Source organism: Alexandromys fortis, unplaced genomic scaffold, assembly GCF_014885135.2.
Source record: "Alexandromys fortis isolate MF-2015 unplaced genomic scaffold, M_Fortis_MF-2015_v1.1 scaffold_77, whole genome shotgun sequence".
Taxonomy (NCBI): Eukaryota; Metazoa; Chordata; class Mammalia; order Rodentia; family Cricetidae; genus Alexandromys; species Alexandromys fortis.
The window spans coordinates 8462216-8532191 of NW_026067967.1; the positions used below are offsets into that span (position 1 = coordinate 8462216).

A 69976-nucleotide genomic window follows, 5' to 3' on the forward strand; every position below is an offset into this window, starting at 1 on the left:
AGAGAGAGAGAGACAGAGAGAGACAGAGAGAGAGAGAGACAGAGAGAGAGTCAGAGACAGAGAGAGACAGAGAGAGACAGAGACAGAGAGAGAGACAGAGAGAGAGACAGAGAGAGAGAGACAGAGAGAGAGTCAGAGACAGAGAGAGACAGAGAGACAGAGAGACAGAGAGAGAGAGACAGAGAAAGAGAGAGAGAGACAGACACAGAGAGAGACAGAGACAGAGAAAGAGAGAGACAGACAGAGACAGAGAGACAGAGAAGACAGAGACACTAGCAAGGAGAGGGTGACCGGGTGCCATGGGAAACCAGACTGCAGAGAAGGAAGAAGGGATTGTAGTGACAGTGGAGGACACCAGAGCAGCTACAGTGGGGTCGTGCCCTGGTCAATAACAATAAATAAGGGCAGGTTGGGCAGCTCACCCAGAACTAGGTGAGACATGCCTGGGGTTTCAGTCTGCTAACTCACACTGACTCTTGGATCTCAATCTAAATGTTATTTCCTTGGCAAGGCAGAGCAAACAAGCTCACAGTTGTGCTGGTTACAGGCTGCACACTCTGACAATGTGCTGAACACAGAGTTTTATGTTTAATTTTTTAACTTACTTTATGTGTATGGGTGTTTACCACATACATGTCTATGCATCTTGTGTATGCAGCACAGAAGCCAGAAGAGGCCATCAGGTTCTCTGGAACTGAAGTTATAAAGACTGTGAACCACTGTGTGGGTACTGGGAACCAACCCTGGTCCTCTGGAAGAGCAACCAGGATTCTTAACTGCTAAGCCATCTCTCCACCTAAAATTCATACATTTAAAAAACAATTTAGACAGTTGGACCTCAAGGATTTCGAGGAGGGGCAGAGGTCCAGCTGAGAATCCTTTCCTATTACCTGAATACTCCCGTCCCAAATGTGCTTCCGAAGGACTCCTGCTATCACGACCCACACACTGCCAGTCTCCTAGTATGTTACACATGCTTGGCTGTCAGAGTTGGGAACACCGTCCTGATCAACACCACCTAAAATAGCATTTGCCTTAGCACAGATACAATGTATTTGTTGACTGGATGAGCAAATTATTCCAAGCCACTGCAGTGCTGGAGTGGATAAAGAACCCCTGTATCCTGGAAACAGTAGTAGTCATATCCTGGCTTCAAGACCTCGCTTTACCCACTGTGTGACTTTGGGCTCCAGTATTCTTAAGATTTTTCTTTTTTACATTTACTTATTTACTTTGGGGGTTGGGTGGGCTATTCACAAGCCATGGCACCTGCATGGAAGTTAGAAGACAACTTCAGGGTCAGCTCTCCTCATCTCTATAGGCTTCATGGATGGAACTCAGGTCATCAAGACTGCAGGAGACTGCTCTGCCTACTGAACCATCTTGCCCCAGTATTCTGGAATGAAAATAGAAACAACCCTGCCTTGTCTGCCTCAGAAGATCTTTGTGAGAAGCAACTCTGAGGAACCATCTGATAAGCTATCTCCAGCAGAAAATAAAGGACTTCTGGATTAGGAAATACTTTTTTGGGGGGAAGGGAGATCTCTAGAGACAGAATCATTAAAATGTGAAGGACAAACTTATTTTTCACATTAGCAAGGCAAAAGCTGTACCTGGAAATACACACAGCGATTTTACAAGGTAAATTTTTTGTTGTTGTTTTGAGATAAAGTCTTATATAGCTCAGGCTGGCCTTAAACTAGCTATGGAGGCTAGGGCATCTTGAACTCCTGATCCTCCTGCCTCAGCTTCCCAAGTCTTGGGATTATGGATGTGTATCACCTCAACAACTGGATTCTTATTCTTCCTGCCTTTCCACATGTCTGCCCCTCTGAGTCTCAGCTTACAGTTACAGATTGGCTTCTTCAGCACTGAAAGGGACATGGCCATTAGAAGCTTCTGGTTTTGTCTTGAAGCTTTGCCCTCTGAGAAAGACTGGCTGCTTTATTTCCAACTGACAAAAATCTCTCTCTCCCGGTTTGAAGTGTTTATCCTCTCTCCAAGGGAGAGGGGATGACAAGATTAGTGTGGGGGGATCAGTGTTATAGATGAAGGTGGGGTGCTGTTTGAAGCAGACGACATGATGAATGCTCTCTACAGTATTCTGAAGACCGTTCTCCAGCTGGTTACCGAAATACCACCATTTACAATCAGCTACGTTTGGGTTGGCCCTGCTTCTACAAAATCATTTCCCTCAGTCTGTTCTCCCAGAGTTCCCAAAGATAAGGGGCAGAAGGCAGACAGGAACCCAAGTGAGTTCACACCATGCTGTCCTCCACAAGTCTCCACTAAGATTTTATCATATATCTAGAAAAGGTAGTTCCCATGCTAGAACTGATAGCTATAAAGTTCCTCTGCTCACCATCAGGTACTGCTTCCTCTGGGCTTTGGTCAGTCTGTGGCTCAAGTGCCAACGCTACTGAACTTCACGCCTCGGCTATTGGACGCTGCCATCTGCCTGCTTGGATTCCCCAATCAGAGCAGCTCCTTCTTGTCTTCTGTTCAACCCAGACAGCCTACAGGTGGAGAAGCCAGAGTTTCTAAGAGGGAATTCTTATTCCAAATCATATAATAGAAAGGAGCTTGTAGCTAAGCCAAGATCAGATGCCAGGTTACAGGGAACTTGATTTTCCCATCATCCTTTCCTTTGTTTTTCTGCACTCTTATGAACTAGGGGATGAACAAACCCTTAACTCCACACCTTCCCATCCCTTTGTCTGGAGCATGATTAATAAAAACTCAGAGACAGATATGGGGTTCAACCTGAAGACCAGAAAAACAAAGCAACCAGCCACTGGCTCTTACCTCAACCTCAGTTAAAAAATGGTTGATCCTGCTTCCAGGAAACTTCAGAATGAGACTGAGGCTACGAGCTGTCTCTTCCCATCTTAAAATCCTCTGTAGTTCTGGGATTAAGAGTGTGCACCACTACCGCTTGGTTTCTATGGCAAACTAGTGTGGCTATTGGGATTAAAGGTGTATATCGTTGCTGCCTGGTCTGTAAGACTGGCCAGTGTGGCTGTTTTACTTTTCTTATCTTCAGACAAGCTTTATTTATTAAAATACAAACGAAATGCCACTACATTTGTCTCTCTGGGTCATTTCACAATGTTACTGTTCATTTATCCCCCAGGTCTCTGATACACCAACCTTCGTCTTATTTTCTGTTGACAGGAATGAAATTCCAACACCCAAGGTCCCTTCCTACTTCTGTGGTGTTAACTGTAGCAAGGCTCACTATTTAAGCAAACTAGTCTTGACTTGTAAAATAATTTTGGGCATTATCCTGGTTAACTCCTACTTACTTCTCTGATATTCTATAATACTTTATTATTTATAATAATATTTGATTTGGTCTGGTTCCTCAGTTTGGGTCAAGCCTAAAAACAAGCCTACAATGCTTTATACTTCCTGCAACAAATGATTTTCCATGTTTTACAGTTCCTGTGCATTTGCTTTGTCTCTTCTTCACACCACTGAAATTTCTATTTCCTCCAGAGCTCAGCAAAGAGTCTAGTACCTGATGAATGTTGCATAACAATTTGTTGAATTAAAGACAAAATCTTTGACTCCCTGGCTCCTGATTGTTTACAGTAGTATATCACAATGGCACTCAAATAACAATAAAAAATGTGAAGGACTTGTTTGCTGAACGTATAATGTAAGTGCTAAAGACTTTTTATCCTAAAGCACTGCAAGACGAACCTTCTCTGCATCTGACACAAAGACAAAAGAAAGCACTATAGTGTAGGGAGAAAAGGTAGTCATGAATGAGTGAAGCCCTGAATGGATGTGCTCTTGTAGACATGGGCATTGCCATGTTAAGGGTCCTTAAGCCTCAGGTTCACAGAGGAATGACAAAGCCTTCCTCCTGGAGTGTGGAGCAGAGGGAAATGGCAAAGACTTCTCTGGTCTAGGTTCAGAAAATGGCAAAGCCTTTCTTTGGTCTGAGTGTGAATGTTGATAGTATATGCAGAAAACATTCACCATAGCTCTCCCCTAAAGTATTTATGGCCTGAAGACTGCCCTCCAGCAGAGACTGCTCCACGGAGATTAGCTAAATCTGCCTCCTTTATTCAGATGTACATCATAAACCTTGCTCCTGTTTATCTGTATGCAATAACCCTGCCTCCCTGTTCAACTCTACTCAATGAGTGGTTGGGCTTTCAGAGTGCTTCAGCTTCTCTGGTAGCTGACCCTCGTTTTTCTGTGTGCCCATGGATCCATCTGTCTGTCTTTCCTTCATTCCTTTACCACCCTAGTCAGGTCATAAAGAGGCGTGATACAGCCATTTATCCACAAAGGTGTCAACACTGTTAATATTTGTAAGATTAGTGTTTCTGACACAAGTAAATACCATCATCAGAAATGAATGCTGCCTTGGGATGTTGCCTTCTCTATGGCAGACTGCACTATCTGCCCTGCTTGTTCCCAGTCTACCAGGTGCCCATGTCTTGAGTAGCCATCAGCCTCTAGGCTATGTTTTACTTGTGTTGTCTCATCTTTAACCAGTCTTTGTGAAATGTTCTTTTTCTTTTTTTTTCTTTTTAAGACAGGTTTTCTCTGTGAAGCTCTAGTTGTCCAGGAACTCACTCTATAGACTGGGCTGACCTCAGATTCAAAGATCCACCTGTCTTTGCCTCCAAAATTCTAGGATTAAAAGTGTGCACCACCACAACCACCCAACTTGGAAGGATCCATTTTTTATTGCCATTTAGCAGGTGATAGTATTAAGGTACAGAAACAGGGAGGAAGCATCATTGTTCTTGTTTCCACATTATTGTGATTACTGAAAGCTTATTTTTATTAAATTAAACCTGATCTGCATTTTCTCAAAAAAAAATTTCCTTCAAGACCTTTGTCTTTACGTTACTCAACTGATAACCCTTCACATTCTAGGTGTGTGCACAATGCCTCAAAGATAGCGTAATAAAGGTTGCCACCCCCAATTGCACACAAGTCCAGTATCTCTGTGATAATTCATACTAACGTTTTATTGTCTCTGGAACCAAGAGGTACTCACTAAAAATTGCTCAGCAAGTACTTTTGTACTACCTTTACTAAAATAATTGTGTTTTGGGTTCTTTGCCAGGGAAGTGGAGAAAAACTCAAGCCACTGTAACTCTGGCTCTTAGCAGCTAAGAGGGAAATCCCTTAGGAAAAGCTGAGACCTTAGGGATGTTGTTAACAGTCTGATATTTTCAAATCAACTGGAAGTATTTAATTTGTTCACTAAAAGGAACAGCACAGTCTCTAGAGTATGGTCAGAAGAATGCCGCTCTGCCTATGGGTTACAGTGCTGTTTTGAATGCTGTAAAATAAGGAAATAGAAAGAGCATCTGAGGGGAGACAGTGCAGCCAGCGAGGTGCTTACTGGCCAGGGATGAGGATGTAAGTCCCATCCCTAAGATCAAACAAGTGGGGTGTGCTGGCTCATGTCTATGATCTGAGTGCTGGAAGGCACAAGTAGGCAGGCTGCTGCAATCTGTCGCCTGGCCAGCCAGTCTAACTTACCTGGTGAGCTCCAGACCACTAGGAGAAGACCCTGTTGCAAAGACCAAGGTGAGCAGCTTTGGTGGAACAATACCAGAGGTTTTTCCTCAGGCCTCCCCACGTGCACCTGCACACATGTACATCCTTGTACACACACACACACACACACCAGAAAGGTACATTTTCACATAAGTTCCTCTTTATAGTTTACAAAATGTTTTCTTGTCTCTCATCCTACTTGAGCCTCCCAGTAATTTTGTCCGGTAGACAGACGGTATTAGCACGAATTTTAGAGAAACTCAATGGGTAACTGGGTTCAGGTTCATAAAAATAGATTTCAGAAATCAGAACTATGTCCAGCCTGGGCTCATATGGATAATCAGTACAGAGCTATGGTTAGTTCCATGATCCTCCTAGAGAAAAAGGCAAAATGACGTAACTAGTTCAAGTAGGAAAATACCGACTGACCGGCTTATGCAGCTGGTAAGCCACAGAAGACACGGTTATCCCCCTTGCATCCATTCCCTTTCCTGTTAGTAGTTCTCTTGATTTTCATCATCCTTCTCCCAGCTGCTTCTGGGTATGGTAACTGCACCCCAACTTGAGCCGCAGAGCATATGTCTTTAGCTTCTGTTAGCACAGTTCTTCCTCCTTGCCTTGGTTACCTGCTCAGGGACAGGCATCTATGCTATGTACACCAGGAAAAGCAAGGGAAGTTAAGCCAAGGGTGCTGGGAAAGAATGAATATTCTGTCCAAGTACCTGGAAATAAATATTTGTCTCCCACTAAACATACAACTGCTTTTTTGTACGCCGATAGAAAGCACCGTTATACTGAGATCTTTGAAGGCAGCGTCTGAACAAACTCAACCGTCTCAGGAGCTCTACCGGCTTCTTTTCCTTCGGACTTCTGGTGGGGGTGGAGGGAAGGAAGCCTGGGGATAAGTTCTGCACAGTTCAGTTGTCTCTGACAGGGCCATCCCAAGCCCTATTTGTCATCCCTGGAGCTACTGAAAGCCTCTCTTCCATAGTTTTATAGGGCATGAAATGACTTTAGCACAGTTTTCTCTCAAGTGACAGAAAACTCAACTCAAACGTTAATGGGACTCCTATTACTTGCCTGTACGCCACAGAGGATACAGTTCACAGTAATAAAATGATGCTATGAACTAATAATAACTCCATAAAGTGGAAGGGGGAAGTTGCAGAAACCAGGACCTTGGGGAATGACTTCTGGATCTCCACAATAACGGACTTGCTTACTCTTTTCATCTTGTTCTGTCTCTGTCTCAACTTTTTCTTTTTCCATTTGGTTTTCAAGACAGGGTTTCTCTGTGTAACAGCCTTGACTGTTCTGGCACTCACTTTGTATACCATGCTGGCCTCAAACTCACAGGGATCCACCTGCCTCTGTCTCCTCAGTGCTGGAATTAAAGGTGTGCGCCACCACACTCAGCCTCTCCTCAACCTTTCTTATTATTTGAAGGAATTTAATCACCTGGCGCTTCAGAACATTGATGGCAGGTCTCAATAAGGAAAGAGAAGTCTCTCAGACCGGGTAGTGTGAGGACAGTCTTAAATGATACAGTCTTTATAGAAGGGTAAGAATACCATAGAAACCAGCACAATGTCTAAGGCTAGAAAGAACCTGGTGGGGAGACATAGCCAGTTATGAACTTGAATGGATGAGGGGAAGGAGCAGCAGCTGGAACTGGAGATGGGCAAGGCTGGATAGAGGGTCACCTGACAAGGGACCAATGAGATGACGATCTGCCTCTGTGTCCACCTCACTCCCCTCCTCTGTGTCCACCTCACTCTCGTTACTGCTGGAGTTCTCCATGGCTCCACTTCCACTGGATGCCTGAAGGGAGGGGAGCTTGTGGAGGGATTCTGCACAGACCAGCCTCCTGAGGCATAGAGTGGACTGGAGGATAGGTTTAGGGGTGCAAGTGGAAGACAGCCGGGACAGCAACCTCTGTAGAAGGAGAGTACTTTTTCTCCAGAACAATTGAAATGTCAACGCCTGAAGGGCTCCTAGCCCTGTTTGGAGCAGTGAATCACTTCTTACACCAACTATATCCACATATAAGCAGCTTCTTTCGCTCAACAAACAGTCCATAGAACTGATCTGTGAAGTGACTACTGCATGGAGGTTTATTATAACACATGCATATTATCAAAGAATAGGCTGAATACTTAGATATTACCTAGTTTTCCACCGACCCTGTTAACTTAAAAATATAACACCAGGGTTACCAAAAGGCATAAGAGGTCAGCAGGGCAGTGTTACAATCCACATACTTGGTTTTTAAAAATTATATTGAAGTGCCTTATATCTATTGTAATAAATATTAGATTATATATTATTTCACTGTTTCTTAAATGAAAACAAAGTACTTGAATATTATGGTGCCAAAACTTTGGAGATGCGATCCCTCCCCCTTTTCTGGAGATTTTCTGTGGCTAATTGTGGAGAACTGTAGCCATCTGTTCATTCAGTGACATTTTCAAGCTATTTTTTGCAGACTGTATTCATTACTATGTATGGTCAGTGAAGCCTCTGCTCAATTACTTCAATGCTTGGCCCAATGGGGAGGTCCTTAGATGCCTGCAGTCAAATAGAAAGAAATAAAATAAAATTCTTCTCCTGGTCTGAACTAAAACACGGCAGCAAAGCACGGCCCACAGTCAGCCGAGGATAGTCAAGACGTTTGAAGCAAGCTCTTCCCAAGGCAGGTCTCAATCTCATGATCCTCCTGCCTCTACTTCTCCAGTTACTGGGATTATATCTTGCCTCCCTTCTCTGGCTCATTCATGGTTTAAAAAACAAATTAAAACGAAAAGCGTTTTACAAAGGTTTGTTTCTGATCTTGTGTACGTGTGTGTGTCTGTGTGTGGGGATGTGTGAGTGGAGTGCAGGCTCCCATAGGGTCCAAAGGCATCTGACACCCCTGGAGCTAGGGTTATAAGTAGTAGTGAGCTGCCTGGTGGTGGGTGCTGGGAACTGGGTTCGGATCCTCTGTAAGAGCAGTACATGCTTGTCACTAGCTGAGCTATCTCTAGCCCCTCTAACAAACATTTGATAACACATTGTACTGGTCAAGGTCTGAGAGGGAGGAGGGATGAGCTAGCTGACAGGAGCCCAGAGACACCAATCCTTCCTGGTAATTATGAAACTCACAATCATTTGGGAACAATAGGGTAATGCGGTAGAAAAAAAGCCCTGAACGAAGGGAAGATAACATTGGAGAGGCAAAGACAAACTTTACCTAAATACACCTGTGTTTATAGAAGTCTCCTTCTCAATTGTCGTAAGACATCTTGCCCATTATTTCCAGGGTCCATCTCCTCACTACTTCTCACCTCCTCCATAGGACACAAAATAGTTTTAAATTATAAAATATCATATGGTATATTATTTTTTAAAATGTCTTACAATGTATACTATGCAGCTTTACCTTGGACATGAGATGTTTGATCAATAAGTAAGTTTCTGTTAAAGACAGCTGTAGAATATGTAACCAGTAGTGTTGCTGCAAATAAAACAGATGGGCTATGGGGGAGGAGACAGGGCAACAGATGACTGGGTCGCTGATCCAAGACTTAAAATATTTGCATATTAGTTGCAACGAAGATGAGTCATCATTACTAACTCAGCAAATATGAAATGATTTTAAATAGGCCATAATATAGTAAAGAGAAACAATTAAATATCATGAGGACAGTCCAATATGCATACCTATTTTCACTTGATTAAATGAAAACAAAGCATTAATAGGCAAAGCCATCAACACAATAAAAGTATATCTTAATTATTAGCTAAATAAAAATACTTCAGTCAAAAATCACGCATTAGGTTTTTGGTGCACTAAATTTAATTGTCAGAAGCTGCTTCTGAGTGGAATGCATTCAGACTTTCTGAAATAGAATACTTATCTCCAAGGCTACTATTATAAAGTTGGAACAGGACATCCTTCTCTTAGTATGTCATAAAGGCAGCTTCTTTTGTGCATCCTTGCAACTCAAGCATTATAAAGAGAGCTTTACGGAGCAGTCAAATGAAAAGCCGAGGGCAAGGAGAAAAGGACAGAAGTCAAGCATTACATTGCTCAAATTACACAGCACCGAGAGCCGTGGAACAAATGGCTTCTCAAGGGTCCCGCATCACCACAGCCGTTTCCGTCAATATGAGATTAGGGAAACAAGACAAAAGGGCAGTTTTATAATAAATAAGTGAGGTAATCCAAGTCAGTGATTCCTCAGGAAACAGTTCCTGAGCTTAAGTGAGTCACCGTCAGCTCTAAGCAGTAGAAATTTCCTGTCCTTATTTTAGGGAAGAAGTATGCTGCTTCCCCCATTTAAGTCAGCACTGCAATGAAGAACACATAACAAAAATATATTTTGAAAACGATAGGCTGGCGAGATGTCTCCGTGAGTAATGGCATTTGTTGCCAAACTGACAACCTTAGATTCCCGGGAGTCACACTGTGGTCAAAGAGAACTGGCTCCTGAATGTTGTCCTCTGACATCTACGTACATGCTGTGGCACACTGCTCTCCACGTCCATAAAAAATACAGTTAATACAAAATAAAAAACATTTTTCAAAATATAAAATGAAGGCTGGTTCTTCCTCTGTGGCACTACAAGCCAGAACAATTCTAAAACTGCATTTGTGCCAGCAGAACCCCAGGAGGTAGCTGTGCCCAGGGCATTTGTTTGTATGTATGTGTACAGTGTCAGATCTCCTAGACAGTTACAGACAGCTGTGAGATGCCACGTGGGTGCTGGGAATTGAACCCAGCATCCTCTGAAAGAGCAGCTAGTGCTCTTAACCACTGAGCCATCTCTCCAGGCTGGCCACAGCTCTCATCTGAGTCAGTCTCAGCCTGGTAGTTATTGCCTGTCTCCAGGGCTGTAGGAATTAAGCTAGTTTAACATCCCATGACTATCTGCAAGTTGGAGACTGTAGCTTCACTTCCAGGAGAGCAAACACCGAGTCCATCATATTCCTGATCACAGGGAGCAGGGTGCAATGAGAGATGCACTGGGTGGACTGGGTGGACCCAGTGCTGGCATTCAGCAGACTAAGGAGGCTAAAGCAGTGTGTGTGGGTGGGGGTGGAGGTAGGGGTGCTGAGGCTCCACAGAGCTTACCTACTCCACCAAACATTAGGTTCTCCATGTCCTATGTGATCTGAATCGTGCTGTTTAGCATAATGGCTGTCTTTTTTAAATTTCTTACGAAATAATGTGATATGCTTAGCACAGAAACATCCACATAGATCCTAGCTCTCACTGGTTCCATGCCTAAAACCACTCCGTGTTTCTGCACCTGTACTAAAACCTTCCTTTGCTCTCAGTCCAGTATTCAAAACAATCTCTTCTCCCTAAGGCCTCTAGTTCCCATAGTAACCAAAAGACATGTACAAAGGGAAAAAAAAAATAACTTAGCAAGGCTAGCTGCAGAGTCTGAGCTATCCCTAGCCGACTTGCTGAGACCATATCCCCTTTCATCTTGAATACACATAATAAATAAACCACACTCTTTGTGGTTGGTTTTAACTATTTAATACTTTAGTTTACAAGGAGAGAGGGAGACTGGCTGAACCTGTTTTAAAGGCTTATTGCCAATTGTTAGGGTCATTTGCTTTCATTGCTTCAGGTTTTTAAAGATTAAATGAAAATATTAACAAAATGACTCGTAAATTAAAGAAAATATCAATCACTCTAGACAAATAATAATATCACATTTCTAGACCACAAAGAATATTTTTTTAAAAAAAAAATAGGTAGTCCACAGAACTGTTTTGGCTAACCTTCGCCTGAGATCAAACATTAAAATAATCTCTGCAAGGGCTTGGTGGGCACATAGCATAGAAGGAATGGGCAAAGTGTCTAACAATCATCTGAACAGCTCCTCATGAGGCCAAATTATTATTTCCTCTGATGTAAGGATCCATGTACTCAACCATAAGAAGAAAGTGCCTGTTACCCTTGCTATAAGTTCATTTCCTCTTGAGTTTCCTATGGGGCTCACATATGATGTTTTGATGCCTTCCCTAGAATCTTTCTTTCACCACATTGCCCAAGATGGTCCTGAACTTGCAATCTTTCTGCCACACGCTACACAATAGCAAGAATTGCAGACATTTTGTTCTGCCTGGCCTCTCTGGGGTATCTTGATGCTGCTGCATATTCAAGAGCTTAGGGGAGTATGACCACTCTGTCTTTAACTCCGCCTTTGGCATGCTCCTCTCTGCTTCCCTTTCCTCTTTGTCGTGCCATTCCCAGTCCTTAACAAATACAGCTGGATCATATCCATAAACTACTTGTTCATTTCCTCATGTTGGCAGAACTTCATATTTACGTAGGAGTTCTTGCCCGAGGCTCCCCAGTCCCAGCCTGCCAGGAGGGAATCATGTTTAATCTGAGGCACTGATGTGGCTTCATGCACCTTGCCATGGAGTCATTAAACAGGTGTACACATTTGCCAAGGACTTCTGGAAAAAGTTTCTCAGGCTCATTAAAAACCACACACCATTCCTTTCTACCCTTGGAAATATTTGGGTTCAGAAGATGTATGAGAATGGTATAGCTATCCGCATTTAGGGTGACAGAGGTGACAACGGGTTCCGAACCGCTGCCTAAACTAATCCTGGCGTGGGCTCAGTGCAAAGCTTCTTCTTTCTGGAACTGTTGTGCACTCCTATATAAGTCATTGAGGTTTGGTTTGTTATTTCTTGCCAAGATAGCCTAACATTTTTTCCTAGATGACTAAGGAGTTACTACTGGCTTTCCATCTAATTTATTACAAACAAAATTGATAGAGATAATTAATACCAGAATAAAACTGATAACGAAAATTAAACATGGATCAGCTAAGCAACCTGACCTGAGAGGCTCAGCCAGTTGAGTTCCCTGGGAAGCAGCCAGCTTGGCAGCCTGGCCATTTCCCCCAGGGTCTCAAGGACTCATGGGAAAGCAGTTTTTTTAAAAAAAATATTTATTTATTTTGTATACAATATTCTGCCTGTATGACTGAAGGCCAGAAGAGGGCGCCAGACCTCTTTACAGATGGTTGTGAGCCACCATGTGGTTGCTGGGAATTGAACTCAGGACCTTTGGAAGAGCAGGCAATGCTCTTAACCACTGAGCCACCTCTCCAGCCCCCGGAGAAAGCAGTTTAAAGGGGGTCAGCAGGCATATGTGATATGACCCTTTCTTGCCTATCATCTCTACATATTGCAAAACATAAAGAAAAAATTAAGAGGCTGAAGAGAAGGCCCAGCAGGTAAGGTGCCTGCTACAAAAGCGTGAGAACTTGAGTTCAGTCTGCAGCATCCATGTAAAAGCCAGGTGTGCGGTGTCAGCTGCAATCCCAGCACCGGGGAGGTGGAGGCAGGAGGATGCCTGGTGCTTGCTGACCATCCGGTCTAGCTAAACTAGTGAGCTCCAGGTTCAGTGAGAGACTCTGCCTCAAAAAATAAAGTGGAGAATGGTTGAGGAAGACACCGAATGTCAACCTCTGGCCTCCACAGGCACGTACACACACATGCACCTGTACCCGCATACATATGCACACACACAAATGCATCTACACAAAAAGATAAACTCTTAAGTATATGTATTACAGATACTATATAATATGTATGTACTTAATAATAATGTGTTTTATATGTGCATACAACTTGTTCAAACTTATAATTTTGTTCAGACATATACTTAATAGCTTTACAAACTTATAATTATGTGTATAACTTATTGGTTTACAAAGACATTTTCAAACAATAAAATCAGCAGGAAATTATAGCTTTTATTCCTCACCTTAACAGCAATACATTTTTTTCCTCTGCTGAAAATTAGTCATTTATCCAGGATATATGAGACTGAGGAAATGCTAACATAAAATGATAGTCTCTAAACAAGAGCTGACTCCAGAAGATTTAATTCCCCTCTGTGCCTGTACACTACGCGTGTCCACATATTGTATTAGAAGCTAGATCTTATATTTCATTAGAAAAGGAACCATTGTCAGGGCTAGGAAACCAGCTTCATGGATTTTAAAGTTCAGAGTGACAGATATTAAAATGCTCTCGGTGAAGAATGCTAGTGCAGCACTTAAAGAGGAAGCTTTGTTCTGAGCTTTCAAACGCAGCAGGCGTCTTGAGCATTTTCCTCCACTAACCACAGAACTGTCACAGTATAAGGCAGGCAAATGCCATTCATCAGGGGGCAAATAATCCACGCAACAAGAGTGTGGGGGAGTCCTTGGTTTGCTTAGCAGTGTGTTCCAGAAGACTGTGTGGAACAAAACTAGGTACACAGTATAAAGAGAATGAATAAACAGAAGAGAATTGGAGTTTTTCAAGGAGAACTAAGAAAGGTGATTGACAGATGGTGAAACAGAAAGAAAGAAGAAAAGAAAGGAAGGAGGGAACGAAGAGGGAAACGTGTGGTAAGTCTGGGAAGATGAATCAAACCAGTATGGACGGCATCTGTTTTTGTTTTTGTCTATTTTATCAGCTTGTTTTCCCTTCTCCTTATTCCAGTAACAGAACTCTGAAGTTCCCTGAGAAAGGGCTCCTGTTTCACTTTCTATTTTATGTGAGGAGAGCAGTGTGAGTCACACACACTACGCCCTGCAGTGAGCACAAACTTTATCTTCTGAAGCAGAAGCAATTCTCCGTATTCTGTGGTTGCTAGTTAGGAAGGCATTTCCTGGAGATGTCCCATGTAGTCATGAATATCATGTCTGAAATTCAAGTAGGAAAGACTGGGAGGAAAGTAAGTAATGCAGCTGGAGGGTGGAGAAGGACACAGGCTATCTGCAGCTAGTTCTGACCCTGCCCTCCTCAGGCACATACACAAATACATTCAACGAAAGAAACTTGGAGCTATCTATGAGAATAGTTACTTTAAAAACAGATGAAACATGAAATTTAGTGTCAGTCATTTTAAGTGTATAGTTCAATGGCATTGAAGTACATTTGCACTATAGCAAGAAACTCAGTTTTCTGTTTAAGGTAGGGTGTTTGATTTTGTCATCTACAATAAAAGATGTGGCAGGTTTGTTTTTATTTTCATTACTATTATTTCATTGTTTTATTATGGTATAAGGATCTTGTAGATATTTCACCATTAGATACATATTTTGGAAGCATTTTTTTCTTAATCAATAGCTTACGAAGTCATTTTTCTCTCTCTTCCTTCATTCCCTCCATCCATGATGGGAACTGAACTCAGGGCCTCATATATACTAGGCAAATGCTTTATACACCAAGGTTGGTCAAATAATTTTCTTAAGGCTGACTTGCTAATTTTAATGATGCAATTGATCAATTTTATTGTGTGTTTGTTTGTTTTATACAGGTTCTCTCTTTGTAGCCTTGGCTGGTTTAGAACTTGCTATGTTCTATATAACCAGGCTGGCCTTGAACTCATAGAGGTTTGACTGCTGTGGGATAACTTTCTTGTACACTGTAAAGATTTGTTACTCATATTGGTTTAATAAAATGCTGATTGGCAGGCAGGAAGTACAGACAGGGCAACTAGACTAGGAGAATTCTGGGAAGAGGAAAGGCAGAGATGCAGTCTCCAGACAGACGCAAAGGAAGCAAGATGAGAATGTTGCACTGAGTAAAGGTACCAAGCCATGTGGCTAAGCATAGACAAGAACTGTGGGTTAATTTAAGTTGTAATAGCTAGTAAATAATCATCCTGAGCTAATAGGTCAAACAGTTTAAAATTAATATAAGCTTCTGTGTGTTTCTTTGGGACTGAACAGTTGTGGGACCAGGTGGGACAGAAACTTCCATCTACGGTCTGCCTGCCTTTGCCTCCTGGATGCTGGGTATAAAGGCATTTGACACCACATCCAGCCTATAATTGATCAGTTTTACATTCCCAACCTCAATGCACTCTAGGCTAAGAAACCTTTACCTTTCCCCAAGTTGCAAAGATACTCTGTTTTCTTCTAGAAGACTTCAGCTTCTGTGATCTATATTAAGTTATTTTTTATATATGCTATGAGGTAAAGGATTGAGGTGGATCCCCAACCCTGATAGATTTACAGTGGCAATGCATGGTAAAGACATTCCTCATTTTTCACTGGCCTGTTTTGGTGCTTTTGTTGAGGACCAAAGATTATGAGTCTGCTTGGGGACTCTTCAGTCTGTTACACTGATATATTAATCTACCCTAATCCTGGCACCATATATTCTGTTGATCAGTGTAGCTTACAGAGGGCTTGATGCCCCTGCCTCCTGCAAAGAGTTAAGACCAACTCGGCATCTTATTGGATAATATTGTCTTGTTATTAGGTAAGACTATCTCTACCCAAAAAGAGTTATTATTAATGTATGCTCAATTATTAAGTATGATAGATTGGAATTCAAAAAGAAGAGAGTATCTTCTTCATTACACTTATTCACTCAGCAACATTTCATCCACATCAGCATGGAGGGACTTACAGCAGCTCTCAGTATCCAAAATCCTTCCTATTTCGTTTCCTTTGTTTAGAATGCCTTATCCCTTCTGCCAACTCTGTTGTTCAGCTAGACCAGAAAACAAATCCATTTACATATGCATAAAAAGCATAAAATATTGAAGAAGAATTCATTTAAGATTCATAAGACCTATACACTGAAAGCTGCATAACTCTGCTGAGAAGTTAAGGAAAGTCTTTAAAAAAACAAATGTATCATTTTTATGAATTGGAAGGCTCAGGGTCTGTAGAGGTGTAGTGTATGTATATTGGTGTGCTCATGTGTGTGGGGTTGATATATGGGCATGTGTGTGTGGAGGCCCAAGGTTAACCACTGAACCAGGAACTCACCAATTCAGTTAAACTAACTGGTTAGAGATCCCTGGGGTCCTCTCTTTCCACATTCTTAGTGCTTGGGTTACAGGTTCATGCTGCCTTGCCATGATTTTACATGGGTGCTGGAGATAACTCAGGTGCTCATGTATGTAAGGCAAGCACTTTAGGGACTGAGCCTTCTCCCGAGCCCCCAACTGTGTATTTTTAAGATGTCGTTTATCCCTGCATAGACTTGAAGATTAACATATCTGCAATAATAATCCTAGCAGTCCCCCATTCTAGCCTTTCTATTCTAATCTTTCAAAAGACCTAGAAAACCCAAGTATTCTTGAAAAACAGTGACAAAGTTGGAGAACCTAAGCTACTTGACTTCAAGCCTTCAAGCTCAGCTGTTTATTCCTCCACGATGTCTTCTACAGCCTTTACAGTTTGGGGTCACAGCCTATTCCCCGCAGTCTCACAATATGACCACTGTTATAAAGGACTCATCATATCGTTTCTCAGTGAGGTGTACTACCTAAAGCTTCAAGGGCAGAGCCCGGGCTTGTCTATCTTGCTTAGCCCTGCGTCCAGAATGCAGGTACTCATCACATTAACAAACTTAATTTATTTAACAGCTAACATTTTAGAAGGAAACTCAAAAAGGTCCATCTTCGGCCTGATAACTACTTATTCGGGTACCCAAGATTAATTGATTCTATTTCATTTAAAAAATATTATTACTTCTGTGACAGGACTAAAAAGACCCAGTGGAAGGCCATACATCCAGGAACAACACAAATTGTACTTGATGAAAGTGTGTGTGTGTGTGTGTGTGTGTGTGTGTGCACATATTTATATTTGGACAAAGTTGGGTGGTAGGAAAGGAGGATATGTCTGGGGGAGGAGTGAACATGACCAACCATATTGTATGAAATTGTCAATGAACTAATAATAAGATTGAAACCATGAGATTTAATTCCCATGAAACTAGGCCAATTATCTGCAACCAAGTTTCTGAAATATTTGTAGTATATTGTCCTGTAATTAAACCCTTAATAACTTAGATAAATGCAATAATGCAGAAAACTAAAGAAGCTTCATACACAAAGGTATCCATTGTTGTTTTTATTTATTATAAGAGCAAAATGGAGATAATGCAAGAATCCTACAAAATGAGAATCGCAAAAATACACATCAACTTGACATACTATTTCGTAGCTATTAAGTAATTATAAAAATATACTAACCACCCCCTTGAGGCTATTTGTGCTAGCCATCTTGCTAATAAAAAACTGAATAACACTTTTTAAGCTTATCTAAAGTTATAAAGGAGAAATGACAACCCATTGTGAAAAGACTAGGCCAAAGGTGAAGGGAAAATGTTAGAACAGAGAAAGAACTGGACAAAATGTGGCTTTTGACCTGAAAGTATTCACCAGTCTTGAAAACTGTGAACTTTCATTTTAAAATTCTAGTGGGAAAATAAGACAGATAAGACAACCCACGGTTTTTACAAAGCTGATAGTCTTGACAGGAAAACCTCTTCAAAGAACATTGAGACCCCAACACATTGAGGAGAAACTAGAAGATCAATGATGCACATGGAATTACAGTTTCTAGAAACTCACGAAAATTCCAGAGTATTTCAAGTCTCAACATGGCTGAACTCCCAGGAACGTGGCAAATCCTCCCGAGAGCTGAGAATATTCACTGAAAGTCTAGATTTACTCCCACAAATGATTTTTCAAGTATAATGTTCAACACATACATATACACAAAAATAAGACTCACATCACAAAACTAAATTCTATTAATCAAAGATTTAGAAAAATAATAGGTAATAAACAGAATATAGTAACTAAAATAAAAACCTCAAGGTGAAGTTTCTGGGTTGGTGAGTATGTCAAGGCATTATGAAGGTGGAGGGTCTTGAGATGTCATGGAGGCATGATGGCATATTTTCCATCTGTCTTATTTAGAGTTTCCATTGCTGCAATGAAACACTATGACCAAAAAATCAAGTTGGGGAGGAAAGAGGTTTTCTGGCTTACACTTCCATATTGCTGTTAATCACTGAAGGATGTCAGGACAGGAACTCAAATGGGGCAGGAACCTGGAGGCAGAAGCTGATGCAGAGGCCATGGAAGGGCACTGCTTATTGGCTTGCTCCCCATGGCTTGCTCAGCCTGCTTTCTTACAGAACCTAGGACCACCAGCCCAGAGATGGCACCACCCACAATAGGCTAGGCCCTCCCCCATCAATCACTAATTAAGAAAATGGCCTACAGTTGAATCTTACGGATAAATTTTCTCAGTTGTGGTTCCCTCCTTTCAGATGACTCTACTTTGTGTGTCAAGATGACATTAGACCTGCCAGAACACCATCTAAGTAAAGATTAACCTCAACTTTTTGCAAATTATTTCAAAAATCAAAAGACAAGGGCACATTGTAAGTCATTTTATGAGAACAATATTGCTTTGAACAAGAAAGTATTTTTAAAAATCTCATGAATATAGTCACATAACTTAACCGTATAAGCAAACCAAAACAAACAAAAATACCATGACAAAGGAAAGTAAGACATGACTTCTAAAACTTCATCTTCAATCATCTGAACATGGGATTTTCTCCAGTGTTTAGTAGTTTTCAGAATACATGTTTTGTGCTTATTTTGTTAAATGTATTACTAAACATTTCATTCTTTTTGATGCTACTGAAAATATTTTTAACTATTTCCACATACTTCAAGTGTATAGACTTAATTTTATAGGTTGATCTTATATCTTGAAACCACATAGAATCCATTTATTGATTCTAATTAAATTTTCATATATTCAGATCATTTCATAGATGAATAGAATGGCTTTATGGTTTTATTTCTTCTTTTCCAACATGAATGCTTTTGACATTTTTTTTTTTTTTGCTTTGTTTGCCCTAGTTAGACCCTAGTATAGTATTGAATGGAAGCGGCAACACCAGATCTTTTCTTCTTGTTCCTCACCATGCAGGGTACAGTCTTGCATTATTAAGTACAGTGTTTTTTAACTGTAGAGTTCTTGTGGATGCCCAATATCAGGATGGCAAAGTTGCCCTCTGTTCCTACTGCACTGCATGTTTTTGTCATGAAAGAGTGCTAGATTCTATCAAATACTTTTCTGTATGTATTGAGATACCAAGTGAAAAAGAAAGAATTGATCATGCTATAAGACAGGCAGATCTTTCTTTTCTTGAAACAGGCTCTCACACTGTAAACCAGGTTGGCCTGGAACTCAGTATGTAACCCAGGCTATCCTTAAACTCACAGCAATCCTCCAAAGTGACAAAATAACAGGCATGAGCTACCATGACTGCTAAAATGGGTAAACATTAGAAAAATTATGCTACTTAAAAGAAACTAATAACAATATCCCGCGAATGACATGATGATTCTATTTAAGGGAAACGTTTAGAACAGGGAAATCACTATAGAGATAGAAAAGAGATTTGTGGTTGCTTAGACCTGAGGTGGAAAGTCTTGAGTGAAGGGCACAGGGTTTATGGGATTGTAGTGGCATTTCAATTGTATTATAATAAATAAAGACTGCCTGAAGATCAGAGAGTAAAACAGCCCCACTGGTCGGCCTTACAGACCAGATTATGGTAACATACACCTTTAATCCCAGTAGCCACACTACTTACCATAGAAACTGGGCAGTGCATGCCTTTAATCCCAGCCCAAGAGAGGATTATAAAATACGAAGAAACAGCTCTCAGACTTACAGTCTCATTCTAGATTCTGGGAGGCAGAATCACCATTTCAGACTGAGATTGAGGTAAAAGCTAATGACTAGCTGTTTTGCTTTTCTGATCTTCAGGTTGAACCCCAATTTCTGATCCTGAATGTTTATAAATCGTGCTTCATAGGATGGTAAAAATGTCCTCAAATTCTTGTGTGTGTATGTGTGAATAAATTTTTAAAATCATTTAATTATATACTCTAAGTGAATATATATTACATTATATTATATATGAATCATATCTATGTACAGATACTGAAAGTGGAATGAAGCGTTCACACGCAGGCACCAACTCTACACTTCCACAAACACGAGAGCAGACGCCTCCTTACAATTTGTATCCTGGGTTTATCACTTTGCTTCACCATAGCCCTACTGTGTCTTCAGCCACTCCCCCTCCCACAAAGATCCCCTGTTCCCCTTTTATTTGTTTTTGTTATGTCTCCTCGCATCTGACGAGGCCTAAAGGAGAATATTGATTAGATGATTATTCCTTACACACACACACACACACACACACACACACACACACATTCTTTTCTTCATTTTTTTTTCTGAGACTGGATTTGTCTTTGTAGCCCTGGCTGTTCTGGAACTTGCTGTGAAGACCAAGCTGACCTCGAACTCACAGAGATCCACCTGACTCTGCCTCACAAGTGCTGGGATTAAAGGCATATGCCATCACCACCTGGTAACACACACACTTCCTTAATGCAAACATAACTAGAGTTTATGACAAGTATCTCTATAAGCAACAAGAAGAGAATACACTCTTTTTGTAATGGTCATAAAACAAAACGACAATTTCTTCAACATTTAATGTCTCCGTTGGCAGGCAAGATGGCTCAGCAAGTGAGGATACTTGCCACCTCGCCTGATGCTCCAAGTTCCATCCCAAGGACTCGCATGGTGGAAGGAGAGAATTCAGTCTCACAGTTGTGTGCTGACTTTTACACATATGCTGCCCACCCCCCACACATGCTATGCACATACACACAATAATAAGCAAATCATTTAAATCTTAAAAAGATGTAAGGTCTTGTTCCTGATTTGTATTTACTGCGACCACCTGTTGAAGTTTTAGAGGGGATGGTTTGTGATAGCTCCTCTTGGTTGTCAACTTGACTGCATTTGGAGTCCAATAGAACATAGGCTATTGGGCACTCCTGTGAGAAACTTCCTTGATTGGATTATCTAAAGCAGGAAAACCCAGCCTAAATGTGGCCAGCCTGGATAAAGGAACATGGTAGAATGAAACTCTTTTTCTTTCTTGTTTGCCCTCATTCTCACTGATAAGTTCATCTGTCCTGTAGCCAGTTTGCTCCTTCACCAATGTATCACAGCCTATGTCGTTGGGCTTCCTTGTAAACTGAAGATGAGCCATTCTCCAAGAACCCTACTACTTACAATATTTAAATATGAATAACCAGACTTCCTCAAATCAAATATGCGCTAGTAGAACTTCGATGAATAATGAAGATTTGCATTTCTTAATAATCTCCCAGAGAATGCCAACACATATGTCCTAATGTGTACCTTAATTATGACCATCTTGGTCACTTCAATAGACATTTTTATGGTGCTATCAAGTCCTTACCCAAATTCAGAATCTCTGGGAATTATGTCCACTAGCATAACGTATATTTTAAACAGTCTCCTAGTAGGACTTGAGAATCACTGATCAATGGGGTTGAAATGCCCCCTACTTTTTTCTCAACTTATTTATTTTCTGTTCTTGAAATCTCAATGCAGGTCCCTCCTGCTTGATGCTTCTGTTGACTACTTCAGACAAATTCACTCCCACTCTTCACAGCAAGCATTTACTCTTGATCATGAAATAAACATCTTGCACATATCCTATCTCTCTAGATTTTATTTCTTGGCATTTTGGTTGTGAGCCTAGCTTTAACAGCTGAAACATTGCTCTGACCCCAGTCTTTATTTCAAATAATTATTTACATTCTTGTAGCATCAGCTCCTACAGTAATTCTTGTCTTGATTGTGAGCCTGGCCTTTAACAGCTGAGCCACCTTTTTAGCCCAACTATCATAATTCTTAACATACAGTGGATATTTAATATTTGTTATGGATACCAATTCTGATAATAGCGGACAATTAATTTCTTTCTTGGACACACGGTTATTTCCCAGGTCCTGGAACTAGCTCTAGACCAGGCTGTCCTCCAACTCACGGAGAACCGCCTGCCTCTGCCTCCCGAGTCCTGGGATTAAAGGCGTGCGCCACCACCGCCGGGTGGTTTATGCATTTTATGATGTTTGTTCGTCCTTAAAATAGGGTTAAATTGCTGACCCATCCTTCTGACAACATTCCTATTTTCCAGACATTTTGTTCTTCCCACCTCTACTCTGCTGTTGCATCTGAGCAAAAGCAACTGCCATCTGAGGTGCTGTGACAAGTTGGAACCCTCACTCATTTCTCCCGGAACGCTATTGCTTAGAAAATTCGGTTTGCCTGTGTAAAGTGGAATGGACTATACCTACCACATAGCTCACAGGATGGATGAAATGACAGAAAACAACTCGTCAACTGGCATGCACCAAATACATACAAGTTGCTCCTCACGACATTCCTTTTTTACCTTAAATCAGGGAACTACTGCCCCGCTGCCCAACTAAGAAGCCAAGGGAAGCGTCGGGGGTTCCGAGCTCGGGGGAAAAAGGAAAGACTACAACTCCCGTGAGGCTTCACGCGCGCCACCTCGGTCTCTCTTCCCCCCCCCCCCCCCCCCCCCCCCCCCCCCCCCCCCCCCCAGCAAGACGGAGCCCCCAGGCAAAGAGGGTGGGGCCTGCGCGCGCCGGGGGATCTCCTAGGGAGAGCAGAGGCAGAGGCGGGCTGCTAGAGGCGACAGGGACACCAGGTGGAGACGCACGTGCGAGTGTGGGGCGGGTAACACGGGAGAGACAGCTGGGAATGGCGTTAAAAAAAATAAAGCCAGCTGTGCACCGTTGCCTCGGCGGGCAGTCTACGCCGCTGCGGAGGCTCCGGGCGCGCGCCCCACGCCTCGGGCACTCGGAGCGGCGGGAGCGGGCGGGGGCGGGGCCTAAGGCGCGGGGGCGGGGCCTAAGGCGGCGCGGGCGAAGGCGGCGACCCAGACATCTGGGACTGTTGTTGTTCTCTCGCCTCACGCCCGCCTCAGTCAGTTCGAGCAGAGATCCGGAGCTGCTCTGCCGGGGAGGCGGGTGACAGTCTCCGCCTTCTCTCCCGATTCGCTGGAGCTGCGGCAGGGACTGGCGCTGACCGAACGCCTTGCGGTTGGTCTCCGATGCCCTTCGGCGAGGAGGGGGCGTCTGGACCCTGGTGAGCGCACCCGGAGCCCCCCTGACTCGGTGTCTTCACCCGCCCCTCGGGCCCGCACACCCGTGTGTCTGCCATGGCTGAGAACGCAGAGGGTGACCTGAACTCCAACCTGCTCCACGCTTCCTACCTCACCGGGGACCCCCAGCTGGACACGGCCATCGGGCAGTGGCTGCGGTGGGACAAGGTGGGTACCTGGTCACCCGAGCATCCGCCCCCGTTTCCTGCCCACCCTTTCACAGTCCGCCCTTTCCGGCACCCACCCAGGGCTTTGCAGACTCCGGGGGAGGTGGCTCCGGCCACCGCAGGGCTAGCGGAGTTGGGCGATGCCTCTCACCTATGCAGGGGCTGCCTCCCTCGGGAGGTCTGGGCTGGGCAGGGACGTCTGCAGTAGCTTCCTTTTGCAATAGGGCTTCACTGCAACCTGCTCCCTTATCACCCTCTCCTTCCAGTGTGTGTCAGCTCTCATTCTCAAAAATACTTCATCCGCATCATCCTCATCGTTGTTACTCTGCATCCATTTCCTTTCCCCTTTCTCCCTTGACTTTCTTCTTTGCAGAACCTGAAAGTGGCTCCTGGTACGTCTCTTGGACGTTACTAACCACTATCTGCTTTGGTGTTGGTCTGGTGGTGTGTTGCCACCCTCTGTCGCTGGGAAATCGCTGTTCTGTTTCACTCTATTTTCTGGTATCACCGTTTGCTCTTGAAAATGACAAGGGTTCTCATCTTATTTAATTCCTCTGCTGGTAGTTATTTCCTGAAGTATTCTGTTCAACCAATCGTGGTCATATACATACATAATGGTCTACACCATTACTTCCCAAGACGTTCCAAAGATCATCTGGGAATCTTAAAAGGCAGATTCTGACCATATATTTATAAATTCAGAATTGCCCTGCCATACCATTTTTACTGCCCTCTCCCTCTCCTTGTGCGGGCACATGGGGCAGATTGGTGAAAGCTGGAATTAAAACGCAGCCTTTTCACTTGTAAAAGAAGCCCCTGGAAGCTCTCTCAGAGGACAGGAGGATAATCAGGTGTTTGCTTTATCAAGTTCATGTGATACGGCTGCTAAAATGGAGAAAGCTGCACATTGTAAAACTGGTTAATAATTGGATTAAGGGGTTTGTATGGCAATATGTGAGATTGTGTTATACAAAAGAACTACCTAAATTAGCTTTCTGAAACAGTTTATTTTTTTTTCTCCCAGTCATTTATGCGTTCAAGAAGGAGAAAAATGCTGAATGTCTAGGCCGGTCAGGAAATGCTGGTGGTGAGAAAGATAGAAGAGTTCTTGCCCTCAGCAAGCCTTCAGTTAGTAGATAAGGAAGCCCAACAAACAAGCAATTACAATGAAGTTATTTGGAGTTATATCTTAAATATTCTACTCATTCTTGTAGAGTCTGAGCAAGTGTTTCTTAAACCTGAACAGTGCTAACAGATCACCTGGGAATCCTGAAAGGCAGTTTCTGACTAGACAACTAGGGTGGGGCCTGACAGGCAGCCTTAGTGAGCTTCCAGGGGATTGATCTCAGTGTGGCTGATCTGTGGACCACACTAAAATAGACTCTTTTCTCTTTCAGTATCAGCTTTGACAATGTTTTCCCTAATGAATGTCCTGGTTGAATGAATTAATGCTTATTATCTGAGCTATGCCCAGGTAGTGCTGAGACATAGAAATACTCAAGAACTGTTAAATGCATATAAAAATGATACAATAGTTACAGTAGCAATAAAAGAAGTTGCAGGCATTCAGTTCTTATGGGAGTTCAAAAGTGAGAGTGATCTGTGGGGTGGGGCAGTCAAAGAAGACTTTTTTTTTCTCCATGACAGGATTTCTCTGTGTATCCCTGGCTGTCCTGGAACTAGCTCTTGTAGCACAGACTGACCTTGAACTCACAGAGATACACCTGCCTCTGCCTCCTGTGTGCTTGAATTAAAGGTGTGCACCACCACCTCCTCCTGGCTTCAAAGAAGACTTTATGAGATCATGGAATGCACATGAAAAGAACAGGGAAAGCCTGCAGGAGAAAGATGAAATAAATGTAGACCTCAATGAACTAAAAGGAAGTAAGACAAAGGCTCCCAAATAAAATATAAAGGACAAGTAATAAGTACCTTAACAGAAGAACAGACTTAAATAATTTTAGTAATTATATATTATTGATCTCTCTCTCTTAATGGGGGATAATGCTTTTATCGAGACACAAATGTTTATCTTCTGTAGATTGATACTTCAGTAAGCTAGGCTAAGTCCTAGGCCACTGAAATTTAGAGTACAAAATGAAATCAAGTATTTCATTTTACCTGAACAGTACATGTAGCCTTTCAGTGCAAAGAGTCTGAGCTCAACTCCTGATTAATACAATTAAGGAGTCCTGATAATGCTGCTGATTCTGGAAGGCTGATGAGGCATGTAATAAGTTAGAAATTGGTCTCAGGGTAATTTGCTATTTGCCATAGTCACCAACATTATTAATTTTAGTCTTGGTGGCTTGGTGTACATTGAAAGGTCTCGATAAAAAAGAAAAAAAAGATGTTATTTATGTTGAATTTTTAGTTAACATTCAGATTTGCTAAGATGGAGAAGGAAGACTAAGACTTGAGCCTAAGCCAGAGCTTAGGGTACCAAGAAGTCTTTGGAAAGGTATATGAAGAAGTGCTTTAGTATATCTTTAATGGCCTTCAGCAAGTAAGGGTGTATGTAATGATGTATTCTGACAGTTTACCATAAGTTACATGAGAATCATTTGTTCTCAGGGTCCTGAATACCCAGTTTCTATTTATGAGTAGCAAAATTAGCCATATAATTGTGACCAATAACAATATTCACATAAAAATATGTGTTGAAATTTCATCAAAGTAATTTGGCATGCAAGAGAAAGAATTTATTTTTAAAAAATACTACATGAGAAAGATGATTGCTTTTCTTAAAATAATTTCTAACACATAGCATGCTGCTAATTAAAATCACGACATGTTTGGGAAAAAAAGAAAAAGAAATAGTGCAAGAATCACCAGCATGGTAATTCTTACCTATAATCTCAGCACTTAGGAGGCTGACCCAGGTGGATCAGTTTACGAGTTTGAGGCCAGTCTGGGCTGCATAGTGATATCATGCCAGCCTGAACAGAGTGAGTTGAGACTCTTGGTTTATACTCTTTCTTGTCTAGCTTCAGTAGGGACTTGGATCTGACCTCCTACTAGTATTCAGACTTTTGTTTAGTATGTTAGCTTCCCTAGTCTTAAAATGAGTTCACTAACATCAGGGTCATAGATATTGGTGATTGATTTAAGAACACAATTTTATTAACTTATGGTTTATGTTATAGATGTAATAATCAAATAGATTTGTTTCTAATCCAGGCATTTGGTAGATACACCATAGGGAAACCAAATTCAAAGATTTTTGGCCATCATGAAGCCAAATCACAAGGAGTCAAATATATAACATGTAACCACATCAGCTTGTAACATGTAAATGCATCCATCTCTATATGGGGCTGTGCTTCTACTATAACCCAGTAAGTCCAGGGATCAAGGAGGCCCTCCTATCAGTTGTGCACAGATAACTACCACCAGTCTGCCGTCCTCTGCTCTAGGTAAGGCCACACCTTCCTGTTTCATTCATTTGGTGCTGTCATGCCTTGTCAAATTACAGACCAGCAGTTCTCGCCTCACGTCCAGGTTCCTTAGCCTCACAACTGTCTGTCGATTCTGTTCTGATGTGAATTTAACTCTGTAATTAATCATATATACGATACTAAGCTCTGTTAAAGCCTGGATGGGTAGATGGGGAAGGGGAATGGGGAACCAGGGCAGAGCTGCTCTGCTGATTAAAAAGCAACAGCAAAGGTCATATATGTTGACACCAGAGTGGAGGCAGGAATTTACCATGGCAGCTGAAGAAATAGTAAGTAGAACATTGGTCTGTATTAAGAAAGAGTAGAATATGAAGATAGGTTAGGCTTATAAAGAGCCTGGAAAAGGAAATAAAGGGCCTCAATCTAACCCAGCGATTTTCAGATGTTTAAGAATAGAATATTTTTTTTAACAAATTGGCCAAAACAAAAAGGCTGTGAGTGAATTCCCCATATCTCCTTGATAAGTCGGTCTTGCATTGCTATGGTAAGTACCTGAGCCTGGGTAAAGTTTAAAGAATTGTACGAGATCAGTAGCCACGTTTGTTTGGCCTCTATTAGACCCCTGACAGCACAGCCACTGTAAAAAGGATTACACGGTGAGGCAGAAAGCCAGAGAGCAGGGAGGGGTAAGCCTTGCTTTTAAAATTCTCTCCTCTTAACCTCTTCTCTTCTCTTCTGTAAATTACAGCTTATTCTTGTTAGAACTCATCCACAAACCCCTAAGGAAATGTCTCTAGTGGTGACCCTGTTACCTCCCACTAGGACCCAACTCTTAAAAGGTTCTACTACCTCAGTACCTCCACACTGAGGAGCAAGCCTTTGATATGGGAAGCCTTGGGGTACAGGCCACATTTAGACTGTATCACATTCCAAATTTTATAGTTATATTAATAGTTCTATAGTTATTCTTTTGAAAAATTAAATAGTTTAATCTGTGTAAATAAAATCCACAGAACAGTAACTTTCAGACATAGAAATCCCAACTGACTCTTCTAGTTAAGAAGATATTGGCAGAAAACATACTGTGCATATGAAACAGAGAAAGCTCATGCCAACTTCCCAGGAAAATCTGTGGCCTTTAATAACTAAGTATTAATCTATATGAAGAAAATAGTTCATATGAACAACAAGATAAAGCAGTAGGTACATGTATAAAAAGAGATACAGTGGAGAACATAGGAACCTCAAAATTATAAACTAAAAATAGAGAATTATTTCATCAGCAAATAAGAAAAGATAGTGTGAAAAATCAACTGAAAACAAGAATGAGCTCTAGGAAATGAAAGGAAAAAAGGGATCCCCCTCTACCAAACACACACATTAAAGTTGAAGAAATAAGAGAAATGTTTGACATGGAACAAGAAATCCTGGCTGCTAAGTTAGCGGAGATCCGCAGCGTTCATCAAGAAGTAATAGAATGTATTGTTTGTGTCTTAGTGGTTTTTGTTTTTTTAAGGTATTGGTGGTGTGGTAAAGATAGCATGTCATTTCTATCAACATCAGAAAAGCAATTAAGCAGTCACCTATGAAGAAAGGAAGGAAGGGAAAGAAGCAGAGTGGTTAGGCTGACCAAAGCAAAAAGGAAGGAAATGGGGCTGAGGGTGAAGCTTAATGGTGGTGCTTGCCTAGCAGGCTTGCCACCCTAAGCTTAAAAAAAAAAAAAAAGAAAGACCTAAGTAAATTATTGACCAAAAATGAAACACATTAAAACATGACCTGATGATTTTCAATAATTAATTGATGAAGCTTAAGTAAGAAACTGTGAGTTCTTTTCAGGTAGCACAAGGGTGTGCCAAAAGAGTCTAAAGTAAATACTATTCAGAGCATCTGACCTAGTAATTATATTCTCTTTTGATGGTTAACCAGAAGATAGAACATAGTATTTAATTTTTTTAATTATGGTGGAAAATGCATGCAAGTAACGATCTTGATCATTTTTATGGATGTATATAGTTCATTAGTTTTTATAAAAATATTCACATTCTTGTAGAACAGACCTTCAGAATTTTTCATCTTGCTAGGCTGACACTCTATGCCCATTAAATAACTTGTTTGTTCCTTCCTCTTTCCCCTGAAAACCACCACTCTCTGTTTCTATAATATGAGCAGAGTCACACAGTATTTGTCTCTTGTGACTGACACATCAGCACGTTATTCATCCATGTTGTGGATAGCATTTCATTTTGATGGAGCAACAAAATGTAGAGGTGTTGTGTGGCAAAACTTCTTGAGAGACAAAACACACAAGGTTTAGAGTAGACCCCTATCTGGGGTATCTGAGATATACTCACCCCAGATAGGACCCCTATAACAGACCAAAGTTCGGATACCACCAAAGTCCAACTTGGTGGAACCAATGAGTTTTATTGGGGTTACTTACAGAAAGAAGCAGAAATGATTCAAAAAACAACTGCATCCCCAAGCCCATCCCAGCTCACAAATCTGGGAACCTGAAGCACACCGCACAGCCTGCAACCTGCAAATCCCCTGCTGGGGAGCATTCCTTCTAGGTGCCTCAGTTGGTCTAAACCTCTTCCAGGGGCTGGTTTCTGCATCTTCCAGGCAGTTGGTCTGGCAGTTTGCCACTAGACTCTGCTTACTATGGCAGGGAGGGGCCTAGGGAATCTGGTCAGTTTCAGGGAATGTTTTTAATTTTTTTACCCACCTGCTTAAGGAGTTTCCCTACAGGGTGGGATGTTTCACTCTCAGAGAAAACTGTTACACATGAAGAGGTCATACAACGACTTTGGGTTTTGGCCTATGTACTTTGATTCATGATCCTTTCTGGCTTCCTAATACCAATTGAAATTGCCAGTTTGTACTGAGGCTGCTGCCCTCTGCTGTTGGGAGTTAATAGAAAGCAATTTATTCTGGTGCAGAAGAGCCAGAGATTCAGCATGAGCTTTGCCACGAATCCTGTATAGGATCTTTTCAACTGAATAATTGAATAAGCATTTGTATTAGTTACTTTTTCCATTGTTATGACAAGATTATGACTAAAGGAACTTGAGGAAGTAGAGCTTATTTTGACATTTCTCCATGACACGGGAGACAGCAGGAACGAGGCAGCTGGCACATCACGTTTGTACCCAGATAAAGGCTTGTGTCTCTTCCTTTTCATTTAGTCTTGAACTCCAGCCCATGGGTGATGTCCACATTCCTTAGTTAAATCTCTCAGGAAATGCCCAACAGACACAAAGATGTGTTTTCTAGGTGATCCCAAACCCAAGTTGTCAAGATTAGACATCACAGTGCTGTATCTTACCAAAGTATGAAAGTGGCCATATTTTAATGCCCCAAAGAGTACAGAGACCCTAATATTGTAAATGAAAAAATTTTCTCAGATACTAAAGCATTTTGATTTTCAGCTAACCAGAACTTATCTTGTTAGAAAAGTCTCTTGATGTGTTTTCCCCTGCTACAAAATTTTCTCATGTCATTTTTTTCTTTGAAATATTTCATTTTTATGCAGTAAAAGATTTAAAACTCTGAATGCCAATTGTGCTAGTCAGTTTTACATCACAATAACAAATTACTGTGGTTGCTCATCTTATAAAGACAAAAAGATTTATTTGGACTTACAGTTTTGGATATTGTCTTAGTTAGGGTTCCTATTGCTGTGAAGAGACACCATAACCATGGCAATGTTTCCTTATGAAGGAAACATTTAATTGAGGTGACGGCTTACAGTTTCAGAGGTTTAGTCCATTATCACCATGGCAGGGAACATGGCAGCATGCAGGCAGACATGGTACTAGCTACATCTGGATATGAAGACAACAGGAAGTGGACTCCCCACTGGCGTGGCTTAAGCATACTTGAGACCTCATAGCCCACCTCCACAGTGGCACACTTCCTCCCACAAGACTTCACCTATTCCAACAAGGCTACACCTCCTCACAGTGTTACTTCCTATGAGTTTATGGGCATCACATATCAGATATTTACATTATACCACTAACAAAATTATAGTTATGAAGTAGCAACAAAAATAATTTTATGGCTAAAGGCCACCACAACATGAGGAACTGTATTAAAGGGTTGCAGCATTAGAAAGGTTGAGAACCACTGGCCTAGGCTCCTAAGTAGCTCAGAACCCAACAGTTGGTGCTTTCACCTTGAGCTTAGTGCTTTGGTATTCAGTGCCCTAATGTTTATCTCCTTGGCGGTCAGGGCTAGTGTTTGGGTCTTGCAGTTCTTCTCTGGGACTCTTCACAGTCCTTGACCTTCTGCAGTCTCAGCTCTTATCCGTTTCTTGCCTTCTTAGCTCTTCTGCAGTTAGTCTCAACTCAGTGGTCTTCAGGCATCTCTTAGCTGCTTTGGGACTGAGAGCCCAAGAGTTGTCTGCTCTCCCTATTAGAAGCTCAGCCTGTGATACAGATCAGAAGCAGGCAGCAGTAGTCAAATGAGGCTTTACTGGAGCCAGAACTGTAGTATCAGCAGGTGAGTGGACAAGAGAGATATTTGGGCTGCTCAGAGGAGAGTGAGGGGATCACTGCTTATACAACTATACACATGTGCATGCATTACCTGCCATGGGATGCCTGGGAGGTGCTCGTTCCAGACTGAATTTAGGGCATCTGGGAGGAGGTGGGGCAACTATGGGTAAAGTTATGTAGAGTAACTGTAGAAGCTTATCTGAAGCCATCATGGATGAAAGGAAATCTCCTAAAGAAAAGCCTCAGTCATATATATGACAATATTGGTGGGTCCTGCCATTGGAATAAAGTCTATTTGAGGCGTCTGTGGCAGGTTGGGAGTCTCCCCGAGCAGCTTTGAAGTTTTTAGAACAGTTAGGGCTGAACCTAGTCATAGTGGTGCATATCTGTAATCCCAGCACTTGGGAGAGGGAAGTATGTGGATCAGAAGTTGAAGGTCATCCTCAACCATGAAGCAAGTTTGAGTCTAGGCCGAGCTACTCAGATATGGCTGGGATTTACGTGGCTTGATAGGAAGCTAATGGTCATGATTTTTTTTTAATGATATTTAAAATTCCTTTTGCTGAAATATAGAAATGTGATTAACTTTTATATATTGATCCAGAAGCCCAACACTAATTCCAGATTTTCAGGATATGTATGTATGTATGACAAATAATTTCGTCTTAAAAAATATGCTATCATTTTTGTGTCATTTTTCTTGCTTTATATCTTAAGTAGGGCTTTTTTCCTTTTTATTTTCTGTTTTTTAATTATAGCCATCCATTAAAGAACCAGGAGTTCTTTTCTATTCTTTGTAGTCTAAGATATATACATATATGTGTACATATACAAAAACATACAGATGTATATTTATTGGCTTCAGATTTGCTGTCATGGGGTATTACGTTATGAGAAATATGTCTGGTTTTGTCCCCAGTTCTTAGCATAGTGTTCCTAAAACCTTTGGAATTTCCTGAGTTATTGAAGTGTCCTTGGTTATTCATAACAACCCCTTTGATCACATCTGAGTTTATGGTTAGGTGGAGCCCCTGGACAGCCTTGGAATAGGCTGGTAACCAGAATGACCAGTTGGACTTTCTGCCTCTCGCTAACTGCTGGCCGCTGGTGAAGGGAGGTCAGGACTAGAAATCGGGCTGTGTAACAACTCTTAAACCTGGGTCTGAAGTCCTCGGCTGACTGCTAGCTAGAGAACAGGTGCTCCATCCTCCTTCCCCCACATCTCGCCTATTCATCTCTTCATTTGGCTCTTCCTGCATTGTCTTATAATAAGCTGGTAAGCTAAACCATTCTCTTGAGTTTTGTGAGGCATTCTAGAAAAGTTTTGAATGTGATGAGCTGGTCAATGAGAACTCAATCCTTCATTTAGAAGTCTGAGTAGTAGCACAGAATTTATACTGGGCATTCCAAAGTGGGGCGGTGCTGTGGACTAAACCCTTTAGTTTTTAAGATCTAATCTCATGCTGGGTAAATAGTGGCAGAGTTAAATTAAGTCATGAATATTCAGTTTATAGCCAGAGTAGGGGAGAACTGATGGATATTGGGAAAGACACTGTAAACTGGAATTTTAGTAATCCCACCAGACTAAACTATACGATCTGTCTCAGTTCACCAGTTAAATAGACAAGTGGTGCTGGAAAACAGAGATTTGATCAAGTCATGTGGTCTTGGTTGCTCATACATTGCTGTGGTAAACACTTTAATCAGTGTAACTTATAAAGTCTTTAATTTGAGCTTACAGGATTAGAGTCAGCGACCTTAATGGTGAGAAGTATGGAAGCAGGCATGAATGGTACCAGAACCGTAGAGGAGAACTTACTACACCTAGACACATAACTAGAGAAAGAGACACTAGGCCAGAAATGACCTTGAATTGCTGATCATTCAGAATGTCTGTATCTCTCGTGTGCTTGGGTTGCGGCTGTAGTACTTGGCTTCAGTAGTAAATGCCTTCCTTACAGTCCTCAATTTGTTCCTATTAATAACGTTGCAAATATAATATCCAGTGTAGAGTCAGTTAACCAGGCCCGTAAAGAAACAGGTCAACATAAACAGTTATCCACAGAAACAAATGTACTGTGAACTGACATGTAGAGGTACTTATTGTAAATTATGATATGCAGACTTTAAAATAACAGATTGCCAATTCTGAGAGGTCAAAAGGAGAAAATTAAAAATTAGGCAGAGAAGTGAAAATAATGCAAAAGCTTATATTTTTTAAAATTTAAGTTCTGACTCTGAAATAATACAGTAATCAAAACTAAGAATTTCAGTGCACAGATCGAGTAGTACTCAGAGTTAGAGAATTAGAAGTCTACAAGATAGGCAGTGGGAAGTATTCTGGATGAAGCATAGAGTAATAGAATGGGTGATGAGAGAAAGTATGGGTATGATGCCTGGGAATAATATAATGGAAAGTTCTCAGATCCATTGGATTGAAGCCACCTAAGGAGAGGAAAAAGTGGGCCAGCAGCAGTATTGGAAGAGATTATAACTGTGAAATTTCCTAAAGTGATGAATAATACCAGGCCACAGATGAACTTAGGGATTCATGTAAGCTGTCGAAGTCTTCTCCCTAACTACACCTAATTGCATTACCTGGAACAAGGAAAGAGAAGAGTAAGACCCTTAATAAAGAACAGTCATATTTTTTGTTGTATTTTTGCATATATGTATGTTTTACAAACCTGGAATCATTACATATATGGCTTATGAATTTTCCTCTCTTGAGATGTCCTGAATGTTTCATATATCATTAAAATTTAATAAGATTTTGGATGTGATATTTGAATGTACTGTTATACTTTATTTGTGTGTGTATGTACATGTGTGTGCTTGTTCAGATTTGTAGGTACATGTGTGTTTTAGGGTGTTGTAGGTACATGTGCATTTGGTGGTCAGAGGATGACCTTGAGTGTTGTCCTCAGGAATGTTATCCACTACCTGTGAAACAGGGTCTCCCATTGGCCTGAAGCTGACCTGTTAGGATAGGCTAGACCATCGAGCCCCAATGATTCCTGTCTCCTCCTCCCCATCACTGGGATTAAAATTGCATGCTACCAAGACCAGCTTTTTACAGTGATGCCTGGATCAAACTGAGATCCTCATCTTACTAAGCCTGCCTGTCTAGCCCTGTGTTACATTTTTATTTAACCAATTTTCTGTAGAATATGTAGTTAACTTGCCTGTGGATCAACTTGTAGCTCCTTCTCCACCCTCAGCTCCTTCTCTATCAACATGTCTGCCTCATGCCATGTCCCACCACGATAATAATGAACTAAACCTCTGAAACTGTAAGCCACCCAGTGAAATGTTTTCCTTTATAAGAGTTGTCATGGTCATGGTATCTCTTCACAGCAACAGAAACAGAAATCCTAACTAATATATGGATCAAGAGATATTCTTTATCCCAAATTCTTGGGCTAAGCAGTATTTCAGATTTTTAAGTTTGGGGTTTTATAATCCCTTTGTGTAAGTTGTATCTTTCAATAGTAGCTGGAGTAATTTACATTATTTCACATTCTTTGACTTTCTGCATGACTTTGACACTCCTTAGTTAAAAGTTAAGATCTTTGTTTCCTCTCCTAGAACCTAGGTGAGTCTTTGTCATGAGTCTGTCGCAGCCTCAAGAAATAACAGCAACATTGAAAGCAAAGCTGCTTGATTTCCAGGTCTAGACAGGAAAGGCAGGACAACTGCTACCTGGTTGGCTTTTAGGACACTCACCCTAGAACCCAGGCTTGTGAGGAAGCCCAGGCTACAAGGAGTGCCTGCGGCAGATGTCCCATGTGACAGCCTACGGAGTCCCAGCCAGCATAGCATCACTGCCAAACACTTGGCAGGCAAGCCTGGAGGTGATTCCAGCAGCCAGATCTTTGAGTCTTTCAACAGAAGCCTCAGACTTCTGCCCATAGAAGCTGAAGGACAATAAATGATGGTTGGTTTGGGCCTCTCAGTTGGAGTCAGTTATTATCCAGCCATCGTAAATTCTCTCTTCCTCCCTAGCACTGCTCTTTAAAACTCTTAAAATTCAATCAAGAAACCATTTTCATCTCCAGATGGAAATGGTATCTTGATTTAATTGCATTTCCTGAGTTACTGTGAAGAGCCAGGCTAGTAGGTAGACAGTGGGGGTGATGTGCTGAGTGTGGCTATCACTTCAAACTCAGGAAATCCAATACTGAAATTGTTATGTTTCTACTTGCGGCCTGTTCCCCATCCTCCCCCTCCTCCCCCTCCTCCTCCTCCTCCTCCTCCTCCTCCTCCTCCAACAATTCAGTTCACTTATCAGATCAGATATTACTTCCTTCAGTTCTCTTTCCTCAGTTCACCCTACCTTAATAACAGGCCAAATATGGCTACATCACCCAGGACCTGTGCATAGTCTCTGTGGAAACTGCCCTTTTACTTACCTTTCTACTGCACTGCATGTTTAAAGTCCTCAGACTACCAATAGTCTTTTCTATGTGTGGCGCATAGTATGTGCATGATAAATAAGTATTATTATTTGGTTAGTTTTAATTATTTTACTCTTTTATGTGTATGGGTGTTTTACCTACATAAATGTCTCTGTGCCACAAGCATGCCTGGTGTCCAAGACGGCCAGAAGAGAATACCAGATGCCTTGGAACTGGAGTTGCAGATGGTTGTGAGCTGCCATGTGGATGCTGGGAATTGAACCTGGGTCTTCTGCAAGAGCAACCAGTACTCTTAACTGCTGAACCATCTCTCTAGCCCCATTCTTGTTTTTTACGCTGGTAGGAATCAAACCTGGGACCTTGTGCACTAAGCAAGCACCCTGCCAGTGAGCTACTTAAGCCCAGAAGACTTACGGTTTCAATCTTTCCCTACCCAATATTATGCCTAAGTGATAACAAAGGTGTATTTCAGAACTTAATTTCTAGTCTTGGTTTAGTTAACATTTTCATTTCCTGGATTTATTTCTTCTAGTAACTTTTTCAAATAAATTTTGTTTCATATGATGAATATAGCCATCTATCTCTAACTTTTTATCTAAGCCAACTTAATAATGCTAATTTGGGTGAATTTTTTAAAAGATGGGTAAATTTAGTTTAGAATTATACATGGATTCTTTACATAGGGAAATGCTCCTTAAACATAATTATAATTTGAAGCTAATAAGAAGTCATCTGGCTGGGCGGTGGTGGCGCGCGCCTTTAATCCCAGCACTCGGGAGGCAGAGGCAGGCGGATCTCTGTGAGTTTGAGACCAGCCTGGTCTACAAGAGCTAGTTCCAGGACAGGCTCCAAAACCACAGAGAAACCCTGTCTCAAAAAAACAAAAACAAAAAAAAAAAAAAAAATAGAAGTCATCTGACTGGGTCCCTGCTCTGCTCCAGGACTCTGGAAATGGATCTCCATGCTGGCTGACCCTCAGAAGTAAATGTCAGCTGTGTTCACCCTTCAGGTTTTCAGATGGCAGTTTCCTATTTCAACTTCTGTTCAGATGTAAATTAAAAATTCTTTATTGGTTTATTAACATGATATTTGTCGTTCAAGCACAAATCTCTGACTAATATTTAAGAATAGCATTTAAAGTTTTGTAACTTTAGACGTACTGAACTATGGAAGAATTGTGTGCATGGGCCCCCTTTAATGAGTAGTGATAGCAGGACTTGGGGTTGTTAATTCTGATACTGTGTTATTTAATATCTATTTTCTCATCTCTGATCCCAAGTTGTCAGGTCCACTCCTAGAATATTCCTTAGTAGATTCAAGCTGTATAGGAATTACAAAATAGGCACTATATTAATTACTTTCCTCATTGCTGTGACCAAATACCTGACAAGTAGCAACTTAAGGAAGACTTTTATTTTAGCTTACAGTTTGAGGGGACCGTTCATCATGGCAGAGAAAGCATGAAGGCAGGAGAAGGAAGTGTCTGTATTGCATGCACAGTCAGGAAGCAGAGGTATCCTGACAGAGATGTTCCTTGACATTTTATTCATAGCTTTTAAATTTAAGATTATAAACCAGAAAGTAGTGGCACACACCTTTAATCCCAGCACTTGGAAGGCAGAGACAAGTGGATCTCTGTGAGTTCAAGGCCAGCCTGGTTTACAGAGCGAGTTTCAGGACAGCTAGGGCTACATGGAGAGACCCTGTCTCAAAAAAAAAATCAAAAAAGAGAAGAAAAATTAAGATTATAGAAAAGTAGACATATGTAAATCACCATTAGTAGGGCCTGACTCTTCTGGGAACTCAGTTATTGGAAGAATTTTTAATAAATTATATATACCATTTAAAAATATATAAATATATATATATATTAGTATAGTTAATACAAGTCTACATTTTGGGACCTCAGACAGGCTTAGTATTAGCATATTATATTCCTGATTAGATCTGCTTTTTTCTTTTCTTTCTTTTAAAACAGAATCCCAAAACGAAAGAGCAGATTGAAAATCTCTTGCGGAATGGCATGAACAAGGAACTGCGTGACCGTCTTTGTTGCCGAATGACTTTTGGGACAGCAGGACTTCGATCTGCCATGGGGGCAGGGTTTTGCTACATTAATGACCTTACAGTAATACAGTCAACACAGGCAAGTATTACAAAGTATTATATATGTACTTTTCTCACTTTGTTATTTTACTTTATAAATAAGGTAGTGACCTTCTTTTAAAAAAATAAACTATTTTGTTCAGGAAGGTCCTCTTTTAAACATAAAGGGCAGACCAATTTTGATCTTTTGTTTTGCCCAGGAGTTAAATTGGAAAACATTTTGTATCTACAACAGCAGTTTTCAACCTGTGGTTCATTGACTCCTTTGGTGGGGTCAAACAACCCTTTCACAGGGGTCACATATCAGATATCCTGCATATCAGATATTTATAGTACAGTTCATAACAGTAGCAAAATTACAGTCATGAAGTAGCAGTGAAAATAATTTTATGGCTGAAGGATATGCTGGGGGTTGCAGCATTAGGAAGGTTGAGAACCACTGATCTACAAGGTCACAGCCCTTCTCCTGAAGAGTTCTTTTGGCTGGGTATGGTGCACACCTTTAGTTTCAGCACCCAGGGGAGGGGGAGACTGGAGCTGATGGAACTGTCTGGGTTTGAGGCCAACCTGGGCTACATAGCAAGTTCCAGGCCAGCCAGGACTACAAAGTGAGATGGTAAAAATTCTGTCCTCTGGAGCCTTGAAATAAAACAATCTCCCTGACTCGGAATGTTCTCTCTGGCACACCCCGCTTCCCACACTGACCCTCTTTTCCTGCCTTTCCCCTCTCCCTCATGTGTTATGTATCGTATTGGAGTTGTGGTTACTAAGTTGACATTTCTGTAGTATTAAAGGTGTTTGAAAATCTGAGAAATGATTGTCACCTCACATGTGTGGATTGAGCAGTATAGCTCCCACGTTAGTAAGCATGGCTGTACCAAAGTCAGTTCTGATCTATTAGCAGCACACTAAACAAAAACAGGACACTTTTAAGTTGTAAAATGCAGATATCGAGGCTGGGATGCAGCTCAGTGGTAATGCACTTGCCTGTTTGAACCCTCAGTTCATCCTCAGTGTGGAAAGGGGGTGTGGAGTGGGCAGGGTGGGGGACACTTACAGTGGAACTTTGTAAGAGGAGTTAATCTTGTTTGTTTGCTGCAGGGGATGTACAAATATCTGGAGAGGTGTTTTTCAGACTTCAAGCAGCGAGGCTTTGTTGTTGGGTACGACACTCGGGGTCAAGTAACCAGCAGCTGCAGCAGCCAGAGGTACGGTGTTAATTATTGCAAAGGTCGCATTGGAATAAGGGTAAAATACTTAATTTTTTTCTAGTGGCGAGAGTTCTGAAATAAGAGACCTTCATGCAGAAATGTGATCTCACGCTAATGCTTGTTGTGTTTCTGAACCCTGAGAACAATTTTAGCTGAAATAGAAGTAAAAAAAAAAAAAGCACTTCAGAGATAAGCTTTAGATTTTATAGAAGTGTAAAAATAACCTTAAAATATTGCAAATTCAATTTCACAGAATGTCAGTTTATACATTTTTGTATAGGTATCGATTAGGAGTAATTATGAAGTTTCTGTTCTCTTACAATCCTGCCTTAGTATCTTTTTATAAATTGATAGTCTTGGTACTTCTTTAAGGGGATAATTATACATACGGAGTTTATTTGCTTCACTGTCCTCCAGTCTTGTCAGGTTTTTTTATTTTTGTGTATGTATGTCTGGGGATGAAGCTAGGGCCTTGTACACACTAAGCCAGTGTGCTACCACTAAGCAACAACCCTAGCCTCTTAAGCAAACAGACAAACCTTATTTAACAGTTTCCAGTTGGAGCATTAAGCCTAAATGATCAGTGGTGGTAAGAACATAAGGGAGACTGAGGCAGGAGTGTGAGTTTGAGGCAAGCCTAGGAAACAGTTCCAACCAGCTTTGGCTACTACCGAAGATCTTGTTTCAAAATTTAGAATAATTCCATTATGAGATATTTGCTATGGGAAAGGTTGGTTCATTAAAATTACGGGAAGGACTAAGTGAAATTTGTTTGTTTTAGGCTTGCTAAACTCACTGCTGCAGTGTTGCTTGCTAAAGATGTTCCTGTTTACCTTTTCTCGAGATACGTTCCTACACCTTTCGTAGTAAGTATGTGGTGATAGTGATGACTCAGCTGGCTGCCCTTCTGGGGGTTTCTTAAGACAATTAGGAGTCAAATCTTTGCCATACCTATGGTTCTAAGTATTGAATGTCCAATCCAATGAAAGTCCAGCTAGAAGGAGGAAGATAGTTTTCCCTTTGAGCTTGATCTGTACAAGCTGCTTATGGTGAGATGCTTTTAACCGGAAATTGATTCATCAGGACAAAAATGACAGAGAGATTTGAACACACTACTGATAGATTGAGGTGGGTTTTGTGCATTTCTGTGTGAGAGCTGAAAAACAGACAGTGACCAACAGGCTTGTCACCGACAGACTTTGAAAGACTGATGTGACTGGTCACTGGTCTGATGGATTATTATATACATAGTGATTTGGACCAAAGATGCACCAGCCACATTACATATAGTGCACATTACATATAGATGATGTCCTAGTTACTATGTTACAGTTATAACTGATGTTCACAGTCTCAAGTTTGAGCGTTAGGAGATTGGTGCTATTGACAGAAATGAGGTAGTGGATTGTGAGCATATTGACAGCGCAAAACAAAGAACCTGAGCAGAAATGAAAACAACAAACAATAAAACTTAGGAGGGAGAACTAAGCCCTACTTTTAGGGAGGGAAATTTGTAAGTTTAATGAATGCATTAGCAAAAAAAAAGGTTGTTAAGATACTGAGCTTATGTTGTCATAATATATTTTTGCTAAAGTAGAGTAAAAATAATGAAATCATAAAAGTAGGAGAAAGAAATAAGTACTTAAAATAGTAACAAGACGGAGCTGGCCTGGAGAGGTGGCTCTAGATGCCAAGCTTGACAACGTGAGGTCAGTCCCTGGGGCCCACATGGTAGAAGTAGAAAGCCAAGTCCTGCAAGTTCTCCTCTGTCCCCACACATAGGCCATGGCACGAATGCCCCACCACCAAATAAATAAATAAATGTAATTAAAATTTTATTAAGAAAACAGTAGAATGAGTGTTAAAGATACAAGACACAGTGTAGTGGCATTTCACTTGTATTTTATTAAATAAAGCTTCCCCAAAGATCAGAAAAGTAAAATAGCCAGCCACTGACTCTTACCTCTCCCTCAGTCCAAAATGGCAATTCTGCCTTCAGAAATCTCAGAATGAGACTGAGACTGAGAGCTGCCCCTCCCATTTTACAATCCTCTCTAGTTCTGGTATTAAGGGTGTGCACCACTACCGCCCGTTTCTATGACAAGCTAGTTTGGCTACTGGGATTAAAGGTGTGTGTTATTGCTGCCTGGTCTGTAAGGCTGGCTACTGTGACTGTTTTACTTTTTTGATCTTCAGGCAAGCTTTATTTATTAAAATACAAAAGAAATGCCACTATAACACAAACAAAATGAGTGTGTAATAAATACAATAGAAATGAAGATAATCAGTATTTTTTAACTGTGTAATTTAAGTAAATGTGCAAATTTAGATGAATTAGCCAATTTCTTGGAATAACAGTTGATACATCATCTTACAAGGAATAGTAAACTTGAATAACTATAATTATCCAATAAGTTGAATTGGTATTTTTAAAAGTATTCTCAAATTTAAAATAACAAGTCTAGACAGTTTATGTGCAAGCTTTATCAAATCATTAAGAAATGAATATCTATAGATTATTCTATTGAGATTTTGGAAATTTATTGAGCAACTTAAAGAATTGAAGGAATTGCTTTTTACTCTAAAGTATATCAATAAAGGTAGCACCAGAGAATAAAAAAACTAGAAAGGAGCTAGAGCTGAAGCTCAATGGTAGAGTGTTTGTCTCACACGCATCTATCAGCTCCAGTAGCAGAGATATTCAGAGATCTAAGACTGTACCATCGAGTTGCCAGTTCCCACTCACATCAGAGGTTGTCCTCCTTGACTAAGTGTGAGCTTAAATGGTTTCTGGAATTGTGTCAAGGAATTAGACTAGCGTGATCAGACCTGAAACGTCTATGCACACCCTTCCCCTCCCCTCTCACCCCTACCTCCTGTGGTCGTGGAGAGCAGTCAGTACGATGGTGGAAGCTGTAGGGAAGCATCCAAGGAAGAGAAACAGTAGTTACCATAGAGAGAAAGAGAACACACAGCCTGGGAGAGAGAAGGGTGAGTTGTCACATGACATGGAGGCACAGAGTGTATGTGAGGATCTTCAAATTAAAAGTCAAAAGTCTTGTGTTAGACTTTTGAATCTTCTACCTAATCACCATGTGATGTCAGACAAAACTCAGTAAAATGTGATGGATAGATAGTTGATAAATTTATTTCCATCTCCCAACTATTTGTGATTATATTTTCCGTTCATATCTCCATTCCAATAAAGTATCTGTCATATAGTATTTACTAAATATTATTGTATAACAAAAGAATAGGAAGTTGTTATACCAATAAGCAAAATGAGATTGGTAGGGAAGACCATTCAAGGTGATAACTGGGTGGTTGTTGAGCTGCATGTATTAGAAATGGACCTTACCCATCAAACCTGGAGCTGATAAGACCTTAAATTATTGATACCTAAGTATCCTCCTGCATTATTTAACCAAGTAACGTTCATGTAAAATGTATGAATATCTAGCAAGTAAAGTGGAAAAATGCTGCTCTGGTATTTTTTTATTTTTCCAGCCATATGCAGTGCAGGAGCTCAAAGCAGTTGCAGGTGTGATGATTACCGCATCTCACAACCGCAAAGAGGACAATGGATACAAGGTAAGCCTTGGACGCCTAATCTTTGCCTATTTTATAAGTTTTATTTTATTTGAATAATATGTGCTTGGTATGTTCTCAACACTGAGGAACAAAACCAGGCATTGGAAACAGATTGAGAACTCTGGCTCTCCCAGAATGTATACCTCCCGTGTGTTTATTGGTTCCCAGAGTGTGCATGTTACAATGGTCTCTTCATTGGGGTTTTACTTCTGTTTTCTTTGATTTCTCCATACTTTCCCAATATATCCCCTCTATAGTTTCAGAAATCAAGTCATGTTGTGTATCAAGAATATGAAGATGAATTGTAAGACTCAGGGAAATAGTACCTTGACCTCACTGTCCCCTCCCTTTGATCTGCCCAGGCTTCTCAGTGGCCACTGGGTCCATTTGCTGCATGAGCCCCTCTGACAAAATGACAAGACAGTGGCAGAGGGGAACAGCAACTTGAGAGGTGCACACTGAAGACACATAGCCCAGTACTGAGCCGAGTTTCGGGCTCCTTGGAGATAGACCCATGTTCTTGCATTTTTCTTCTTGTTTGAGAGGACTCCAGACACACTAAGTTCCATTTTAAGTAGGGGAAAGATTTAATATGGATTTAAGATTCTTAGAGTCAGGGAAGAAGTATAATTAATTCAGTTTAGGCCATGTAAGTTCCAAGTACTGTGAGTTAGCCAAGTAAGCAGATGTGCTGTGACTGTGGAGATCTGTAACTCAAGGAAGAAATATGGGCTGAAGTTACAGGTCTTAGGGGTACCATATCTATTAGAACATATAGGGTTATTTGGAAGTTCTTGACTTGGATGTACAGCCAAAAGATAAGGTAGAAGGAAAAGTCAAGAATGGATCCTAGGGAATATTAACTTTAAGGGAAATGAAAGGACAGGAAAAAAGATACTAGAGATAGAAGAAAAGCTGGAAGAAATTAATGCCATTAAAGCCTAAAAGACTTAGAGAGTTGCAAGGGTTAGTAAGAGCAAAGCTTCGGATTTCTGTATCCAGACTCCTACTGTAATCTGTTGGGATGTGTGGGAGACATTTCAGAACCAGTGTCTCTTTAACAGAGTTCTTAATTCCCCACAGCTGCCTCATATAGACCCCAAGTTAGTCCTCCCTTGATCTTCCCTTCTCTGTCAATTAGTGTTACCACACACCTAAACAGAAGTGAAAACCTGTTCTTGACTGCTTCCTTTCAGTTCGACACTGATCTCTGCCTCTCAGAAGCTTTGTGATCTGGGGCAGGCTGATCTACTCCTTTGTGCTTTAGTTTTATCAGCTGCAAACTGAAAATAATTGTAGAACCAATGTGATATAGAGTGAAAGTAAGATCAAAAGTCGTAGTCCCTACCACAGTGTCTAACTCTGACATGTTCTCAGTAAATGTTAGCTGTTTTTATTCTCAGTATCCGCAGCTTCTCTGTATAATGTAGCCACCGATGGCTGCTAAACACTTAAAGTATGACTAGGCTGGACTAAGAAGTTAGAAATGCAGAATAGTATATTTTAATACATTGGGTTATAGAATGTATATTAAAATTCATTTAATATTTTAATCTTTGTTTTATTTTCATCTGTTTATTTTAAAATTTTAATTGTAAAAGGAACATATAATTCACCTTCTGAACCTTTTTTATGGGGAGAGTGGGTATTTCCAAAACAGGGTTTCTTTGTGGTGCCTTGGCTGTTCTGGAACTCGCTGTATAAACCAGGCTGGCTTTGAATTCACAGAGATTCGCCTGCCTCTGCTTACTGAGTGCTGCTGTGATTAAAGACATATGTCACCACCGCCCAGCTACTCTGAATCTGTTTGATGTGGTTGCTAGAAAAAATGAAATTACCTATGTGGCTTCCATTTGTGGAGCACATTTTGTTCTTTTAGACACTGCTGTTTCAATAGGATACATGTTTTTTTAATTTCTCTCTCTCTCTCTCTGTGTGTGTATGTATGTGAGAGAGGGGGGAGGTGTAGAGGTCAAAGACTAACTTTATATTCCGTTTCCTTCTTTTCATTTTCCTGTGGGAGAAGTTAAATTTTTATCATAAGATAAAATTTTAAAAGTAAAACTTGTGGTCCAAAGGGATATGCAAAAAGAGCGAGAGCAAAGTGTTAGGAGGGAATAGCACTTAGGAGCACTGCTGCTCTTCCAGAGGACCCTGGCTTGTTTCTCAGGAACCACATGGTGTCTCACAGCCATCTGTAACTCTGGTCCCAGGGACTCCAGCGCCCTCTTGTGGCCATAGTGGGTGACAGCCTCACAGGTGGTGGGTGTACACAAATATCTCAATTACTGCTTCTATTTCACTAGAGGTTATGGATTTGTTTAAATTGTTTATTTGATCTTGATTTAACTGTGGTGGTTCATATATGTCAAGAAATTCATCCATTTCTTTTAGTTATTCTAGTTTGGTGGAATACAGACTTTTAAAGTATACCCTTATTCTCTGAATTTCCTCAGTGTCTGTTGTAATGTTATCCTTTTCATTTCTATTTGGATTTTCTCTCTCCATCTTTTGGTTAATTTGGCAAAGAGTTTCTCAATCTCGGTCTTTTTTCTTCAAAGAACCAATTTTTCGTTTCATTGATGCTTTATACTGTTTTTGTTGTTGTTCTTATTTATTGATTTCAGCCTCGAATTTGATTATTTCTTCCCATCTACTCTTTGGGTGTTATTTCTTCTTGCTCTGAAGTACTTAGATTTGTCACTAAGTTGCTAATATGAAATCTCTCCAGTTCGTTTTGTTTCTGTTTTTTGTGTAGGCACTTAGTGCTATGAACTTGCCTCTTAGAACTGCCTTCATTGTGTCCCATAGGTTGGGTATGTTGTGTTTTCATTTTTATTCAGTTCTAAAATGTTTTAATTTTCTTCTTGATTTTTATATTGACCCGATTTTGATTCTTTTGCGTTGATTTCTATGAATTTGTATATTTCCTGTTGTTTCTGTTGTTGATATAAGAATTTTCAAGTTGAATAATTTGTCACATTGTGACAGAGTTTAATACGTAGTATATGCAGTCAGATGTCTTTCATTTAGAGTGGAACAGCAGGGTTCCATGCCATATCTGTGATAGAATCAGCATAAATATTTTTTTTTTTTTTGGTTTTTCGAGACAGGGTTTCTCTGTGGTTTTGGAGCCTGTCCTGGAACTAGCTCTTNCGAGACAGGGTTTCTCTGTGGTTTTGGAGCCTGTCCTGGAACTAGCTCTTGTAGACCAGGCTGGTCTCGAACTCACAGAGATCCGCCTGCCTCTGCCTCCCGAGTGCTGGGATTAAAGGCGTGCGCCACCACCGCCCAGCCAGCATAAATATTTTTTAAGCAATGTCCCTTCGAGCTTTGAAACCCTGTTAAGTCTTAGAATTACCTTTTTGATTGCTTTTGTTTTGGAGTGTGTGTGATTATTCTTAGTGCCTTACTGATCAAACTACTAGAGAATTGAAAACTACTTGAAATGGACTTAACATACTATTTTATTTTTTCTGATACATATTTTGATATTATGTAAACTCTAATCTACAATGGAGGTGATTTATTTATTCTGTTTCATATAATACAATACTGAGTTTAATAGTGTAAGTTTTTGTGGATATTTCATTGTTCTTTAGTTTTTAAAGATCTATTTATTTCAGGTGTGTGAATGTTTTGCCTACATGTATGTTTGTACACCACATGCATGCACTACTCTCAATGCAATGCTGCAAGAGGGTGTCAGAGCCCTGAAAACTGAGCCTGGAGTTACAGATAGTTCTGAGCCACCTTGTCAGAACCAACCTGGGTTCTCTGCTAGAGCAGCCAGTGCTCTTAACTGCTGAGCCATCTCTTCAGCCCCATTTCATCTTTTTTATATTATCTTTAGAAATAGTTATAAATCTAAAAATACAATTTTATACTAGCATATGCATATATTATAAGGTGGTTATATTAATCCCTCATATTAGCTTGTTACTGCAGTTGATTCTAAGATAAGCTATAATACATGACTGTTTTATTGTAACAAGTCATTACCATCAGTGTACTTTAGTGTTACTTAATTAGCCTAATGCTGATAGTTTTTTACTTAATTTGATATTCTTCACAAAGTCAGAGAGCTCTACTATAGCTGAGAAAGAGCCTACCAGCATTTTAACCAATTATGGCTGTATTTATGTATCACATAGGTGTATTGGGAAACTGGTGCTCAAATCACATCTCCTCATGATAAAGAAATTCTGAAATGTATAGAAGAGTGTGTGGAACCATGGAATGGTTCCTGGAATGATAATTTAGTGGACACCAGCCCTCTGAAGAAAGATCCTCTCCAGGACATCTGCAAGAGATACATGGAAGACCTGAAAAAGATCTGTTTTCACAGGTATCCAATGGGACTGTAGGATAGCCTTAGAATAGCATATATCCAGGCCTGGTATGGAAATGTCCTAAATGAGCTTGGTATCAGAATCATTAAGTTATTCTCTCTCTCTCCCCTCATTCTCTCTTCCCCCCTCTCTCACCTCTTTCCCTATCTTCCCTCTAACATACTAGGAGATACTTAGGTCATATCGAAAGCATAAAAGAACCAACATGAGGGCCTACCACTGGCCAAAGACTAGAAATCTAGTCTTCAAAATGAAAAATCCACTTTTTTTTTCTTGTGGTAGAGATTGAACTCTGGGCTTTATCCATGCTAGGCAGCACTCTACCACTGATCTGACTGCCCCAAATTCAACTATTAAATTCAGAAAGAAGAGTAGAATTAAAACATCACAATTTTGTGATCTCAATAATGAACCTTAGCAGCCATGCTCAAAGCTTATAATAGGCAATAAATTGATAGGAGCTTGCAGACGGATGGATGAGGATGACAGAGCACTAATAAATATTAGCCGTGAAGTTGGCATGATGGACTTCCTATTGTGGCTGGGTACAAAATACACATCTTCTGTTCTTGCCAAGAGAATTGGAATTGAATCTCATGTTGCCCCTAGATTAAATGGCCCATACATTGTAGAAACAGATCAGAGAAACGTACTAATATAAACAAGGACTGAGATGTAGCTCAGTAGAGAGCTTGCCTTGTGTGAGCAGAGCCTTCCCTGAGTTGAATCCCAGTAATGCACAAACTGGACACAGTAGCATACACATGTAATCCCAGTACTTGGGACACAGAGGCAGGAGGATCAGAAGTTAGTGGTCACCCTCAGCTACATGGCGAGTTTGAAGCCAGCTGGAGACATTTACGAGATTTTGTCTCGAACTGAAAGAGGTGGGAAGGAGGAAAAGGAAAACAAAATGAAAAAGATGCGTAATACCAAGATGCATTCTCTGGGAGAAAACAAGCATTGGAAACATACAGAAAGAACATTTACAAAGTCATGACTTGAAAGGCATAGCAACCAGATGTCATTTTTTAGACACTTGGAGAAAATGTGAACACAGATATTAGACAACATTAAAAAAATTATTGTTCAGTTTGTTGGATGTGACAATAGGATTATGTTTGTGTTTTTAAATCCTAAAGTATTTTGTTCAAAATAATATGCTGAGAAGAAGTAAAGCCAGACTGACAGAATTGATAGATGTTGAAACAAAGTGCCAGGTATATATGGGTGTTGGGTGTTCTCTTTATGTGTATTTTGAAACTTGTTATGAAATAATTGTTATTTATTTTATAAATCTTATTTACTATAGGAAGTGGTTAGTAAATGACGAGTAAGGATATGTGGTTTTTCTTTACAGGGACTTAAATTCAAAGACCACCTTGAAGTTTGTGCATACCTCCTTTCACGGAGTTGGGCATGACTATGTGCAGTTGGCTTTTCAAGTATTTGGTTTTAAGCCTCCAATTCCGGTCCCAGAACAGAAAGATCCAGATCCAGAGTTCTCTACTGTTAAATGCCCAAACCCTGAAGAAGGAGAATCTGTGCTGGTATTGTTTTTAATATTTAAATTATTCTTAGCTTATTACCCATCATACTAGATGTCAAGGATGACTTACATGCTTCCCTGTGCCCTGCAGCAAGCACCGTAAAGATGTGTTTGAAATCTCCGCAGAAAGTGGCCCTAGTTCTGTCCGTCCAGACTGCATGTTTTCTGAAATTCGTATCACTGACAGTGCCTACATTACAAGCACATTGGACTTGGGTTCTTTAGTACAATCTAGTCTTTTTGGATTTCCTGTTTAGGAACTCTCCCTAAGACTGGCAGAGAAAGAAAATGCCCGGATAGTGCTAGCCACAGATCCTGATGCAGACCGGCTGGCAGTAGCGGAACTTCAGGAGAAGTAAGTAGTTTGAGCTTCAGCCCTAAATGGGACGCCCACATCACCTCCTCCTCCCAAGGATCAAGGATTATCGCAGAAGGGGGTATGTAAAGATTCTGAGAGCCGTGTTTTCAGGACACAGCAGGTCAGCTGCGCGTATGAACTCACAACACTGGTGGGGACAGAGACAGGAGGCTCGTGGAGTTCATGGGCTAGCCATCCTAGCTGAATTGATGAGCTCCAGGTTCAGTGAGAGACCCTGTCACCAAAAGTAAGGTTGCAAGCTGGTGAGATGACTTAGTGATTAAGAGCACTTGCTTCTCTTTCTGAAGTCCTGGGTGTGGTTTCCAACACTCAGATCAGGTGGCTCACAGCTGCCTGTATTCCAGTTCCAGGGGCTCCACCATCCTCTTCTGGCCTCCACAGGCATTACTTACATACACACATACAGGCACACAAGTGTGCACACATGCACATGAATTAAATTAAAACTATATTTAAAAATAAGGTGACGAGTAATAGAGGAAGTACTCAGTGTTCACTTCTGGCCTTCCTACATACGCAATACCTGTGTACACACAAGTAGGACACATGTGTACATAACACACAAAAAAGAAGGAATAAATGTCCTGTCATATAATAACTTTTAGGGTTTCCAAGACAAGGGGGGACAGGGTGGGGACACTGATTTAAGGTCTGAGCTGGAGCGTTTTCTTGAGAAGCTACCGAGGTCTTGACTTTGAAGTTTCATTCTTTCTACAGTGGTCACTGGAAAGTTTTCACAGGAAATGAGTTGGCAGCTTTGTTTGGGTGGTGGATGTTTGATTGCTGGAAGAAGAGCAAATCGGACGCTGATGTGAAGAATGTTTACATGCTGGCCACCACCGTCTCTTCTAAAATTCTAAAGGCGATTGCACTGAAAGAAGGATTCCACTTTGAGGTAGGAATAAGTGGGCGTCGTTAGAAGTCTGCACGGCACTTCTCTAAACATTTCTACAAAGACTTCTAACTCTTTACGCTTGCTTAAAATGTTTGGTAACTAGACACCTGAGCCAAAGTCATCTATTGTGTGCATTTCCAGGGGACATGTTCTTCCAGACACTACAACAGTGCTTCTTACTCCACGTAAGGAGTGTCTGGGGATGTCATGTGAGAACATAGAACATTTTAGACTGGGAAAAATCTGACTTATCAGTGACATATATATTCCTCATCACATAAACGTACTGTATTTGATGTAAGTCACTGTTTCTCTGCTGGTGGGTCATCAGTTGTGCCTGTGTGTGGTGGGTGGCTGTGGTAGTTTGTGGCTATATATCCACCACTTTATAAACCTCTGTGGACCAAGGACCTGGACAGGAACTCACTGTTCAGGAGTTCTGTGCATTTAGAAATGAGCTCTTTAATGTGTGTTCACTTCATCAGAGTTGCTTAACTGGAGGGGCTTCCTCTACATTTCAGGAAACATTACCAGGCTTTAAGTGGATTGGAAGTAGGATAAAAGACCTCCTAGGCCATGGGAAAGAAGTCCTTTTTGCGTTTGAAGAGTCTATTGGTATGTAGTAAATACTAATGATCTTTTAGTTGAACATTTCAAAATATGGTAATTCTAAAGAAAGGAGACATTTACCTCCCAGCTGTAGCTTTGAGTTGTGGAAATGCAGAGATGCCTGGATGTCTTTCAAGTGAACAGTGGCTCATCAGATGAAAGACTCTCAAATCTGATTACAAAGAAGGACTTGGTAAAGGCTTTATGTAGGCCGCGGTGTTACGGAAAAGTTAAGCATGTGATGTGCTTACATGGCATTGTTTAAAACCTTAGAGGCTTTGCTTCCCTAAGAAGGCTAAGTCAAATACATAGGTGCATTTTCCATCAGAGAAGAACTTAGAGGTCCCTGAGTACATGGTTACTAGACTCCTAGGGAGGTAGGTGTTTTATTATTGCCATCACTATATTTTGTTGATAATGATAAGTGTTTTGTTTGTTGTTTTTATTTTGAAACAAGATGTTAGCTATTACATCCTAGCCTGGCCTTGAACTCCCAATTAAGCCCCTTGGGTGCTGAGGTGTAGTCATACATTACCAAACCCGGCCTGAGACTATGCTCTTCAGTGCTGGTCAGAGGGAAATATAAGACTGTGGTAGTTGTAGCCGAAGTCTCCCCCTTTTCTAAAGATACCGTGTAACCCTCAGGCTTTCTGTGTGGAACCTCCGTGTTGGATAAAGATGGCGTGAGCGCAGCTGTGGTTGTTGCCGAGATGGCCTCTTTCCTGGAAACCAGGAAGGTGACCCTGACAGAGCAGCTGGCCAAAGTTTATGAAAAGTAAGTTCTCGTATGAATCTCATGCCAGATAGTCCTTACTTGCCTTTTTGTTTGTTTGTTTGATTTGGTTCTTTTCGACTTTGTTTGTTTTTGAGGACTAGTTATAATTATCAGTATTATTTTCTATAAAATATCACATTGGTTTATCTTTAATATGTACATGTCCCAAAAGTTACCTTGAATCTGACTTCGGCTTTAAATCTTTGCACAGATACGGTTATCACATGTCCAAAACTTCATATTTCTTGTGTCATGACCCACCTACCATCAAAACTATATTTGAAAGGATTCGCAATTTTGAGTGTCCAGGGGAGTACCCAAAGTTCTGTGGGGCCTTTGCTATCTTGCACGTACGAGACATAACCACTGGATATGACAGCAGCCAGCCCAGTAAGAAGTCCGTAAGTACCTTTTCTCCTCTCTGCGGTAGGTTCATACATACCTCACCATTATTTAAGGCTTAAGGCAAGGGCCGATGGTGATAGGGCACTTACCTAGATGTGTGTGAGACTTAAGACCTAAGGCAAATGCTACATCCTCCTTACGACTCCAGGTCCCATAGGTTTGTGATAGTGTCTTTGTTGACATCTATTTATGCATGTGGTAGGTCCACTTCTCTATAACTCTCAAAGCTCCTACCCTGTGTGGTAGTTGCTCATTGGATACTTAGGTGTGATAAATTTTTATATTTGTTCTCTTGTTATGATAACTGTTAGCTTAAGTCTTCATTTATTATATTCAGATGTTGTACTATTTAAAAGATATTGTTTTAGTATTCTAATAATGTATTTAACATGTTTTATCTTACCCAGTTTTAATATTTTTTATTCTTTGAAGATTATATACATGGTTAATGTATTTTGATCTTACACATCCTCACTACCTCCCTCCAACTCCCTCTGGGAATCATCAACCCGTCTCCCTCAGGATTTCATGTTCTCTTTTTAAATCTTACCAGTTTTCGAACATTCAGTGCTGTAATGATAAGTATGTTTATATTAGTGCACAACAGATTCCCAGAATGTTTTAGCCTTGATAAATTGAAACTGAACTCATTAAACAACTTTCCACCTCCATCTCCCAACTCTTGGCAACCACCAATATACTTTCTTTCTATGAATTAGACTACCTTAGATGCTTCATGTAAGTGCAATGTAGTTTATATTTCTTGAAAATATAGATCCGGGTGTAAACTGTTGCATTTTGCATAGGTACTGCCCGTGAGTAAAAACAGCCAAATGATTACGTTTACTTTTCAAAATGGCTGTGTTGCCACTCTTCGAACAAGTGGGACAGAACCAAAGATAAAGTATTATGCGGAGATGTGTGCATCACCTGGCCAGAGGTAAGAACTGATTCTTTTAGATATATACGTAAAGACTTTATTGGTATATAACTTATATACCATAAAATTCACACATATCAGTGTAAAACTGAGTAGTGTGTAGTACATCCAGGGCTGTGTAACCATGACTACAGTCAACTTCAGAACATTTTCATAACTCCAAAAGGAAGCCTCTGTGTGCTCCAGGAGGCCCTTCACAGCCCAAGTGATCACCAATCTACTGTCCTTTTCTATAGATTTACTTACAGTAGACATGGGTTACACTTTTTCTTGTTTTCAACACTTGAAAAAAAAAAAAAAAGAGGGGACTGGAGAGATGGCTCAGAAGTTAAGAGCACTGACTGCTCTTCCAGAGGTCCTGTGACTTCAATTCCCAGCAACCACATGGTGGCTCACAACCATCTGTAATGAGACCTGGTGCCCTCTTCTGGCCTGCAGGCAGAATATAGGCAGAACACTGTATATATAATAATAATTTTTTTTTTTTAAAAAAAAGAGGAAGCATTTATTTGGGTCATGCTTTTTGAGGGTTCAGCTCCTGGTTGCTGGATCTATTTCTTTGGATGTAAGGCAAGGATGAGCATGATGTGGAGGAGGAAGGGATCAGGTAAAACCTTCAAAAGCACAGCCCAGGGACCGATTTCCTTCAGGTTCTTTCTACCCCACATAGCACCAATATCTGAAGACAAAGATTTATAATACTGTAATACCTGAGTCTATGAGGCACATTTCAGATTCAACATATAACAGGACATTTTATATAAATAAATACAGTATGTGGTCCTTAGTGGCTGAAATCATCCTTAACTCCCAAATATTCCTTTGTATGAATATATACCATGTTCTTAAATCCACTCATACATGGATATTCAAACTATTTACATCTTTTAAGCTGTCACAAGTGAGCATTTTTGAATGAGCTTGTGTGGCATGCACTTTCATTTTTCTTGGATATATCTGAAGGAGTAGGATTTCTGGGTCCTAATGTAGCCCTAAGGTATCCTTTACCTCTCTTGAGAGACTGCCAGTCTCTTTCCAAAAAAAGAAAAAAATTCTATCATTGGGAACTGAATTTCAAAATTGTAGTGATTTCATTTTGTTCTTGGAAAGACCCTGAGATTTAGTATAAAGCAATGATCAATAGTTCCTCTGTATATTACCAAATACTTGTTTTCTGTATCTGTCATGGTTTTGCATAATCTGCCCAATTCATTTTCTGAAGATATGAGTTGTCAATAAACACATCAAACATTATTTTAAGGTAATAAAAGTATTCCTTTTGATTATGTCATTCATTGACCAGTGGATTTGGGGGAAGGAGATTTTATTTTTTCATTGTCTTTGGACCATGCCCTTGTACGAAAATTGCATTTCCACTGGAGAAGAAAAAGTCCTCTATGTTCAGAGAAAAGTTTATAGCTACCCAGATAAGGTGATTTTAGGTTAAAATGAGTATTATTAAAGTAATAAGATGGATGTTACCTAGCTAGTCAGTGACTGGGAAAGCAATCACTGGAAGCTTCTCTAGAAACATTTTGAGCTGGAGCAGTGCTCCCAAGACGACTCAGAGGGAATTGCTTGTTAAGTGTATAGTTTTTGTTTTTGGTTTGGTTTGGGTTGGGTTTTCGAGACAGGGTTACACTATGTAACAGCCCTGGCTGACCTGGAATTCACTTTCTAGACCAGGCTGGCCTCGAACTCAGAGATCCCCCTGCCTCTGCCTCCAGAGTGGGACTAAAGGTGTGTACCTCCACCGCCCAGCAAGTGTATGGTTATTTTTTAATAAACATTTTATTATTTTTTTCTACTTTTGTTTGAGACAGACTCTCTTTGAGACAGTTCCAGGATGGCCTGGAACTGTTTGTGTAGACCAGGCTGGCTTCAAACTCACAGAGGTAACACGTCTCTGTCTCCCCAGTGTGTGCTGGGACTGCTTTCTGCTACCTGAAAAACAGGTAGTGTCCCTGTCACCTGTATTGAATATCCTTTAGTACCCCAGGAAGCCATTCTGTAATAATACTTGGCATTTGCATTTGGAGCTATTCAATTGCCTAGTCTAGGAGAATTAATTTATCATAATTAACTCATACTTTATCGTGGGTCAGAAGATATCTAGTTCATGATTATTGTTTTGTATATGAATTCTTTGAGAGAGTCTTGATTTATTTTAACTGGGTGAATTTTGTTTTTGCTTGCCAATTATTTAACTATTCCATTTACTTTTACTCCCTAAAAGTAAAAATAAATAAATGTTAAGGCAATGAAAATAAGAATTTTAAAGTTCTTTGTCTTTTTCCCCCAGTGACACTGTCTTACTGGAAGAAGAATTAAAGAAGCTCATTGGCGCTCTGATAGAGAATTTTCTTGAGCCCAGTAAGAACGGCCTGATCTGGCGTTCTGTATAGGGCACTGCAGAACATGACCACTTTGCACTGACATGGAACGAAGAACTCTAGACAGTGAACCTTGTGTTGGAATTCTCTCATCTGCCAAGTTATCTTTCCCCTTCTCTTTCCTTTGTTCAGCTAAATAGATTATATACATTTGAAATGAAAATGTTTTCATAATCTTAAATGACAGTTATTACGTTGAAAGTGTTCAGTGGCCCGCCATTCCTCCTGTGTCACAAACAGTACAAAAGTGAGTTTGCTTATTAAACTGTGGTTAAGCTTAGTTACATGATGTAATTGTGTATAGCATGGTTTAAAAGAAACATTATATAATATAGGGTTAGTTAAGGAAATTATTTCTTAAAGGTGTGTATGTTGCCTGGGGTGTTCCACACCCATTGTGGAAAAGTATCATTGTCATGATGTAGGTATTGATTTTCAAGTTAGAAACCCAGGTTGGTGGCACATTCCTGTAATTACAGCCCTCAGGAGGCTGAGGCAGGAGGATCTTTAGTTAGTTTATGGCCAGCCTGGGTTGCACAGAAAAATTCTGTCTCAAAAAAAAAAAAGTTTATAGTTTTTTTTTTTTTTTAAGGTTTTGTGACTTGGGACAGATATCACAGTCTGTGGTTTTGCACCTCTGTCTCAGGTGCCCTTGCTATGGTGTATATTTACTGTATGTATTTAAGACTGATGTTTACTGAACATAAAACAATAGTGGCAACTCTCCCAGTGGCTTTGTTCTTGTCTAATTTCTCAGTGCATTCTCAGGGTGCGGTGTGAACTGAACAGTGTTCTGGCATTGGATATAATTTCATCAGTCCATTTTCTGATGGTTAAGGGAAATCTTCCCAACTGTATAGGTGCTTCCTATATAGAAAACAGGTTTGTTGGCTCTAAAAATGGTTGTAGAAAAAAAGATCTTAATAAAATCTGGCTTAATGTAACTATAGTTGAGTCTTCGTGTAAGGATTCAGATATCATAGCCTATAAGTGAAAAAGAAAACCTACTGTGGAATGAATGTGGCATTTGACAGTCTTATTGAATTACATTTTTATGAGTAGATGTATTCTTTTATCTGAAAAGTGATGCTAATCTTACCAAGAAATGGAACATCAAGATATAGGTATTTTCTGCCACCTTGATTCAACACCCAGTCTCATTTAATCTCAGAAGCTGAACAAGGCTAAGCATGGTTGGTGCTTGGGTGGGAAATTTGGGTATTATGAAATATGAAAGTGCTGTTTAAGACCAAGGTCAATTTATTTTAGTGTGTTGCTGGCTTTGGACTTTCTGATAATATAAATATCCTTCTTCTTTTTCCGTGTGAAAACAGTTTTCAGGAAAGTCATTTTTGGCTGATTCTCTAGCACTCTGAAAAGCCCTAATAGAGAAATATTGTCTAAGCTTTCCGAATTGTGTATCTCCTTACATAGTTCACAGAATACTTGCTATAGTTAGGATAACAGTAACAAGGCCTTGGGGTGTAATCGCTTAAACCAAGTTTCCTATACAGTACAGCACTGATACTAATTTATTTCCTGAAAATAGAAATATATTGCCTAAACAGATTAGAATGTTAATTAAATCATGGTTTGGGTTTTTTACAGACTTGAGCTACTTTTGGTTGAGCTTTTATGTTGCCACTATTGTTAATTTGTTCCTTCCTTGCTGTCTTAGAGCTGGGTCCTTCCTATATGACTATAGATAATAGCTATTAGTGTACAGTGCCATTTTCTGTATGGGTTTATTTTAAAGGCTTTGCCTTAGAGAAGAAGTATATGGAATGTTTTGTTTTATTCTTAAAATGTATAAAACATTTTTGTTTATTGGCTGATAGGAGTATAAATGTAACTTAGGAAATGGCATGTATTTACAAAGCTGTGCCTATGGAAAACATGCACATTAGTTTCAGTGTCTGTGTTCCAGTGATCCAAGAACAAAATGAAACTAAAGTGATGTGACAGCTATTCATTATCACAGAAGCCATGCCATGACTGTCATCCACTTATGAAGAGGACATTTTTGTTTGAATGCTGTAGCATATACAAGCCATGTCATCTTAAAGTGAAGTTACTAACATTTGAGCTCTTACCTTGAAGGCCTAAATTCCAGTTATGTGTACAGGTTCCCAAAGTGTATAACTTGAAGAAACTATTTGATTTTGTCCAAATTCTTGCCTGTGTCTGAACATGTTTAACATAAACTTGGCATAGTGGGTGCATAGGTCCCTGACAGGAAAGAGATGTCAGCCAGTGGGTCTCAGCTTTGGCGCTACATTTGTTCATTTCTTTTCTTTTTTCAACAATAGTATGAGAATGAATATATTTTCTTTGAGCGAATAAATCAGAACAGGTGTTTTCTGGAGCATTAGGGAAAAGAATTAGGCTGGGACAGAGCCCAGTGGTAAAGCACTTTTCTAGGATGTAGATAAAGCAAAGATAGCTGCCAGGCTTGTGGGGGGGGGGCATGCGGGAGAAGGTTGTCATTGATGGGCAAAAATCAAAGAGTAAAGTGGAAATACCAGTAGAGATGACAGACAATATATAAAAGCCAGCAATGGCAGCATGAGAAATGGTTCTTGTGAACCATAATCCAAGTGCTGTTAACGGTGGGGTGAACTGTACGTGAACAGTGGCCGCTCACACTTGTGTTTGTGAGCGGACGGCAAGTCTACCATTTTCCTTCAGTCATTACCACTGAAGAGAAGCCCCGTTCTCGGAGGAGAGGGAAAAGCTCTATTATGGATCCCATTCCTCCTGGGATGTTCTTTCAGAATCACATGAGAACGAGAGATGAGAAAGAACAAAACTAAAAGAAATAAAACTAAGGATTGTAAAGTATAACCTCTCAGAAAAAGTTCAAGGACAGAAAGTTGTTGAGCTCATTAACTAAATGATAAGTTATTCATTGGGGTTTTACTGAAGGAATCAAAGAACACTAATGGCATCCTGACGATCCTTAGTGAAGACACCACAAGGAATAAGGACGTAAAATGAATAGGAAAGACTTGTTATAAAAACAAGAAAAGAAGACATGGTGGGTAGAAGGGGACTCGTTGAAAAGGGAAGTCAGCAGGAGTGGGAGGGGTTAAGAGAAGGGGGATGGGGTGACAGTGATAGAAATGCATTTTATACACAAATGTAATTGTCAGAAATAAATTAATAGGCAATGTGAAATGTTTAAGAGGGGGGGTGATATTGAAACCTTATTTAAAGATTCCTTCATATACACTTTTAAGAATCAGGTTGGAACAAGACTTCTGTATAGAGCACTAACGGTGAGTTGTGTTCACCCCATATCTAGAGTTTGGCTCGCAAATATCTTGTGTATATTTTGAATGGTAGGTGCATGAGCACAATAATGGGTGTCCTTTTTAATTTGCAAACTATGAGATTTGAAGACACTCGTGTTCATCTAGGAGAACGCATGGCTTTATAAGATATTTGAGATCTATTGCAAATAAAGTATCAGTATTTGGCTATAGAAACTTAAGACAGATTCCAAGAGAACAGATACTTTGTGATGTCTGCATACAACAAGTAGACCTCCCATTTCTTCATCAAGATGCTTCTGGAATTGACTCAACAAAAACATTAAGTGGGAGTCTCCTCGAGAAGTTCAACAAATGCTGCTACTACTTCTATTTCCAGACTTTTCCACTGGTGTTTCCAAAGCTTGAAAAATACAAATTCCAGTTGGATACATTTGATTTCACACCTTTCTTGCTCTACCTCCCTCTCCCCATGGCATCCTCTACCTTCTGTTACTGTGAAACACTACTGCCCTGTTACCTCACTGGTCAGAATATTAACTGTGTTCATTCGGATGCTTTAAACTTGGTCGTGACTGTTTACAGATGATTGTTTTACTGTTGTCAGAATATTTGAGACGTACTGTATGATGTAACTTTAATGTCTGTTAGTGCCCGTTTCTGCTTGCCATAGATGGTGTTGCTGTGGCCTTTTACAATGCATTTATTTTCTGAATTTGTTCTTGAAACTGACGAGGAAACAATTATATTGTCAAAAAAAATTAGGATTTTAGTAGAATTATAAATCAGAGGAGCGTGAAAAGGATGGGTAATGGGGCCTTGTGAGCAAAACCCAGAGAAGCCCACCATTGACCGGAGAGTCCCTGTCTGGCTCTGAGTCACCAGGGGATTCTGAATTCTCTGCAGTAAACTTCACACGGGGCTGGGGATGTAGCTCAGCGCTGGAGTGCTTTCCTGATATGCCAAAGGGTCCTAGATAGCAATATTCCCAGCACCACACACACACACACAAAAAAAATACCAGAAAGAAACACAAATTTGTCATTTGTTCCTCAATTTCCAGCCCCATCTCCCAACCTGCAATTGCTGTTTTTTTCCTGGAAGGACACATAATGATCTTATTTTAATTTAACAGATCCTAGGATATTCTCTGCTCCCTAACCTATACCAGGTTAATTACCTGTAACGACTATGTTACTTTGAGCCGTATAAGATTGGCCATTTATTCTGTTTAATTCACTGACACTCCTTGACACACCAGTCAGCTGCCTGAGAGCAAAGGTCATGATTTATTGTTTTTAATATCTATTCTGCTAAATTCAGTATCTCCTGTTTTGCAGTATTCAACTGGTGATAATAGTGATTAAGAGGTTTTGTTTTAAAGTAAAATTTAAAAGGTAACAAAATAGTAGTTTTCCACGTAAGTTTTAAAGATATGCATTATTACTGAACTAGGCAGTAAGCGAGGTTTACTAAGCATGCCCACCCTTAAGCTAAGACTCTCAACGTCTTATTAGGGTCTCTCGTGATAAACATGACCAAAAGCAACTTGGGAAGAAAAGGGTTTGTTTCATTTCAGAGCTTAGAGGGAAGTCAGGGCAAGAGCCTGGCTGGAGCTGAAGCAGAGACCGTGGAGGATTCCTGCTTACTGGCTTGCTCCCTGTGGCTTTCCTCCTTTCTGATAGCGTCCAGGACCACCAGCCCAGTCTGGGACATCAGGCCAGTCGGTGGAGGCATTTTCCCAATCGAGGTCCCCTCTTCTGAAAGGACTAGCTTGTGTCAAGTTGACATAAACCTATGCTGCACTTTCAGTTTCTTTGGGGAGTGCAAAGCATCTTTCCTCATGAAAACCATAACATATATTTTCTCATAAAACAAGGATTTGGCCAAGATGGCTACGAATGCATCTTACATGGGTTGAGTATCACTTATCTGGATGCCATTTTTTTTAACTCATAACCCCACCTTATAAGTGAGTTATCTGATTTGTTACTTGAAGCATTTTGTCCAATATTAGGATTCATCGTGTGTGTTATTGGAGTCACTCAGGCAAAAATAAGTTGGGGGGGGGGTGGAGATATCTATCTATGTATGGTGAGTCCTTGTTGTAGGCTACAGTAAGCTCTTGGTATACATCATTGGATGTGACAGATAAAACAGAATCAAGAATGGATTAATTTTCTAATAGCTCAGAATCATGCCCTTGTTTTAACAGTCCCTGTCAATATCCTATCTTCCCCTGTGAAAATAATTTGAGCCTGTGAGAATTTGCACCTTGTGTATTGGTGTGTGGATTTCTGTGGTTTTAATCAAATGAGACATCCTCAATAATAAACAGGTCTCCATAGGTATGAGTGTCTATGTGATTTTTTATTGTCTCAGATACTGTGTAGTTGATAGTTTGCTGTCCAAACTGATGTTCCTAAAATGTGGGCATAATTTATCCTAGAGTCTGCTTGCACACTAAATATTTTGATTCAGCACTTGGATTATTTCTCGATTGACTCATCTGGAAGTCCCAGGGGTTGAGAACTCATATTAAAATAATAGCCTGAGGCTACAGGGGAAACTGGGGCACGGGTGCAGAGGGAGGAGATTTTCCAGTTGTCCTCTCTCTCCATGCGTGAATGCTTCCCACTGGTGAACAAGATAGCAGCCCAAATTGAGTCCTAGCATTTTTTCTGAACAGTTAGGGAAGCCTCTGGACAACTCAGGGACCTGGTGATGGGACCAAGGCATCTTACTCTGCTGCTTCCTCCCTGTTGTGGTTCGAATGTGAAATGTCCCCCCATGGACTCTGTGAGAGGCTGTGGAGCCCTTTTGAGGCAGACAGCCTTCACTGAAGAGCTGGCTACTTCAGTTCCACCCACATCTTGACTGCCAGTGGCCATCCTGCCACCATGTCTTCCCCACTGTGATGGAGTATATTCCTTGGAGCTGTAACCCAGCATAAGCCCTTCCTTTAATTGCTTTTATCAGGCTACTTTATTACAACAGGAAAGTAACACACTCCACCAGGGACCGGAGAATAGCTATTCAAAGTTTGCTCAATGAATCGGAGTCCTCCAGCCCGATGGGCACCCTCCCTCCTTATATATAGGAAAGCAATGAGGCAAGAGAGCACTCACAGATCACAAAGGGAACTGGGACTAATGCTCAGATTCCTTTAAACTGTGGTGTGTGTGTGTGTGTTGGTCAACGGAAGTCATTGGATATTCACTATCACTCTCTACCTTGTTCCGTAGAGATGGAGTCTCAATAAACCTAGAGATAGTGGTTTGCAACACCCTTCTTTCCCCCACTACACTACACTAAACAAACCCCCATGATCCTCCTGTTTCCCCACTTCCAGTGCTGTGGTTACGGGCACTCAGTGCAGCTTTTTGCATGTGAGCTGTGGATCCAAATTCAGGTCCTTATACTCGCAGAGCAAGCACTGAACCTCAGCCATCCCTCCAACCCAACGTTTATTTTTTAACCTAGTAAATCCTGGCTACTCTCTCTGAATTCCTTTTGCAGACAGACAAGTTTTCCTGCAGTCTAGTGTTTGCTGACTCTTATTACTATGCAGTTGTCATGTACAGCCAGGGGCACCCATGGGACACTCGTCATTCTGTCTAGAGAGCTTAGGCTGAGTCTTTAAAATGACTTTCTCCCATCTTCCCAGTCACCACGGGAAATAGGTTTGTCCATTGTTTCAACACACTTTCACAAACTGTTTCAACAGTTTCCCATCTCTCTGCCTCTTGAAATAATTTCCTCATGCTTCTAAACTCCACTGCTTGCCATTTCCCCAGTGTCCCTGATCCAAATGCCGTGAATTGTAGGGTTTTGTTAAAGGTACCATTTTGCTTTTAAGCACCAATTTCTAATTCAGTCAACTTTTGTTTTTTGAGACAGGATTTCACTGTGTAGCCTTGGCTGTCCTGGAAATCGCTCTGTAGACCAGGCAGGCCTTGGACTCAGAGATCTGCCTGTTTCTGTGTTCAAGTGCTGGTATCAAAGGCCCATGCCACCACCACCCAGCTGATTGAGTCAACTCTTAACAAAACAAGCACCTGAAAACTTTGGTGGCTAAAAATAGCTCTGTCTTGGTGGTTGTATGGATAGGCAATTTTACCCAAGGTCAGGTAGGTGGTTCTTCAGGTCCTAGCTAAGTTTCTTTATCTGTCAGGTCAATTTGACAGTTTAATTTCAGTTTTTAGGATGACTTCAGCTCTGCCTCATTTGCCCTCATATTGTAGCAGGCTAACCTAGGCCTGTTCAATGTGCATCTGGGCATGGTCTGAAGACACATCAAACATAGCTCCTAAAGGCCTGTGTTCAGAATTGCCACCTATGCTTTCTGTTGCAACATACTTGCCAAGAAAGTTCATAAGGCCTTCCCAGATACAAGGGGATAGGAAATAAACTCCACTTCTTTTTTAAAAGTTTTAATGTGATATAATTGTTAGTATATAAATTTCACATCTCACACCTAATTTGGTAAAATTTGTGTATTGTGTATTGTGTTTGTGATGTATATGTATTGACTGGGCAGGGTTGCTCATTGCATGTCTTTATGTGTGGAGGTCAAAGATTGATATTGGGTGTCTTTTCTCGGTCACTCTCCGTCTTTCCCAGCTTTATTTTTGAGACAGCATCACTAACTGAACTTGAAAGGTCGTCTGTTTAGTTAAACTGGCTGGCCAATGAGCTTCAGGGATCCACCTGTCTCTCCCCTCCTCTCTCCTCCATCCTCCTGCACCTGGTTTATGTGAGTTCTGGGGTTCAAACTGATCCTCCTGCTTGTACAGCAGGCACCTTACTGATCCGTTTCCCCAAGTTTGTAAACTGACCTATAGTGAACCACCCTCATAATCAAGACCGTGAACAGACTGCCACCCTGGTGTGTTCTGTACCCTCGTGACACTTTTACATATGCCCTCAAGCCGTCACTGACTTAGCTTCTATAAATGGAACAACGTTTTCTTCATTGTTTCCAATATCTGTGAGAGCTGCAGATGTGAACCTCAAGGACTTGGAAGTCTGGCTCTACAAAAAGAAATTAATCTTTTTTGCTAAGTTAATAGCCAATGCTTACCAAGGGTGGTGGGTGTGTATTGGCTCCTAAATCCCACTAGGGGGCAGTGTGAGAATGTCTCTGCCCTCATAAACTACTTTGGGAAAATCCTGTCTACTTTGAATGGAAATGTGCCTTGAGGCTTGTTGGTTGCTGTTCCATATTATGTTTTCATACACTGACTGTTCTGGTTCTAGAGAGAGCTTTATCTGACCCACCTGCAAGTCCAAAAGACTGAGTTAGCCCCGACAGTATCTACTTCCTCCTGTAGCAATTCCTCGACTTTGTATCCTAGGATTCAAATCTAATCTAATCAAACCCTAGCCTTTGATCCTGAGAGCTTTCACAAGGGGACTGACTTTCCTATACTGGCCTCTGGATAGAGATTTTGTTTCCTTTTTTAGTGTAGAGAAGAAAGATGTGAGTTGAGGTCAGTTCCCAGAAACTCTCCTTGGACATATAGAAGAGAGGCTAATGCATGAACTAAGGAGCACCTAAAGAAATGAGGGCTGGAGCCGGGCGATGGTGGCTCACGCCTTTAATCCCAGCACTCGGGAGGCAGAGGCAGGCGGATCTCTGTGAGTTCGAGACCAGCCTGGTCTACAGAGCTAGTTCCAGGACAGGCTCCAAAGCCACAGAGAAACCCTATCTCAAAAAACCAAAAAAAATAAAAATAGGGGGGCTGGNCTCAACAAACCAAAAAAAAAAAAAAAAAAAAAAAAAAGAAATGAGGGCTGGAGAGATGGTTCAACAGTTACTGCCTGCTCTTCCAACTAACCTCGGTTCAATTCCCAGAACCCACATGGCAGCTCTTCAGTTCCAAGGGATCTGAACCCTCGTCTGGCCTGTATGGGCACTGGGTATGTGTGTGGTGCATAGACAGACATGCAGGCAAAACACTCATACACATTAAAATAATAACATCTCTGGGACTAGAGATATGGCACCAGTCGCTCAGAGAATCTGGCATCGCAGATTACAATCTAGCTCCATTTCCAGAGGGTACCAGGTACCTACGTACATACACCCAGGCATGATACCCATACAAACATAAAATGATTCAACGGAAAGTATATGCCTCTAAGTCTCACAGACTGTGCACGCTCAGGCTTTATTTTCTGGCAGCTGAGCCCCTTCATTTCACATTGTTCTCAAGTGCAAAGTGCAATACATATTTTATGATTTGTAATTTAAATTTGAGGGGATTTATTTTTTTAATTTTATGTTTACGAATGTTTTGCCTGTGTGTGTGTGTATATGTGTGTGTGTGTGCACCACCATGAATGCCTGGTACCCACAGAGGCCAGAAAAGGGCATAGATCCCCTGGAACTGGGGTTACATATTGGTGTGAGCTATCATGTGGGTGCTGGAAATCAAACTGAGGTCTTCTGGAAGAGCTACAAGTGCTCTTAATGGCTGGTCCATTTCTCCAGCCCCATGATGGTTAATCTAGAGTTACCATGGAAGCAAAACTCACAGATCTGTAAGGGATTACCTAGATTAGGTTAAATGAGTCAGGAAGATCCATATTAACTCTGGGTGGTACCAGGGCTCTAAATAAAAAGAAAATGAGCTGAGCCCTGGTGAATGGTGGTGGCCTTGGAGAAGGTACGATACACTGGCCATGACAGACTATATGTATCCCCTGAAACTCTAAGCATCTTTCCTTCTTAAGTTGCTTTTTTTCAGGTATTTTGTTGCAGCATTGAGACAGTTAGTTAACTAATATCCTTCATGGATTTGTTGTAAGAAAGTGGAGGTAAGTATTCTAAGGTGTGGCAGAGGACTGGGATAGTGAGCCTTTCACGAGGAGAGAGAGGATGGGACTGTTCTGAACTGCTTTCCTGCTCTAGGCTTCCCTTTCCAGTTTGCGCTGATCACAGTTAGGTGCAACCCCGCCCACCTGGAGCTTGTGACCTAGTGGCAGCAGTGGCAGCTACTTCTCTCACACAAATGAGAAATGTTTGATTGCGATAAATTCTTCTAGTGGAAAATACAGGGCGTGTTTTGAGTAATGGAGACTTTAACTTAGTCTGCAGACAAAATGTTCCTGGGGAGATGACGCAAGGGAGGAAAAGGGGTCAGAAATTACCCATGCGTCAGCAAAGAGCGTGGCCGGAGCCAGAAACAACAACACCAAAAAGCAATACACTGGGAGTGGCCCAAGAGGAGCACAGGGATGGCTGCTTTTGAACACACCACTCCCTTTTCCTGCCTTCAGACGCTTGAAAAATCTTGACCTTTCTTCAGTCCTTTTGTTTCTATCCCAATTTTTTTTTTTTGCTAATAAGCCTAACTGGTAACATTTCTTCAAAGCTAAAAGCACTTTTCACTTTTTGACCTTCAAAAATAGGAACGGCCTAACAATACAGCTCTACAAAATGAAGTCCAAACGAGAAACCCACCAGCCTGCTAAATACCAAATAAGAACTCGAGCCCTAAGAACTTATCTGTGCTTGGAAAATGCCTTTTTTATTTTACTTTTTAAGATAAGGTCTTATATAGATCAGGCTGGCGTTTGTAACCAAGACTGCTTTGAGCGGATCTTCTGCTCCTACCTCCTGAATGCTGTAATTGGTATGTACCATGAGGTGTGTATCGTGAAGTGTGTACCGTGAGGTGTGTATAGTGAGGTGTGTACCAAAAGGTGTGTATTGTGAGGTGTGTATAGTGAGGTGTATACCAAAAGGTGTGTACCGTAAGGGGTGTACCATGAGGTATGTACGGTGAGGCCCAAGGGTATATTTTATACTTCTTCCAACACCATATAATGTTTGTACTTGTAGCGTACTTTAGTTTAGTTTGCTTTGGATCTGGATCTTCTGTTGTCACTTAGAGTGACTTCAGAAAATCCTCCCTAATAAAGGAACTAAAATGAATTCCTTTGCTATAGGAAGTTTTGGTAGGAGCGGTGAAGCATGTGGTTTACTCTGTCTTGTCCACTGTGTGTGGCTGTTAAAAACTTGAACAAAATGCATGAAGCAGGGGTATTTGAGGACTTTGGACTCCTAATCCTTGGCCTAGGATATATCCAGTTCTAGGAAATAAATAGCGGTAGTTAACTAAAGCCTAGGTTTCTAACCACAAAAAGGTGGCAGTGGCAGGGGCAGTGGCGGTGGCCGTAGCCAGGAGCTCAAGGAAGAATATCAGATCACAGTTTTGGCAAAGGCCGCAAGAGTGAAGTTCTGTGATTCCTGGGCCCACGGTCAAGCTGTATGGTTATGGATTTATGCTTAGGAGCATGACATAGATGTGAGCAGACTACTGTCCACATCCCAGACTGGCCAGTCGTTGTGTACACAGCTTGGATGCATCTGAACGTCATTGCAGCTGAACTAACATTGGTGCTGCAGTCCTGAAGGCAAGTCAGCACATCTGACCTCAATCCAGTTATAGCAGCGGCATGCCAAGTAGAAAGGGGAGCTAGACATTTAGGACATCAAATCCCAATTGTCTAGTGTTTAATCCAAGATGACTGCACACACAAAGAGTAAGGGCAATCTCAATTAGCATAAAAAGGCAATAAAAGTAAAAATAAACCAGAAAAGACAACTGATACATATTGATGAAGACAAAACACAAATGTTGACATTACTGAAAGCAGAATGTTAGAAAATGCTCTACGAAGCAAGAGTGAGCATTCTTGAAGTGAATGAAGAGGTGAGAAAGATAATGACATGAGGAGAACCAAATGGGCATGTTAGAATTGGTATCAGAATAGAGATGACAGGGGACTGGTGAATTTAAACCCTGATTCATAGAAATTATATAATATTAATGAGAGGAAAAATTGTTTTTTTAAATGATCTGAGCCTCAGAAACCTGGTAGAAAACATCAAATTCATGTCAAGAAAATTCAGAAAAAAGAAATAATGTAGGACTCGCTCCCAAATTTGGCAGAAGTAAGAAATATAGTGACCTCTAAACAGGACAAACCCAAAGCAACCTATGCTTATCCATTAAACTGCTGAAAATAAAAACAGAAAATATGACAAAGAAACTGTTTTGAAACTAGAGAAAGCAATGCATCACTTATAAGAAACAATGATTGAAATAACTGTAGAGTTTAGAGAGGACAGAAAATTTTAGTGTTGAAAGAACAGAGATGTTAACGTGGAAGTTTATAGTTAATGAAGACGAACCTCCGAGATAAAACATTCTCAGCTGAAATAAAATGAAGAGCGTTGCCATCCAACTTGCTCTAAGACAGTTGCTATAAGGATTGAATCAAAAATAAAAAAATTTCTCAGAAGAAAGCTTAGAATTAACTGACTCTAATGATTAATTCTTCCAAATACTAAAAGAACAAATTTCAATCCTTTACAAACTCCTCTAAAATGTAGGAAAGGAGGAAACTCTTCTCAGCGCATTCCCCGAAACTAGTATCACATTGATATGAAGACCAGACAAAAATAATTCTAGAAAACTATAGACTAGCTTCTCTTATAATACGACAAAACACTAGCAAACAAAACCCAGCAACATGTCAGCAAGAGTGTGCATCGTGACCAAAGAGGTTTTACCTTAGTATGCAAGGTTGGTTTAACATGCAATAACCAATTTCTATAGCACACCATATTAAGAAAATAAGAAATAAAACTATGCAGTCTTTCTTCTAAGATGGGTCCCCTGGAACTGAAGTTACAGGTGTTTGTGAGCTGCCTGACAATGACGAGGGTGCAGAAACCCAAACTCAGGTCTTTGGCAAGAGCAGTACACACTCTTAACTGCAGAGACATCTCACCATCTGCAGGTTCCTATCGCGTAAACAAATTATCACAAACTCTATAATAAACAAACTCAGAATTTATAATAAATAAACGTCTCAGAATTCAGGCGTCTGGAATGATGTATTAGGTTCTTTTCCATCACTATGACCGAGTATCTGACAGATACAATGTAAGGGAGAAAAGATTTATTTTGGCCCATGGGGCCCATCATGAAAGGGAAGGTGTGGTGGCAGGACCTGCTCCGTGGTGGTGGCTTGAACATGTGACAAACATCACCTCACCCAGCAGACAGGGACCCGATGGCTCAGGTCAGAAGCTATAATAACCCTTAAGGCCTACCCCAAAGCTCCACAGCTCACTTTCAACCAAGCATTTAAACCTGTTCCTTCTGCGGACTGGAAAAGATTCCTCCAACCTTCTAACCTTCTAGAAGCTTCCTACAATCTGTTTCCCACAGACCATTTATCCATTTCCAACGCCAGCAACACAACATCTTCAAATATGTCTGAGTTTGCTTTCGTCGTCCCGTATATTTCTGACTTTTTAAAAATGGCGGGGCCGGAGAGGCGGCTGTTCTTCCAGAGGACCCCGGTCCAATTCCCAGCACCCACATAACAGCTAACAACTGTCCGTAACGCCAGGTTCTGGGGTTCTGATACCTTCACACCAATCCACATGAAATAAAGTTAAATAATAAAATAATTGTATTGAGACCACCAGGGTAATCCAGGATGATCTAAAGACCCTGTTAGAACGGCACACCTTAGCTCGCGAAGCCCTCTGCCCACGCCAGGAGGGTCCCCTCACCCAGTGCACACTGATTACACAACCGGAACGTGTGTTTGTGGCTGTTTACATTCCCATCTCCCCTCGTGAGGCGAGGGCTGCATCTGCACTTACCCACTTGAATGAATGAGTCAACGGCAAATGAGTGGCAGGGGCAAAGAAACAAACAACCTAGTAGCATACAGTGACTATACTTTTGTGTGACAGTCCCAGAGTTTCAGCTTCTTTCGAGACCTCCGGCCTTGTGTTCTGTGAAGCGGTTTCCTTACCTCTGTCTCCACGCGGTATCTGTTCCCTTCAGGATCCAGTGGCCTCTCGTGGTTTTCGCGCCTGTCCCGCGAGGTATCCCCACGGTCGTAACTAGAGAATTCACCGCTCATCCTCTCTGCCTCAGTTTCCCCAAGTGTGACAGACTTGGCGGGATCAGTGTGGCGCTGGCGGCGAGCTGTGGAGAGGCAGGAGGCGGCCACGGGAGGGCGACGCAGACCGCGGACGAGCGGGCGGGCGGGCGGGCGGGTGGGCGGGGCGGTGCCGGACGGGAGCGCGGAGGGACGCGCGACCCCGCGATGGGCCCCGGGGCGCGGCTGGCGGCGCTGCTGGCGCTGCTGGCCCTCGGGGCAGGGGACCCCGCGGCCGCCACCGCGCGGGAGGACACCTTCTCCGCGCTGACCAGCGTGGCGCGCGCCCTGGCGCCCGAGCGCCGGCTGCTGGGGACACTGAGGCGCTACCTGCGCGGGGAGGAGGCGCGGCTGCGCGACCTGACCAGGTGAGGGCAGCGCGGGGGCCCGGGCTATCAGGATGGGCTGAGACCCAGTGTGACTTCCAGACCAGAGTAACGTTCTGTGCAGTCATATGCAGTAACGGTGCAGGGGATCCCGAGACAGTTTGTGGGGGAGTGGGAGAATACCTTGTGAGAGCGCTCTCTCTTTCTCTCTCTCTCTCTCCCTCTCTCTCTCTCTCTCTCTCTCTCTCTCTCTCTCTCTCTCTCTCTCTCTCTCTCTCTCTCTCTCTCTCTCCCCCCCCCCCCCCCCTCC

At 41.1% G+C, this 69976-nt stretch overlaps 2 protein-coding genes across 3 annotated transcripts in view; both read left to right on the plus strand.

Annotated features, from left to right (window-relative positions):
• The first annotated feature begins 22880 nt into the window (after positions 1-22880).
• On the plus strand, positions 22881-57262 carry Pgm2l1 (phosphoglucomutase 2 like 1). The gene is made up of 15 exons (XM_050154418.1): positions 22881-22948; positions 23228-23572; positions 37865-38032; positions 39094-39200; positions 39985-40069; positions 42711-42794; positions 46949-47142; positions 48507-48696; positions 48953-49050; positions 49792-49969; positions 50491-50584; positions 51224-51353; positions 51565-51754; positions 52565-52698; positions 55001-57262. Exons 2-15 carry the CDS (start codon positions 23462-23464, stop codon positions 55101-55103), a joined length of 1866 nt encoding a protein of 621 aa, XP_050010375.1. The 5' UTR covers positions 22881-22948; positions 23228-23461; the 3' UTR covers positions 55104-57262.
• A 12230-nt stretch (positions 57263-69492) lies between these two features.
• Positions 69493-69976, plus strand: part of P4ha3 (prolyl 4-hydroxylase subunit alpha 3) — a 28378-nt gene continuing 27894 nt past the window's right edge. For both annotated transcript variants that reach the window (XM_050154419.1, XM_050154420.1), the window contains exon 1: positions 69493-69708. In XM_050154419.1, the coding sequence (XP_050010376.1) occupies positions 69509-69708 (200 nt within the window). In that variant the 5' untranslated portion in view covers positions 69493-69508. The remainder of the gene's footprint in view (positions 69709-69976) is intronic.

Bases quoted from the DNA above. Each gene is read 5' to 3' on its own strand.
- Pgm2l1 (XM_050154418.1), top strand. From the start codon at position 23,462: ATGGCTGAGAACGCAGAGGGTGACCTGAACTCCAACCTGCTCCACGCT. The intron at 38,033-39,093 runs GCAAGTATTACA...TGTTTGCTGCAG, and splicing joins CAGTAATACAGTCAACACAG to GGGATGTACAAATATCTGGA. The intron at 48,697-48,952 runs GTATTGTTTTTA...TTTCCTGTTTAG, and splicing joins AAGAAGGAGAATCTGTGCTG to GAACTCTCCCTAAGACTGGC.